The sequence below is a fragment of the Caretta caretta genome, chromosome 9 (assembly GCF_965140235.1).
Source record: "Caretta caretta isolate rCarCar2 chromosome 9, rCarCar1.hap1, whole genome shotgun sequence".
NCBI lineage: Eukaryota > Metazoa > Chordata > Testudines > Cheloniidae > Caretta > Caretta caretta.
In genome coordinates, this window is record NC_134214.1 from 9,046,184 (window position 1) to 9,118,272 (window position 72,089).

General features: G+C 43.0%; 1 protein-coding gene across 1 annotated transcript; it reads right to left on the reverse strand.

Moving 5' to 3' along the window:
• Positions 1-19,411: 19,411 nt before the first annotated feature.
• On the reverse strand, positions 19,412-45,666 carry SENP5 (SUMO specific peptidase 5). Its single transcript, XM_048863077.2, has 10 exons — positions 45,523-45,666; positions 34,519-36,107; positions 29,524-29,629; positions 29,218-29,365; positions 28,553-28,600; positions 26,873-26,950; positions 23,711-23,848; positions 22,035-22,118; positions 20,371-20,421; positions 19,412-20,271 (listed from the first exon to the last, which is right to left on the reverse strand). Exons 2-10 carry the CDS (start codon positions 36,074-36,076, stop codon positions 20,161-20,163), a joined length of 2,322 nt encoding a protein of 773 aa, XP_048719034.1. The 5' UTR covers positions 36,077-36,107; positions 45,523-45,666; the 3' UTR covers positions 19,412-20,160.
• Positions 45,667-72,089: the final 26,423 nt, after the last annotated feature.

A 72,089-nucleotide genomic window follows, 5' to 3' on the forward strand; every position in this document is an offset into this window, starting at 1 on the left:
GAAAATAAATGAGTCCCCTAAGCAAACCCAAGGCTGTGCAGTAATGGCATCTGGGGAAGGAGAAAGAGATTCCAGCTCTCTGCTCAAATTTAAAACAAAACAAAAAAAGGGAAAAGTGAAGGCCCTTTGCAAAGGCCTTCCCCTCCCTCCCAGAAGAGCGATAAAGGCCTTTTGGCAGCGCGCGAGAGGGAGTTTATTTTGGGTTGTGTTGTGTTGCTGCTGTGACCCCCTCAGCTGTTAGAAGGCAAGCGTGACAGTGTGATTGTTTTTACTGGACTACATAGGAGTTTTTAGTCTTGCAAAACTGATTTGGGAGCCGTTTTGCACTGATTGCTGCTGAGGGCTCTGACCGGAGCCCATAGATGCTTCCTTTATTGTGTCCAATGCTGGGGCCATGTAGGCCTGGAATGGGAATGCAGCCACTTGCAGCTGGTTTAAATCATCACTTTCTTCTCCTTTCATGGCACAAGGAAGCACTTGAAGATTTTCTTTCCATTGCTCTGAAATGTGAGTCTAATTAGATGATAACGAGGCTCTGGCATTTTCTAATGGTAATCCTAGCTGTGCTAGGGATCGTTATGAAAATGATTAAAACTGTTGATAAGGGAGGAGAAAGGATGGTCTACCAAAGAACCAGCTATTTGGCTCACAGCACAGAAGCAGGTGGGACGGCTGGTCTGTCCCTTGTGTGAATCCACAATTGGACCCAAGAGTAGGTTGTCCTCCAAGTACGTGTGCAAAGCCTTGATCCCACAGTGAGTTCCACACCTGTAGTGAAGGCAATGGCCCTCCATGAGGTTGCAAGGATCCAAATCTCCCTGCAGTCAGAGCGTCCGTGCTTTATAATGAAAGCTGTATTAGTGGCCGCTGTTGCTGGAGCGGGTGTCACGTGCCACGTACAGCAGCTGTGTTTTTCTATATAAGGAAACTCAGCCCAAGGTCCGTAGCCAAATTCTCTCAGAAGCTCTGGAGGACAGATCTCCGATAAACCAGGGATCCCTGGAATTCTCCCACGCTCTGCGGGGCCTGCGGGATACCACCAAAGGAAGCTGTAGCATGTTTAATACAATGCCTCCCACTAAGTTGGATTCTTCCATTTGGACACGGACAAAACAAAAGCTGGTTCAGGTGAAAAAAAAAAAAATGACTCTGGGCCTGAGGTGGAATAACCGATGTGGAGCCTCACCAGACACGAAGCTAAGGAGACGACTGGATTCATGTATTTCCACACCTGTCTCTGCTCATGTCCGAGTCCCAGAGCAAACATTAGCGCTTCACATTCTATGGATTTGAGACACTCTTTCTGGAAGGTTTCCATTCCCCAAAAGAAAAGAATTAGCACCAAGGGACTAGTAAGCCTGCTCATCTGCTTCAGCATTTTTGAAAGGGAGCTGTGCCCATTTCCATGAGATCAGCGGACATTTCTAAAGCCAAGCACCTCTCCTTGTGCTTAGCCCAGAAACAGAGACGGGCTGAGCACACTGTTCTCCAGGGCTCTGAAGTTTCACAAGAGAACGGCAAACTGAGAAAGGTTTTATTTTAACTAGCTTTGAACCCCATGGACATAATGCATTAGAAATAGTTTCTCCGGCACACGAAAAGGGGATGTTGTACCCTGTGGCTTTGACAGTTAACTGAAAGGCCTGGCGTGCATGCTAGCCGAGTGCCACAAGCAAGACTGATTATAGCCTTCGCAATCATGCTGCCTCCGTCACAGGCTGTTTGGCAGTGCCCTTCCTTGGCACCAGGATGAGAACTCTCCAGATTAGTCAGTCTTCTGGTTGGTTCCACGTCTTTACAGAACTTCTATGGCCTCTTATTATCTGTTAGTGGGCTATTTAAACTGACGAGGTTCAGTCCTCAGCTGCTCTGCATTTGCACTGAGAATTGTACAGAGAGGCGGGGAAGGTGGCTGTAAGCCAGCTTTCCACTCCCACCTTCTCAGGCTGCAAAACATCCCTGGTGTTATTTAGAGCAGCCTCAGGGTCTGCTCAGAGTTACTGTGGCTGCAGCCAGCCACTGGGCCAGTGGAGGATCTGGCAAAGTACTGCAGGCTCCACCCCTAGCATGCCCCTTCCCCGGAGGCAGTGGTCAAGTAATGTAGAACTAGATACACCAGCTTTGCACCACGGGAGCATTCCCTGGCCTGGGTGGAATACTCAGCAGCTACAACAGGGCCAAGGACTAAGCTGGTTACACCTAAACAAAGCAAAATCATTTTAAATGATGGATTAAAGAAATACATGCAGCTAAGTGTCCCAATAGCTAATGAGCCCAGGTGTAGCTTACCGTCAGGGATTCAAGTCTTCCTACAGCCGTTTCTTAACCAAATTCCCTCTCCGAGGGTATGAAGATTAATAGTTTTACCAAATTCACTGTTATAGTGGATCTGCACAGATCCTTATGGCACAGTTCTTGTAATTACAGAAGAACAGGAGCTGCCACCTGCAGTGTCCACAGTCCAGCTATGCAAACCTAGCCATATAAATCAGAGGGGACAGATTTCAAGGCAAGGGCCTCTGTAGGCTAGTAAAAGCTGAGTATGAACTCCCAAAGTATATGCGGTTTAAGAGGTCTCTAGCCAGCACCAGCAGGTGTGGCCCGACCGCTGATACACTCAGGGCTGAAGATGCCAGCAAGCTGTGGTACTTGCCCGAGAAGAGAACCAGTGAACTATTTTCAGAGAACAATTTATTCATCCAAGTCAGGCCTTTATTTCGGTTCACAAGTAGATTGTTGTTTCCATGAAATTGCTCACTGCTGAAATTCACGCACTGCAATATTTGCTGCATACTTTCCAGCAAACTGCTTGCTGCCAGCATTGTTTCCATCATCTCAATTTGAAATTTGCGCTGTTCAGGGAGGACACAGAGCTTCCATAGTATGTTCCGTTCTTTGTCGAGGTCCACTCTTAGAATCTTGGACCAACATATGGAGGAGATGTGAAACAAAAATAAATCTGGGCAATCAAAGTTACAGTGCAAAGATTCATGGATTATGAATGGGGGAAAAAAATCTCTTCCTGTTACTCTTCTGTACTATTTGCATTAAATTTGCTGTTTCAGCATCATTCCTGCCAGTACACATTTGCTACAACAGCCACAGAAAGCAAATGCAAAAGGTCAGAAAGGGAAAGTGAACAAATTTATTGGAAAGAACTCAAACATATGTTCGAAGCTGGGAAAATACTGCAGAAAATATTCGTAATCTCCGCAATACACAGCCAATGCACTGTGTAGCTTGCATCTGGGAACAGCTTTAAGTCTAACAGAGACCAACTCTACATTTATACATTTACCAACTTTTGATGTTTGAACAGTTTCAACTTAAACAAAAAAATCCTCCAATTTTTTAAGCCACATATTGGAAAGACACACAGGAATTTTTAAGACTTCCCCGCCCCGTGCTTTAACAAACAGTTTAAGTTGTAATGTTTTTGCTTCGTTAACAGAAGAGGAACTAACGGGCATGTTAATATAATTCACAGATGATACTAAATTAGGAGATATTGTAAACAGCAGTAAGGACTGAGAACTAGTACAGAAGGCCCCAGAGAGACGGAAACATGGGCGGAAAATAAATGAGATTCAATTTGGAAAAATACTGTCTCGGTGCCTTTGGGGAAAGTAATTTGAAACACACAGACTCAATGCGAGAGGGGAACTTGGGAAGCAGGAGCAACTGACACTTTAGAACAACGAAGACAAAACTAGACATGAGTTTGCAATACATCATGGGCCCAATCCACAGCATACTGAAGTCAATGAAGAGACTCCCACTAGTTTCAACGCTCATTGGAACAGGGGCTATGGCCAACGTCTTTTTCGGCTGTAGAGGCATCACAAAGCAGGGAGGTAACTGATCCTTTCTGTGTGACACACAGGATATTGGGTTCAGTTCTGGGCGCCATTTGCCGTGAAGACATTTGCGAGGGAGTTCAGAACAGAGAAACAAAAGCAATCAGGGTGGAACAAATGCATTATCAGGAAGGATGAAGGTGGTAGAGCTGTGTGGCTTGACCGAGCAGCGATTACAGCAGCAGGGAACACAAGTCTACCAGTAAGTGAAAGATGGAAACATTAAGGAAGGAGTAGAAGTGTTTAGGGGGCTGCCCAGGAACATGACGAGGACAAATGGGATGGAACTAGGAAAGGGCAATATTAAAGCTTTCACATCAGACTGTGACTGTTTCCCAAGGGACATCCCATCCACTGGGATATTTAAAGATAGACTAGCACAAAACTCTGGCAAATGTACAATAAGATACCACCCTGTCCTGGCAGGGAGGTGAACTGGGTGGGGCTTCATTGGCCTCTTCCTTATTCTCTCTGGCTGTTTTCCATTTTCCTCTCTTTGCCTAGTGTGTTGGATGTCCCTTTGCTCCAACCCCCTTAGCACCTCACCAGGTTCTTCTGGAAGTTGTCTCGGACACTGGCAAAGGTATATGGCATGTTGCTCATCCTCCTGGTTTCTCTCCTAACCCAGATCTGATCAATCAAGGGACCCACAAGGGTGGGTGCAGGAGGAGGAAGCACTTTTTAATGCCATTGGCTCCTGCTGGAGATTTCCTGAGTGATGGGCTGGGGAATGGCCATTATTTTGCTCAGAAATAAGGTCCATCTCTCACTAGGAACAGTTTGCATGTCTGGTCCCTCCCCTTTCACTAATCACTAGCCTTCTCCACTCCTGTGCCCTGGGATTCTCTGCTGTCTCCCTTCTCCCAGGCTGCAGTCCAGATGACTGGTTCACACGCCTGTTTTCTGATGGACCCTTTGGTGCTGCTAAAGCGGCTTAGCGGATAATCACAGGGCAGACGGAAAGCTTGGTTAAGATCCTACAGGCGCTCAGCACTGGCCTAGCTCTGTTCCTACGGAAGTTGGTGGTAAAACTCCCATTGAACTCCGTGAGAGCCACCACTGAGGGCTTTAGAAAAAGGTGTCTAGACTCATCCCAGCGTCAATCTTCCCCTCAGAGAATGCTGATGAATTGTAAAAGTGGAGAGACAGAGGTGTCCTTCTAAGTCCCACCCAGTTCATTCCCTGCCGTCCAGAAGCCCCAAGCAATGGAGTTTCCCTTGGGGGAAAAGGCTTCCCAGGTGAGACATCACCCGTAGGGAGACAGCTGGGTTCTCTCTTCATTGGGGCCTGTCAGCCAGTTTAGTCCACAGGACAATGGCAAACCCCAATCAATGGCTAACAATTGTGAGCAGGATTTCATTCAACACCTGTACATGATAGAAGAGAGAAATTGCTCTGAACTAACAGAGGGCCCAGTTTACCACGCACTAAACGTGTGCATATGCCAATAGAACTTAAGTGCATGATTAAATGCTTTGCTGAACCGGGCCCATAATACACACTGACAGCCCCGGGCTTTATTTATGCCCCTCGTTCCCCTTTCTCTGGTCTTTATTTCCCACATGTTCTGTGTCATACTCCCCTTCGGCTCCCATCCTGCAGTCAGATCTGCGTGGCGGGACCCTTGGCCCGCGTGGACACATGGAAGCCAGTGGTAATCTGTACTTACAGCTGACAAGCTTTGACCAGCTCCCTGCCGGACACTTCATGCAACTGGTTAATGAGCTGATTTGCATATTTGCAAAATCACCATGAACTTCAGTCTGTGGTCAATACACCTTGGTGCAATCAGTGGTGGGGTAGGCTGAGGAAACTCAGCAGCTGTGGAGTGGGTAGTTGCTGAGGAGAGCCCAGTACCGATGATGAACTGGGGAGTAGCTTGGGGGGAGAAGTCAGGGGAGCTGGGGCACCTGTGAGTGCAGGGTAGCTGTGTTGGCTGAAGCTGCTAGGCAAGGAGGGGAGAGGGTTGCTGGTTGCCTGTGGGGTACATGGGGTTGTTTGCAGAGGCTGGGTAGGTTATAGCTGGCAGCCTGCGGTCTGGTGCAGCTCTCTGTTGGCTGTGGGAGCCTAGGACTGGTCTTGGGCCCCGCAGCTCGTACTGCTGCCATCTCCTGCTGCTGCTGCCTCCTCCCGGCTACTTCCTTCCTGGCTGGGATCCCACCGTGGTTGCCGAAAGGGGAGGCAGAGCGGCTGCTCAGTAGTCTCCTGTGACCCGAAGGTGCAGCTGCAGCCAAGTGATTGCTGCTTTCTGGCAGCTCCGCTGGAATGCATGAGGGCTGTCCCGGGAGACGCGCGACACTTGGGCTGCCCTGTGTGTGGGCGCACGGTCTCCTCATGTGGCTCCAATTATAGGATCGGGGGCCTAGATCCAAAGCGTGATAAGGAAGAGACTGGGACTCGATTCACTAGGCGAAGCATCACAAAGGCACCAGTATAGAAATACAAAATAACCATCCGCTGCTTTACTACAACTCAGCTAGATGTTGTCTATTCACCACGGCTATTGCACGGTAGTAACTTTTTGTACTTCAAACACCAAATCTAACCCTATACCCTTTAGATCAGCGATACTCAGACCTCAGTGATCCAGGAGCCAAATTAGCCAACAACATTACCCAAAAAGCCACAGTCGTGTGAATTCATTGTTTCATTTACTATAGTGCTATTCATATTTTCAAAGTCTGATGGGAAATATATATATATATTATTCTCTCAGCAAATAAGTTAATAACCTAGTGCAAGTTGATAACTTAATTGGCTAATAATGTAGTAAAAGCATCCTAATTAACAATTCAATCACACCATGTTTTAATATCACGCGCTGGGAAGAGCCGCAGGAGACACATTAAAGAGCCACTTGCGAATCGCAAGCCACAGTTTAAGTATCACAACTTTAGGTGATGCATTCTTGCTACCCATTTTCTTCATTTTTCATTAAGATTATTTACATCCCATAAACTAAAAACAAAATCAACATCAGAAGGAAGAGGGGAAGGTACCAGCAGGACTAATTACCTTTATATTGATCTTTTAGGCTCTCCATTAAGCATGCTTTGGGTCGATGAACTTTTGAGATATCTATAGGGATAGCACAGACATGATAAATTGTATCCATCACTCATTCTTAACCTTACCTTCTTTAACTTATCCCTATGCTTGGAAGGATTTTGTTTCTACTGGCAAATGTTGATTTCACTGTACACACACCAACGAAAAAATATTTCCACCTATAATAGAAACGAACAGATAGGCAAAGTATGAAAAATCTTGCTTGAAAACTTAAGAGTTTAAGGGTATTTACTTCATATATTTTGACATAGGATATTGAAAAAGTGTGTTAATGGTAATAAAGCTTTAATTTTTTTAATTAAGGTCTTTTGTCATTAAATAATTATACCCCATAATTTCCCACAACTGTAAACATTTCAATTGATAAAAGATGCTTTAAAATCATTTTGTTGAAATGTTTTTTTTTTAAAAAAATCAAGTTTTGCTAAGCCTACTTATCTCTTATCACTATAAGTGATCGGGAAATGGCATTTGCTGTCCATAAGAAATTCCAACGTTATCATGGACTAGGACCGAAAAGTCAAATTCTTGAAATATTTCATGGAACAAGATATTCTAAAATATTGTGTTTTGGAAACATCGAAATGAGCTTTTCAAAACATATCATTTTTGACAAGGCTGAAATCTTATAATAAAAATGTAAATATAATCAACTAAACAAAAAAGTCAGAACGAAACACTCCATTTCAATTCCAAATTGTTTCAAAAACCATTTCATCAGCAATTGTCGAAACTGACACATTCCTGCAAAACATTTAAATTCAAACAGCATTTGCCATGGGAAACTGTTCCATCAAATTTTGCAACTGGCTCTACTTACCACCAGCATCTGCCTCTAAATGGCATTCATTTCAGATCAGCTGGAGACTGTTTATTCCAGGACCATGATGTTTAGCATATACTCTTCAGAAGTAGCTCATATGTGGTTCTTGTGAAAGATGACTTTGGAAATTAATCTTGTGGACAAGGTGATGTATATGGAAGGTGGTCTCTCTGAAATATATTGGATAGGGCCTAGATTTCCCGACATTTTGTTATATTGCACAACTCCTGCGAATACGGAAGATTATACTATGTGCAAAAGACAATTTTCCAAAATAGGTTTAGAAGACACAGTCATTAAGGAGCCCTTGCAGGAGGTAGGCAAGAGGGGAAAGAAAGAGAAACTGTTGCAGCTGGCCTGGGTTGTGAGGCTTTCAGCTTTTATCACTCTGAATCAGGCAGAGTAAGGATATGAACCTGGCCTTCTCTGTCAGCTCCCCAATCCAAAAAGCTCAACTTTCAATTAAAGATGGACATTTTCACACAATTCCATGTTTGCAAATATGCTCAAAGGGTTTTGTTTTTATTCCAATGGAAATCGAAGCCAAATTTCAAGAGCTCTAAAGTTGCTACCCCACCCAGAACTGTCACCCTCTGGACAACTCTAATCTGATGTTCACACACAGAATCATGGAATACCAGGGTTGGAAGGGACCTCAGGAGGTATCTAGTCCAACCCCCTGCTCAAAGCAGGACCAATCCCCAATTTTTGCCCCAGATCCCTAAATGGCCCCCTCAAGGATTGAGCTCACAACCCTGGGTTTAGCAGGCCAATGCTCAAACCACTGAGCTATCCCTCCCACTCAGAGCTATCCCTCCCACATCATCCCTTGAACTTGGTCCCATCAACGAGGAATAGCCGTCATGGCAGCAGAAGCCATGAAGAAGCAGGCAGAACTATAAAGAGAGTTATTCTAAAAAGAGAGGCTTTGAAAGGAGCAGGTTCATCGTTACGGTATTTAGAGATCAGCTCCTAAACCTGGAAAACATGAGTTGAAATTACTGTCACACTGATAAATGCGATGCGCCAAGCCAATGGAATTATTCCCTCAAAACTTGCAGGGCAAATTACTGAATTTTGTCATTTTATTTGACAAAGCAGTTGTGTCAGGCACCTGTTTTTATTACTCCATTTTACTCACATTGCCATCCACTTAAGCAAGACAGCTGCTGGGGACGCTAGCCAGGCAGCCTGGATAGAGAGTTAAGACCTCCACCATAAGGATAAGGAGGAGTGCTTGCTTCTTTTCCATGGGCCTTTCAATTACAGGGTCCCAAATGACCTGTTGAGGTCATGCCTCAGCTGCCATACTAATTCCATACCTCTGCTTCTGCAGAAGAATAGGTGTTAACTTTCTGATTTCCCTGAGGGTGCTCAATCCCCACCCTGCCCCCCATTCCACCCCTTCCCCCACAGCCCCACCCCTGCCCCGCTCCACCCCCTTCACTGAGCCTCCCACTCTCACTCCGCCTCTTCTGCCCCCACTCCTCCCTCTCCCGCCAGTGCCTCCTGCCCGCTGATGAACAGCTGATCAGCAGTGGGCACGAGGAGCTGGGGGGCAGGGGGGATGAGCTGATCATCTGGGCCCGCCGGTGGATGCTGAGCACCCACTTTTTTTTCCCCCCTGTGGGTGCTCCAGCCCCGGAGCACCCACGGAGTTGGTGCCTCTGTGCAAAAGGGAGTTTGAGAAGCCATTTATCGCATGTTCCATTCCCACCACACCACCCTGTAATTCTCTTAATAAACACTGGAAGGATGGATTAGCCTACTAAAAGAGCCATTTTAAACAGGATGCCTCCATGCCCAACCAATTCCTGGAAGTTGCTGCTAATCAGCCTCCCACCTGGCTGAGATGCCATCACTAAGCAGTCTCCCCCCCCCCCCCCCATACAGTGGATAAAAAAAGGATTTTTTTTCAAAAGAAACTTGATAAAAAAATTAATATAGTCTTAATAAACCTGTTTAAATTTGAAATGATAATTTATGTTAAGGCCCAAATTTATTAAAATAAAATAAAAATTTTGCATTAGTGAGCACTCAAATTTTAATGCATTAAAAAGCCTTTTTAACTATAGATTCAAGAGGAAAAACATCTAACTTTTGAGGTCAACTCAAGCTTTATAATACATATGCTACAGTGTGACTACTGCATTAAGCATCTATAATAGTCAGCCTTGTTTGTGGAGCAAATGCTGTTATTTGTTTCTCCCCAAATGTAAATACTTGCAGCTTCAGTTGTGCAGGACAACCTTTGCCTTAATCACTTTTGCTTTGTTTAGTTAACAAATGCACGGAATAGTTTAGCCATTTGGACTATTTCAAATTAAGAAACCAACTGAATTGAAAAAGCCAGAAAGTTTATTTTTATCCAAGCTATGAATTAAAACCAGCTGGGAAAGGATGAGATCTACTAATTCTAATTTTAATAACTTAAACTCCCACTGAAATCAAGGGGAATTAGGGCCTAACCTACTTAGGTGCTTTTAAAACTTCCACTAGGTGCCTATCTGCATCTTAAGATACTTAAATATCTTGAAATTCTGGCCCATGATGACCAGAGACCAAATTCATTAACTACAGTTAAATATTTCCTTTAAGAAATCAGTTTTAAATGCAAAACATGTTTTGTTTCCATGCATATTTAAGTGAGTTTTATTTAATGAACAAAACTAGCATTTTAAATTTTTTATACATTAATTGAATTTCAATTTCCATCCAAATGCAAATTGACAAATCTTAATTTAAAAAAAAAAAAATCTAAGAAGAAATGCATCATTCACCATTTTCTATCATGAACAAATTAAGAATCTGAAAAAATATATATGTTAAGATATATAACTGCTTAAAGAAATGTGTATGGATATAGTGTATCCCCCCTGGTTGGCCAAAAAAGTTTCAAATGTAGCATAAAGGCTATATTTGGTTGCCAATCAACATGTTTTAATGGCCACACCGACCAATGAGAATGAAGATCTCTTTAGGAAAAGAACTAGAGTACAAAGCAGTCATGGATTTTTCAGTTTTCAAAGGAAAGAGGGGATCATTATGACAGCTTAGAAAGAACTTTGAGATTTAGGGTTGAACCATACTATGCAAGAGCTAAAATATTTTATCATTTTGCTCCCCAAGGAGAAAGGGTCCTGCTCGCCATCATATTTTGTATTTATTGTTTCCTTAGGTCATGCCAGTCCCAGTGTATTAGGTCTCTTGAGATTTCACAGGCAAGGCGGCCTGCATCCACCTTACGGAAGTGTGTACTTCTCATAAACACTGTTGCATGCAGTGTTGTTATAGCCATGTTGGCGTCAGCCTATTAGAGAGACAAGGTGGGTGACATCATATCTTTTATTGGCCCAACTTCTGTTGTGTTTTTCACCAACAAAAGTTGGCCCAATAAAAAGACATTACCTCACCCATCTTGTCTCTTTAATAACCCATTAACCCCCCATAGCAAGAGGGATAAAGAGTAAGAATTTCTAGTACTGAACTTGATCCACAAAGACCATGTGTTTTTTCTACTTTAAAGCTCAATGCAAAGCCTATTGAAGACTCCATTGATTTCAATTGGCACCGACTGGACCAGGCACTTTAAATTCCACCTCATTTATTTTTCTCTCTTATCGTCTGCGTGACCTGCTCACTCATACCAAGGCAAGAAGTCCAGTGCCAGAAGGGAAGGGCATAAGGACACTAGAACTCGAGCTGGAGACTGCAAGGGGGTTACCTAAGAAAACAAACAGAACTGCATCAAAACATGTAACTGATAACCCATGGCCCATTGTCATCCTGATCCATCTGCGTGTTTGTTCAGATGCGTGAAAGCATTTCATGCCAATAGGCCTGTAACATCTTACTAATTGTTCTGACTACACATACAATGAACCCACTACCCCAATTAAAAAAAAGAAAAAAGGGGGGAAAAATTCAGCTGACCTCTCAAGATTACCCATTATCTTAACTAAAGGGAAACTTTTCGGGGAAAAATCTTGAGATTAGAGTTGGTCAAAAAACAGAGGGAGAAAGTTGACTGTTTAAAAAAAATTAAATTGGGAACATTTGGAGCCGCTTCAGTTCAGATTCCCAAAGAGCAAGTTCAGCACCTGTTTGATTTTTTTCCAACGCATTGCACTTTAAAATATCCCAAGCCAAACTGTTATCTAAACCTAGAATTGCCTGACACCTGGGATCAGTTTGGGGCAGTTTTCTGTGAAGCTGAGGAATCCAATTACCTAACTGGTAACAGGATAAAAAGCACAAAGGGACAAACCTACCCTATGCAATTCACTTACTGTCCGCTAAGTGGATTTAGTCTAATTAATTAATGGAACACTGTACACACAAAGCATGAAGTTTTTAGACTAGATAACAGTGCCACCTAGTGTACAATAGTGGGCTCCGCACATGAACGCTTATAGAGGGTCCTTTGACTGAAGCCCTGTTGAAGCCATGGATGGTTCTTGAGCTGCCTGAACCTCTCAGAGCTGCCTACAGGAGCTCAGCAAAAAGGCTAAAGGAAACAATGTGTGTATATAAAATCTCCTCACTGTATTTTCCACTGAATGCATCCAATGAAGTGAGCTGTAGCTCACGAAAGCTTATGCTCCAATAAATTTGTTAGTCTCTAAGGTGCCACAAGTCCTCCTTTTCTTTTTGTGGATACAGACTAACACGGCTGCTACTCTGAAACGTGTGTAAGTCTTAAGCTAGTTTTTCCATGCTGAGATCCTCCTCTCTCTCAGGCTTGTCAGTTATGCAAACAAAATAATTCAAAGACATTTTAACAACATGTATTTTCTGTAGGTCTTGAATTTAAATTTCCCTTTGAGCTATACGTCCTGATTTTAAAAAAGTGACAAGTGGCTTTAAAATTAGAGATTGGATTATAACGATTTGACAGGTAAAAAACACATTTCTGTTTATAAATTTAGGCTGGAGCAGACCAGCAATTTAATACAAATTCCTAAAAATCAAACCTGGGTGCCATGGGGCATTGCAGGATTCAGTAACACAAGGCAACCATATTCCAGCCCCCAGCATATGGTAGAGGGTAACTAATTCCAATTCCCGGACTAATCAGTTTTCCATTTTAAGGTCCAACTATGAGTTAAGACTATAAAACACACCAACTCTTGGATACAAATTTTTTAAAAGGAAACCAGGCTGTTTAGTTATTTGCAAAACCATGTTGAGTTCTAAGCATGTGACCACAAATTAGACAGAAGTTGCCACTGATGTGGTTTCGCCTTAAGAATTTATAGAGGCGGTAGGTAACATAGCGTTGTAAAAAGAACGCTCATGATCTATACAGAGCAGTGGTTTGGGATTGAACTGAAGCCTTTGGCATGCTAGCCCAATTCCTACCAATCATTTATTTTTTCCCTCTTTGGACACTTGTAAAATAAATTAATAGCACATCTCTGGAATAATTCTCAAGATCAAATGCTTGTGTATTTGATGCATAGGGATTTTTTAGTGGGTTTGATGGGGCTGAAAGGATTTTTAAAATAGAGTTTCAAAATTGTTGCATATTTTCTTCAGAAACACGTGAAAACAGGATTACCAACATGGCAAGCTACAAACATCACAAGATCTTTCTTTTACATGCCAATACACTAACAACATGGCCCTAAATCCTCATCTTATGCTACCTTGATAGTGCTTGTGTGACATCTGGTGGTCAAACCATAGATTGCAAAACAAATTGATCCCTCCAAGAACTCAGTTGAGAGGACCCCCCCCCAATGAACTCACTGCAGAGTTGGAGCCGTATCGATAACATGTTTATGTAGGCCCAAGATTTTCAAGTGACTAGTGATTTTGGGTACCCAAAATATTTAAGGGCCGGATTTTCAGAAGTCGCTGAGCACCTACCCTCTGGAAATCAGACCCCTTTAAGAGGGTCTCAGACTGGACCACCAAGAATGAAAGCAAGCAAAAATCACTAGTTATTTCTGAAAATCTTGGCCATGATGTTTAGATAAGCCACTCCTATTTTTTGGAATTTTAAACAGAGAATATTAAAAAGATGGAAGTTAACTGCTGAGGACGTGTATTTTTAGAAGGCACGAGAAAACGTCGTCTTTGAAAAGGTCTAAAGACAACCACAAATTCAGGCATGATCTTTTTATTAGGCTGAAGATTTTAGTATTTTTGAAATGCATAAATCAGACTCAAAGTTTAACAGAAAAAAAACGCTTAACTGAAGTATGGACCACTGGCATAACCCCCCCTACAGTATCTCATTCCAAAACTCTGCACGAAAACATGCCTCTAGGATGGTCTACCCTCTGCCCTGTAAAATGGTGGTTTTGAGACTGGTGCACCAATTGGCTGAGAAACAAAGCAACACAAGAATGTTACATTCCTTTTCCATTAAAAAAAAAAAGTCTCCAACTATACACATCCCAAGAAGAACATGAGAAGAAGTTGGTATTTCTTTAAAAGGAGCAAAGTCTCTGCAAGTGGGACAGTTTTAAAACAAGATTTTAGAAGTCATTTGAGTACTTGGAGACTGAAGTGGGAATCTGCTTAGTTCTCCGGCAGGCTCCAGCCCACATGGTGCTCTCAGTAGAGGAGGGGGCTGCTGAAGCCATCCATCCCCGCTGGGCTGGCTCTGCAGCAGAGGTCAGATGCCCTCACACCACCATGATAGACGGAGACAAGATTTCTAATGAGCCATGTACAGGGAGTGTTCCCTCTTCAACTGTAATCAGTGCTCCTGGAGTCCGTTTATTTTAACTGCAAACATGAGGTAAACAGCAAATATTTCACTAGTGAACAGAACTCCTCTACAATCCAGATGTGCAGGACTGAACGGCAGTGTCTTTGGGGAGTGCACATCTGCCCTCTTTAAAGGGCTCTGGAACCGGAGCAGCTGCTCCAGTAAGATTCTCAAGTGACCTTAGTGACACGACAGGGGAGCCCTGGTTCAATGCGCTGTTGAACTCCACAATACGCAGCTCTTTGTTATAACACTTTACTTCCCAAAAAGGTTTGCATAGTCAGGAAGGATGGGCTTTATATGCACCTACAACAGAAACAAAACTGGACTTACCTTGTACTCTAAATTCTGTCCTTCATGTGGCTAAACAATTCATACATCCTTACATGTCAATCCTCCAGCCCTCCAATTTACCTCATTACAACTTTTGTTTAAAGGCTCTGTAATGACTTCAAAACCTCTCCCCCACTTCAAGAGCTTGGTAACTTAACAGAGCTGTGGAAACAAACTTGAGAGCGCAGAGTCTCTTTGGAAACAATTGGGACCTTAAAGAGTGAACTAATGCCATGTTTGAGGAGACAAAATAAGCACTAGTCAGCTGAATCAAATCTGAAAATCACAGGAATGAGCATTGCCCGGAATTTCAGGGGGGAAAATTCCTTGCTTGTGTTCAGAGGAAACAAGTTAGTTTATTTTTCAAGATATTTTACTCAGTTTCCAACAATATAGGTTGCGTGTTACATGTCCAGAAGACTAAATTCTATCCCCAAATCCTTCTAGTCTGTTGCTTGCAAAATCCATTAAGTTCAGGCACAAGCAAGCCAGACTCATCTCTTTTGCTCCTGATGCCTATTACATATAAATAGTAATTATTGTTTCTGGCAAGACTCGTGTCTTTTATGATTTTGTATTTTAATGATCTGATTTCTTAGTACTCTCTACTGAAAGAATATATTTAACAAGCATCCACACTTCCTCCATGAGAGGGTTTTTAAATTATGAATGTAATAAAGACAAGGATGTTGCCAGATGATTAATAGCTTAAAGAGACATTTCTTACCAAGCCGTCATTTCTCCCATTTGCCACACATTCAATCCCTGTACATTTTTATAACGTTCAGCAAGAAATGCAGTTTAACTCTAGAGCTACATAACCAAGTTAATCAGCAGTGCTATTTTTGTTTCATATAAAAGGAGTAAAAGCAAGTCAAGTTCTACCTGTTCTACTGACAGATCTACATTTTTAGAGTATCTCCTTAGTAGAAGATAGATGTCTACTATACGCAGCTTCCTTCTATTTAATGCATATAAGATGCCTCATTTTGTAAACTGGTCACAGCTCAAACTACAGAAAGTTGTAACATTGCACCACTATAGAACACCCCCCCCCCAAAGTCATTGTCTGCAGTTCAGAGTTATTAGAGCTAATCAAATTGAGATACTTCTCCAGTGAGTGAGATCCCAAACTGAGCTGTCAACATTCCCTTAAAAATCATTTTAATTTTGTTTTAAAAATTAGAAAGGTGAAAACACACTGCTCAATGACAACAGGGTTAGGGTCAGTGCTCAACTTTAGTACTTTCATACAATGCAAACACACACCCAAACATAGTTGTGATTTGGGAAATTTATGAATCTAAGTCACTTTCTAAGGTTTTGGGTTTTTTTAAGTTTCCTTCTTAACTTGAACAAAAACTACAGTGGCTAGAACAACAAATACTGAAAGCTCCCAGGAAATAAAGGTGGCATAGGTATTATACTAGAGATAAAATGCAAACCAGCAAAAGAGAGGAAATTTTTCCAGGTGTGCCTAATCATCACCAGGGTAATACACAAAATACGCACGATGTCTCACTTGCAACCCACAAAAAGGTGTGGCAGCACGTTGCAGTCAGTGTTAAGGTTCAGCTTTCATTCAGCAAGATGCTTGTCGACAAGACAACCGCACCCAGGCTTAGACCCATTCTTGAGTACCTTGTGGAATCAATTTCCTTTATGCATATTTACGTCGGCAACAGAGTCTGTCATTTTAAACTAGAGATTCAGGCAAACTGAAAATAGGGAATAAAACCACAATTGCCAGTCAGTTTACAAGTGTTACAATTCGGGTAGTTTGAGTTATACCAAGAATCCCAAAATCGGTAAAGCCCCCGTTTCGTGCTTGTAGTACAATCTGACTGTCGACTGGACAAATCTCTTCAGAACAAGATACTATATTTGCTATGTATTCGACAAAGCAGTTTAGAGTGATTTATGAAAGTCTACAATACCACATTAATGGAATTGCCGACAGCCTTAACTACAGCCATATAAATATGCCTGTTATAATAAAGGCACTCTCCACAGATCTGAAGCACTATACGAAATAGCAAACTGACTGCAGGTTATGAACTCCATCTCCTTTAAGGGATGAGAAGCATTCTTGAACAAGACTTAAACTGCCCAAGTTTCACAATGTAAACACTCCAGTGTGTCATGTTCTGAATGCCCATGATGAATTGCAGCCCTACACTAACCATTAGGTAAGTAAAGTGTACATTTAATATCTTAGTTCAACTTTCCCTTGCATTCCTTTTTCAGATTCCCCTCATTGGAATGTTAAGCTGCATATTTGAGTGTCTCTTCTCTGCAGTGCCCCATAATCAACTGAAATTAGAATACTTCTCAACAAACCACTGGCTGACAAGCTGGCAAATAGATGAGTTTAGAGAAACGCATCCAATTCTCCACTTCACTCCTAACGTCACAAGGCTGCAGATTAAAGATGCAAGATCCATTTCTTTTATTAAATCAAGAAACGTGCATATATGAAATCATTTCAATGCATCCGTTTTCCAGTTAAATATGAGGGTTATAAATGCGCTGTGCCATGGCTGATGCCACCAGCTAGCTGGCCTAGAGACTCTTCCCCCTCTCCCATTTTGTGTAATTGAATTTGGGTTCTTAGCAAGTAGGTATCAAGCCACAAGATGGCAGGAAAAGGATCAACTGTAGGCCGATGTCTAAATCATGAATGAGAAACCCTAAATTCAGAGATCTAGGCCAGTGGTTCTCAAGCCACTTGCGGCCCAATCAGCACAGAGCTGGGGTCCATCCGTCAGAGCCATACAGTTAGTATATATATTATGTGGATGCAGCCCATATAACAAAGAGCTGCGTATGTGGCCCACAATGGTAAACAGATTGAGAACTACTGATCTAGGCATAGTCTAGATCAGGGGTTCTCAACCTGGGGGTCATAACCACCCTGCCTTTCCCCTACTGCTAAATGGGAGGGCATTCCGAGATGGTCCTGGTTTGGAAAAGGTTGAGAAGAGACGTTGGGATAGGTTAATCATAAGAAAAGGTTCCAAAACATTGGTCTCTCAGTCCATCAAGTGACCAAAGATTCCAGTGAATTAGGAAATCCAATACTCAAAGACAAGGACTCCTCTATGGAAAGTGCTCGGTCATTTCTGATCGGAGAACAGACTTGCTTGGGAATCTCACATTCTGAGAAGTGTCCCATTTGGCATACCACCAACATAATTCATTTTTTTAAAAGTTGCCTCGCCTCTCACCAATATCCTAAATTACAAAAGCAGACATCTAAAATCAAAACGACTTGCCATCATTCATGCGATTTATTCTTTGCATTTCACTCACCTTGGATAGCGAAACTAGACTAAGTTTCATTTTTATTTAAAGGCCAACGTATGCAATTTTTGGTCCCAGACACTATGACAAGTGTGCTGGGGTTGTATTCACAATAGTATAGGGGAATGCTTAAATAAATCCATGGACTTTTCTAAACAAAGATGCACAAAGTTTAAATCTTGAGCTTACAACTACTTAGGCCTTGAACCAAGTGCCCAATTCAACGAAGTATTTGAGCAAGCGTCTAACTTTAAGCATATGCTTAAGAACCTTGCTGAATTGGGAGGCAAGGCTTGATGCTGCAAGCCCTTGTGTGGTGTACGGTTGGGAGCACAAGGCTGTTACACTATGCATGAGCACAAAATACGACTAAGTGCTCAGCATAATCCTCTGCACAGAGCAGCCCCTCTGGGCCTACTCCCTTACTTGAAAAAATGACTGTGTAAAGAAAGGGGAACAGCAGAGCATGGCCAGAAAGTGGGCGAGGAGATGCCATGCATAGGCGTTTAGTTACATGTTCTCTCCTATTCAGTCTCAAACCTCTACTAGGAGTTGGTGTGGTGATGTCACCAATCCAGCATCAGATTCCCCTGCATTCTGTCTTCCACTTAGCCAGGCAACATTCCTACACCACATGAGGCAGGATCAAATCTGTAGTATATCTTACTTAGATCAGTGGGGGGCAACCTGCGGCCCGCCGCTTCCAGTGGCCGGGAACAGCAAACCGCAGCCACTGGGAGCTGCGGGCGGCCGTGCAAACGTAAAACGGTCTGGCGGCCTGCCGCAGGTTGCCCACCACTGTCTTAGATTGTATGCTTTTTGGGTCAGGGACTGTGTCTTTTTGTTCTGTAAGTACAGCGCCTAGCACAACGGAACCCTGAGCCATGATGAGAGCTCCTAGGTGTTACCACACTATAATTCATAAACAAAAAGGGGATGACGAGAGTTTAAGATAGTCAAGTACCATGGAGAGGAGCGGAAAGATATTTTTTGACTGAATTAAAGTTATAGAATGGTGGGGGGGAGGGAAGGAGAAGAGAAATGGGAGGGACAGAACAGCTAGAAGGGAATCCAGTTTCAGAAGAGAGACCCAGAAGGAAGATGCCTGAAACGTACCACTTCACCTTAGGTAAATTCTATAAATAGGCTAAGACTTGAATGGTTGCTAGTTACCAAACCTGAGGTTAAAATGAAGCTTTGCATCTTCAGGGTCGGCTTCATCATTCTCTCTCTAACGTTCCAAGACACATGCACAATCATCAGGGCTCCCAAAGCACATATGAACATACTGTCAATCTGAAAAGCTGAATATCTCCATGTTTTATTATACAGTCAAGTGCCGAAGTCTCATTTGTGCAAAGGTTGCTTTCCAACCACAGGGAACAGGGGGGATAACGACAGCTAGCTAAACGTTAACAGAGAACAATTTTTTTTTTTTTATTAGTGACTTCAACTCTATTCAAAGGGGGTCTCCACAAATAAAATCTATAGGCGGATTTATCCACCCCTGTTCCCACCCCCCCAAAAAGTGGGGATTCAGTACTACACAGCCAATGAGAAAAATGGAATAATTTGAGTTTTCAAATAAAAGGTTTAGCTGCTCTTTTTATGGCATTGAAAAGGTTTTGATACATTCAAAGCATTATTGCGTCAGAAAACGGATCATGCATCTTTATGTTTTCAGACAAATTTTTTACCTGTATTCTGTCATTTCTAGCTACATTTCAAAGGTGCACCAAATCTACAATTCGATACTTTTTTTTTTTTTAGTCGCATGCTTTGCCTATGTGCATGCGTAGATAATAAATATTAAATACAGGAAAGAAAATAAAAGAGGAAACCAAACTGACATTAGGAATATTTTGGGGCAGCTCTGTTAAGTCCTGCCAGGGAAAGAGCAGAAAAAGTTGAGGTAACAGTGGCCACACCACTCAGCTGCGAGTCAGTTGAAATTCACGGAAGTTTTCAGAAATTCAAGTACACAAACACCAGCTGGAACTCTTCACAAATGCCAGAGAAACAGTTCAACTTTTCTTCTTTTCGTTTTTTTATTGTTAATCTATTAGCTGGCGCTCACACAGCTCCTTGTAAATCCTTTTTCTTACGCGTGGCATATCTTCCTGGGAGAACTGAAAAGGGTGGTCTAAGGCGAGGCACTTGCAGTACTGAGGAAAATAAAAAAAAAAGCTGAATTGAAACAGGAAAACTGTTGAGAAATACAAAGGGAAAAAAAGCCACATAGCGCTTTAAAATTACACTCTTACCTGGAGCACAAAAACCCCACAGTCACTGTCATTTTTCTGTTGTGGAATGCACTGAGGGAGGAGAAAAAGACAACACATGAAAGGACAGATCCTTAGCCCTCCTTCCATTTTCACTCAAAGTTCTATTTAAAACCCAAAATAAGATTTTGCAAGATTAGTGAGCTCTTTTTATTGAAAACTGGTGACTCTGCAACACTTACAGCTTGAGCTGCAATTACTTATTTTGGGTCCAGTCATGCCAGGGGAGGCAAACTCTGCACCTTGTTAGGATCATGCCTAGTATCTGAGAGTAGATATTTTATGACTGAAATTACAGCTCTCCCTCCTATATCCGGTTTTTAATGACCAATTCAGGATAGCTTCCTCTCAATTTCTTTAAATAAATATTTTAACGTTACTGTCTACTTTACTCAGGTCAGACTTAAAGACATCAGCAAACTCACGCAAGCCTAAAGAAATGTTTCCCTAGGTATTTGTGCTATAGAAGGTGGATCCCCATCTTCCCCACTGATCTTGAAGGAAGCAACAGGCAATTTGTGGGCAGGCCAAGTGGGCCTGCACATTGCATGTTTGCTGGCCAGAAACGATGTTTGTAAAGAGACAGTGAATTCACCCCAAATGACACCCCAATTAATTTCCTGGCTTTGCCAGATCATCCCGCTCACGCTCTCTCTCAATTTTTTTATTTTAAATACTTGCAACTCACTAGCTCTCTAACAGTCATATTTCCTGTAAATCCACAGCATTGCCAGAGGAAAAATGATACATTCCTAGAGGCAAAAATCATCCATCTCACATACGGCTACACAGAAATAAAGAAAAGGAGGACTTGTGGCACCTTAGAGACTAACAAATTTATTTGAGCATAAGCTTTCACTTATGTACTCCTTTTCTTTTTGCGAATACAGACTAAAACGACTGCTACTCTGAAACAGAAATAAAGGGAAGACATGTATCTGGGATCCTCTCAGCATTGCACTGGAACCTAGAAGTATCTCTTGTGAGTGGGAAGTCATTGGGAAACTGTCTAATGTTCAATGACCTGTTTTATATCCTCAGCCATTACAGGACAGTTATACAAGTCACAAATTCCCTCGTTAGAACTTCACACAAGTTGTTCCCTTTTGTCACTGCCAGAGACAGTTTATTTGTTAGCGAATACAGTGCTGGTGAAATGTGCCAGACTGACAGCCCTGGAGACCAAGGCGCTCTGTCTATGCGCAGCATATAGACAAAGCCATCTGTCTATCCCCAGCTGTACTTGTTTTTCACCTCATACTGTCCCCTGCTGATGTGCCTCAACCTTTGGGAGCGGTCACCTCTAAAGGGAAGAAGAGCTGGCCTCTACTGAGCACTCAGTTCTTTACCCCTCTACCAACATGGGCACTGACTGTAGTGGCTTTGCAATGTGAATAACTTCTCCACCAGGGTCTGGGCGGAAGCCACCAGCTCACTTAGCAGGAGAGAGAGGCCTGGTGGGATCTGAACCAGCAACAAAGAGTCCATTGGCAAGCCCAAGTCATCCAGCTTCTTCCTTTTCGTTCATTTAAAAATAAATATTTACTGCTTCTTTAAATAACATGGATTTAAAAGTGAAGGTGGCACACCCAAGAGATTCAGCTTGCAGAAGATTCACAGCGGGGTTTAGAGGGGCTGGCGCTTACCTTTGTAACAGCAGTTTGCCATCCCTGAAGAAACTCAGGATGATTCTTCTCTCTTGCTTCAGTCAGTAAATACTTTCGTATGTTCTTAAAAAGAAAAATCACAGCCTTACAGTTACACACAAATTAAAGCCAAGGAGAAAGGCGTGCGGGTACATTTAACCAGGGTGAGTTTGGCCCTTGTGCTTAACCCAGTTCTAGTGGTTAAGGAGAGAACTAACTGGCTTCATTGAGCACCAGGGCTGAAATTGGCCCCCCAGTTAAAGCAGGGATACACACTGGAAACCCCACCACACTTGGGGCAATTAAAAGTAGATTGTGCAAAGCGCAAGAAAACGAACTGTAGAGAAGAATTTTGTACTGGCGGAGAGATGCACTAGATGGCCTAGCGTTGTCCAGTTCTAATTTACTTGATTGGCCGAGCTTGCGGGGCCCTTACGCACAATTCGATGGCACTTCTCTCTTTGAAAGTCATGGATAACTTTTGTCTGCTGCATCTGATCAATTCCAAAGTTTCAGGGCAGGTTCTCGGCATCAATGCATAGAAGCCTATTGATTTGGGGGAAATCGGAAAATCCAAAAAGGGGGGGGAAGGGACGGGGGACAGCATCTTGGTTAGCAGAGCCACAGCTTCAACCACCTCTGGTTGAACTCCCTAGCTCTGTAAACACCAGGGTGTGTTGACACTACAGTCCCTGCTGCAGCTTCCTAGACTGACAGAAGGGGTTTCCCCATTGACAGAGTTAATCTACCTCTCCAAGAGGTGGTAGCTTGGTCAATGGGGCTTCCCTGTGTCTAGAGTGGGGGTTAGGTCAACCTAACTGCATCGCACAAGGAGCTGCAGTTTTCATAGCCTTGACTGAGGCAGCGAGGTCGATATAATTTTTAGGAGTAGGTGAGGCCTCAGCTTTATCTTTGGCAGTTGCTGATGGGACATTTATTTTAATTCCGATGTCCTTTCTATGAGCTCTCAGTACAATAATTGCTACTCTGCCTTAAGACAAAAGAGGACAACTACACACACTTAAAAGCTGCAGCCTGCTATATGAGCGAGCAATTAGGTCAGCTTTGCAAAACAGCCACTAAAACGGGTCAGTCCAGGCCAAACTACTTGCCTACGCTTTACCATCATGACCGAAATATTATCAATCAACCAGACATTTAAGAAAAAAAAAAGTTTGCTGGTACCTGCACTCCTCAAAAAAATAAAACAAAATCTTTGGCTCACAAGACGTGCAAAGGGCTATCTTAGCCCTCTTTGAACAATGGGTTTCTTACACTGGACTAGGCTTTAAGCATTTGTTTTTGTGAGAGAGTGACACAGAAGAGAATACACAATAGAAAAGTTTGCTAGACACAGACTGGTTGTATGAATATGGCAATGGAAGACCTGGGCTTTGCTGCTAGGTCTGGTACAAGGTCGCTGTGACCTTTAACAAGGTCTGTGTCTCAGGTTCCCCATCTGTCAAAGAAGTTAGTAACTCTCTTGCCCCCTTGTAATCACTTTAAGAACCGGATGAAGGCAACAGAAATGCCAAGTATTTATTTTTAGTACATGCACAGAGATTCCATAAAGCATGATGCACCCAAAACCTAGACTTATTTTGGTGAGGATGAAAATTTAATTCTTAAAGCAAGGATCCAAGCACTTTAAGCGTAACTATAATAATTCCTCTTACCTCTACACAAAATTTAAAATGAATGCCTTGGGAATCGTAAAATGAAATAATTCGGTTAGGGATGTTCACAGTAATGAGGGACCAGTGGACTTCCAGGTGAATTGGAATTAACAAGAGAGTCTTTTTGAACAAGTCCACCTGACAAACAAAATGATAAGTATTACCAAACAGAGTAACAGACCATGTACAAGTTAAATATGCTTCCCACAACTTTGTATTTATTTTAAACAGAACTTCTTTTAACTCCCTCCAAGAGCTCTTCACATGTGCATTTCAGTCACATGTGTGTGTCTTGTACTAGATGCAAGACATTGTTGCAGTACAAAAAGCGACTATGAACACTGTGGAGATTCCACATTTAGTCTTCATCTGCAATTGCAACAAAGCATGCTCAATTTATGTGTTAGAAGGGAGGGTAGTGTGGACACACACTAACTAACATTGCTAACACAACCTACAATCAAGCTAGGCCATTCATACATCTTTAATGACATTTCTGCAGTGAGAACTCAGCTGATTCGTACTGACTCTGCAATGCCGATGGCGGTAAAAATGGGTCAGCAGATTAAGCAATCAGGACTCAAAGAAACCACAAAAACAGCAGGTCGAGGCACTTTTCTGACCCTTATTCACTGTAACATGGCACTTTGTTCTTGCCCAGTGAACTGCAGCCCGGACAATAAAGAGGCAGAGATACCTTCCAGGGCAAAGATGGTCTTCCTGTGTCTGTACAGCACCTAGAACATTCAGTGTTCTTCTATCGAGTCCAATAAGCAATATAAAACAGGGCGTGACTCTTCATGGCAAAGGCAAAGAAAGATGAGGCCAATATACTATGCAGTGCCTAGTACACCGGGGTCCTGTGCCATAACTAGGGCTCTGCCGTGCTACAGTAATACCAAAACTAGTCCACAGGCGAGGAATCAGAGGGCATATGGAGTGACAACAACAAAGTTTTGGGTAAGGGATGACGGCATCTTAATGTTGAGGACAAACAGTTCCTTAAGGAAGGTTTTACGTGCTTAGGTTGTTTAATTCCTAGTGCTGTGAACTGCAATGGAAAGCAAAAGTGGATTTCCAGATCCCCAGGCACTAGATTTTGGTTTATATGAAGAGCTGTTACACACAAAGGAACATTCGGAAAGCACAGTGAACAACTCATCCTGCATCATTAATGTAGCACAGGCAATCACTGAATGATGATACTTTGCCTGTCTGACTGCAGTACCTCGCTGCTGGGTAGACAAGGGAGAAGGACTAATACCACCTTAAAAATCACGTGGAATGGCAGGATCTAAACAACATGGCAAACTTTAGAACGCTCCCATTATTTTAAGAGTAGATCAGGTTTTATTCTTTTGGAAGCTAGGCACTGGAACTGCTTTGGTCTTCAACTGCACTGTGCCCCTCAGTCTTCTCTTTTGCCCCACAAAAGCCCGTGATATTGCTAGAATCTCGTTGTGTACACCAGAAATGCAGAAGAAACAGGACACTGGACTAAATGGACTAGTCTGATCCTGTAAGGCAATCCCTATGTATTTTTAAAAGCACTACGCTATTTGTACAAAGCATAGTGTCCATGCTATAAAACGATGAGTGGGAGAGGGGCAGATTACATTTGTCATAAGGAAATAAAGTGTCCGTACGAACATTAGTGGGTAACACATGATGCAAACAAGAGGTCAGACAGATCTTTGGCAGTGCTCAGCACCCAGCAGCTAATAGTGATAATGTATTTCGATTTGGAAACGCTATAGCAGTGCCTCACGTTCCTCTGTAGGCCAGGCTGCATATTCCATGTTGCACCACAGTCTCCCCTCTTGTAATCCAGACAGGGAGCCCAGCCTACAAAGAAGAACTGGGACATTAAGCAACCAAACTACAACTCCCATGAGGCCTTGCACCAATGTATGCAAACTGAAATATTTGAGTTTTCAGACGACCATTTGAAAGTTTTTGCAGAAAGCAGACACTTTTCCTAAAAAATGTTTAGTCAGAAACCCAATTTTCAATGCTATATGCCTAACAGTGCTTGAAAGTCTGGCCCTCTGCCTTTATATCTGTACTTTAATTGTAAGAGCAATTAGTATCAGCATTTATAGAACCATCTTGTATGACAGGCTATTGCTTTTATTCCAGAGGAAATGAAGTTTCCCCTCAGTGCAATGGTGCGGTAGGAAACAGGGATCTACTTTGGAAGGGACACAGAACTGTTTAGGGCCTGACTTTAGGGATTTTTTTAACAAATATTTTCACAATGTTACTTTCATGTAATACAGTCCTGTCCCCATCTGAACACTCCCCTACAATGTTGTGAGCATAATCAATAGTGCTGTAGAGCATGGGAACCAGAAAGCGACCAGTCTAGTTTCACTTACCAAGCTTTTGCAAAACGTATAAAGTACACCACTGACAGTAGTGAAAAAGCAAATTAAAATTTAGTACGTCCAGTTTTAATAAGCTCTAGTAAAAGATTTGGACCTAAACAGTATCCCTTTAAAGACCACTGGTATGTTAAAAAAAAAAAGTCACATTTCACCAGAGGGGAGGTAAACAGAAACTTGATAACTTTTCAATTCATTTATCAAAAGTACACTACAATTCCTATTTGAAATAGGCTTGCCTGCTTTTTTTTTTTGTTTAAAATCTGTGTTAAAATGTGGCTCTACTGTACACAGTCTCTAAAAATGCTTTGTGGGTTTCTTGTTTGTTATCCTTAAATTTCTGTACCCAACGTGCAAGCTACAAATAGAGATTTATTTTTCTTTCAGCCGACAGCCCCGTACAAACCAACTTGATGTCGAGAATCCAGGCTGAATTCTTTCCTTCTCAAACATCACCACCAGCAAGAAGGGGTTTTGCCATCCAAACTGAGTTGTTAGCTACAACCCCTTTTTGCTAAGCTCCAAATGATAATGAATCTTTAAAAAACCCAATTCTGTTGAGGATGCAGAAGGAGGAATAGAATGCGGCTTTCCCACAGCCTTGTTGGCTGAGCAATACTGAGAGGAGTAACAAGCAGTAAAAACTCTCTTTTGTCACTTGGTACTAACATAATTTCAAGTTAGCATTTCTCCCCTGCTCACAAGAAAATTTTTAAGTCTCAGCATCCAGTGATCTATTCTACATAAATGATAAGCGACAGACAGAATTAAATAGTACCTTTTTAGTCCATCGTTTTACACCATTATATCCTTTGGTTACCAGCTGTCTATGAAAAAAGCTGTTAAAAAAATGAACCTAGAAAGACAAATTAAAAAAAAGAAATGAGGGTTAAAAGCGTGTGTAAATTCTTCCAGTAATGCCAAACAAACCTTCTACAAAATTAAACATCTAATTGGCTAATAAACAAGAACTGAAAAAGCAAAACAGTAAAAGGGACAAGTAAGTCTATAGATGTTTTAGCAAAACTTAAATACTGCCATTTTTCAGAATGAAGATAAACTCTCTATTTCCCTAGACCATGTGCTACAAAGCAGTTTATTTTTTGAACTTAGCATTCCTAAGCCTACGACATGCAGCCGCAATATTTTGTTTAGGGAGAAGAGGCTAAAGAAGAGTTACAGATATTATTCTCCCGCATTGCGGGGATTAAAACCACTGGAGGATAGGGGAAATTATATTTTCCCATCCTCCCGACATAACTTGCTGGAAACTCCTTCCATTTTCTGCTCTGTGACTCAGAACCAAATAATTCGATTGTCACAAGTTATAAAGTTTAAGACACAAAAACATGGACATCAGTGTTCAACCCTCTGGCCAGTTACAGACTTCACAAAAATGCTTCTGAATTTGTCTTTGTCTGCGGTGTCACATCTTTTGCAAGTAACTGCAACCTATTGTTGTGGCAAAAGGTTGTCGATTTTTACAATTAAAACAATTTCTTTAGCATTAGATTAACACTTGTGTTAGCCTCTACAATTAAAGGAAGAGATTAATACAAAATGAAAAGCTGTAAGTCACATCTTATGTAGCTTTACAACATCTGCATTTAATAATCTTGCTAGTATTGAGGTGGTAGAAGTTATTGCTTGAAAAAAGCTGGATAGTTCAGCATTTGAAAATGCTGGATAAAACCTATTAGTTATGCCAACAGAAACTTCTAACTGCATACTACAAAGTACTAGGACAAGATCTCCCATGAGGATTTAAATTATGCACTATAAAAAGTGGGCACAGGCAGACAGATACAATCTCCAATACCACAGTTCTGGTTCATGCACTGAAAAGCAGAGAGAATACTGATGAGGAATCACTACCACCACCACCAATCAAAGAAGCAGTGCTCTACATTCTGAGCGAGAACATTAAAGGGTTGCTATCCTCTGTGCAGCCAGCCAATCTAAAAATGGCATTGTGTGGTTTCTTTGTGGTCGCAATGATTCCATATTCAATTTGTTCAGCTTACAAGTAAACAGATGGTTCTTCTAACTGTCAGTGCTACAACCAAACTCAATCCAGAATCTGAAAGTCAAGATGGGTTTCTTCTGCCCTGAACGTCAACACCAACAATAAGACACTCTACAGCTGGAAAGTAGTTAAGAACACAGTTGATGATGCACGAGCCAGAAGAGAATCCAGCTCACTTTCATAATTTTTGTGGCTCTGTGAGCCTAAGAGGTGTAAACATGTGTGCCAGTAAAGTGAACAAAAGACTGATTAAAGGCAGCAGAACTAGTGAGTACAGAGGAGCTATTTTTAGACTGTCACTTTGAATCATCATAATGGCATTTTAATCTGCATCAGACCTCCCTCCCATTTGTCACATGTATCTATGGTCTTATGCCATCTTTCCCTTTCCACCCCGTAAGGGACACCTTTTCACAAAACAAAAATGCTCACCTTGTCAGGGACTGCATCCATTATGAGTTCACCATACATATTAATAATCTGCAAGAGTTAGTAAAAATTATAATTTGCACAAAAATAACATTGTATTCCTGAGAGTAAATCCAAGATCTGAGAGGGCATCTAAAGGGCACACACCTTTTTTCTAAAAAGAAGTTGACTAATTAAAGTAACATTCTATTATACTCTGATGCAGGTCGAGAGCTCTGGAATCAACCATGGGCTGCTAGAGCAGACATAATATAAGCAGATGCTTAAAGATGGCCTCAGTATGAAATGCTGGTGTAATTCAATTCAAGTCTACTGAGGCACATCTGGAGGACTGCTACTCTCTCCATTTTTTTGGCTATGGGCCTTGCATTGCTGTTACTTTCCCCTCTTCTAGCTAAGTGGGAGGAAATACTATCCTTTCACACCTGCAACCACTGTCTTCTTGGAGAGGAAGTACAGTGTACTTACATGAGGACAGGTCTGGGAGCCAGAAACTCAAGTTCTATATTACTTGGTCTGCCACTGAAAAGCCACTCGACCTCTCTGCCTTAGTTTCCCACCTATGAAGCGAGGATAACAGTGACCTACCTCACACAGGGGGTTATGAGGATTAGCTAATATTTTTTAACACTTTGAAGAGGTAAACATAAACATCATGCATCTCTAACCTGGTCATTAAGCCAGTTCTGACCATCCAGTGTAGCCAGATCATCCATATCTAGCATGTGCTTGTTATAGAAGACCCGGAAATTGCAAGTGGAAGATTTTGGATGCCTTGTCCGATACTTCAGGATTTCCCTGCTGATAAAAGGCTTTCTGAAACAGAATTGAAAAGGTAGAGACATGGATAAAGATATTCCAGTTCATACCAAATGGAGCTGTTTCAGCAGGTGTCAGTTTCAATCTGGAATGCAAATTAGCGATTCAAGTAACTTTTCCTTTTACAAGTACTAGAATATATTAGCGCCACAAACCTATGGGAGAAATCTTCATTAAACACTTCCTTTAATCTTGCCATGACATCTTTTTCACAGAGTGGAACTAAACTGCCATATTTCTTCATCACTTCATCTAGGAATCCTTTGAATACATCAGATAAATGAAAAAGCAAACGTAAAAAGTGAGTTCTCTAGTCCAACAAAACGAGATATTATAAATATTTAATAGCACAGTGTCCCACCCACCCGGTGGCAAGTTGCTGCATGCAGTTAATAGAATACAAGAGTTAAAAAGCTCAGAGAGGCACCGTTAAAGAGGGGGGGAAGTAACCCCAGAACTATAAGATCACTTAAAAGTCATCATCTACAGAAAAATGTTAAACACTGAGCCCAATTTTCTTCATTTATGCAGAATTTATACCCAGGTATCCCACTGGAGTTACTCACAATTTATACTTGTGCAAGCAAGAGAAGAATCAGGCCCTTTTGCCTATTTCTATTAACATTTTACATATATTTTATTCAAACATTGTAAATTCAGGGTGCCATCAGTTCCTGCAAGAATTAAAGCCTTCATTAAAACTAAATTTCTAGCCCTTTGGTTACGAAGTCTGCTGACAGCTACCATGCCTATGTTGCTGCTCACTGTTTTCTTGAACTGTAGTACAGTAAAAACATAACAGTCTGATCAATTTTTACTAACTATTCAGCAGTGAAACTCAAGAATCAAGTCAATTTCACCCTGCTGTTGCTTGGGAAAGCTCTAAGCAGCAGTGACAACAGCAAGTGGAGATATCCACTGGAAAGGACCAACAGATTGAGTCTAGCGGGAAAGTCTAGCAAACAGATGTTTTCTGGCTGCTAATAGAAACAGGAATAGAATGGTGGAGACATCACCCCATTCCAGCATCAAGAAGCAGGGTAAGTAGGAGGGAAGAATCATAAGAGAGAAGATTGGAGTAACAGACCATCGACCAATGTTGCCGGTTCAGGAGGAAGAGACACCAAATTCTGAAGCTCCCTTCTAGCTGCCAGAGGGCTTTTTGGAATCGAGGGAAACACTTCCAAACATATTGGAAGCCTGATAATCAAATGCTTATAAGAAAGATGGAGCCCCAGAAAAGGGACCAGGGACATCACCCCAATAGGTATTCCAGCATCGTTCCCTTTCCCAGGGGACAGGGGAAGGGGCAGATAGCTCGCTTCTCACCTGGACACAGCCCCAGTACAATGGGTTCCTCTCTATTTTGCATTGGCCTTTTGGCTCGTCCTCTAATTATTTGGGGTCTGATCAAGTTTCCAAGTAGCAAGTTTCCAAGCAGATGGATGGGGCAGGGCACGGCAAGGCAGGAAAAGGAGAGACTGATCAGATAAGTTGTTAGAAAATAAAATCATGGTATTTTGAGAGATTCTGGGGGAGAAATAGGAGAAGAGATTAAAAACACAATGAAAAGGAAGATACATAAAAAGAGAGGGAGGGAGAAAGGCAGAGAGGAAAACAGACTGAAAATAATGTAGGAAGACATACACCATAACGTATTACTGGGGAAAGGTGAAGTGAAGCCAAGAAAGGAAAGAAATTATATTAAACGAAAGTAAGAAGAAACCATGAACCACACTAAAAAAAAGTATTGAAGTTCACTGCGGACTGTCCTTAATTGTAACTTTGTCAAACACTAACAGCACAGCTTGTATTCCTTTAAGTTGTAAAGGGCTGTGATAACAAAAGTGTTTTTCACCCTGGTTAGGAAATACTGTCTTTAGGTTAGACGATGTTGGAGGCATTATTAAGCTATACACATGTTCTTGTGCTTCAGGGACAGGACTGAGGAGTCCTTAGTTCTGTTCCTGGCTCTGGCCGACTTCTGATCTCACTTATGCTGGTGTAAAGCAATGGTAACTCAAAGAGGAAAACAATCCCAAGTTCAAAACTGGCACGAGGTTGCAACCTCTCTGTGCCAGCTTCCTCATTTGTAAACAAAGATGCTACCACACTGGGGAGGGGTGTGTGTGTGTGTGTGTGTGTGTGTGTGTGAGTGAGAGAGAGAAAGAGAGAGGAGGCTGAAGTTCTTTACTGCTTGAAAAGAACTTTGAGATCCTCAGATAGACAGCACTACAGATGCGCCAAACGTTACTTTTTGCAACACCTTTGAACAATAGGGCAAGATTTAGATTAATCTGGGATAGAGATTAGAAGGACAAACAAAACCACAAAAATCAAAGGGGTTGAAAATTAAGACACTGCCCCCATCTCTATCTTCCCTCAGTCTGACCTATCATCACATTGATCTTAGGCCCTCATGTGATATTCCAAGGCTCAAAGAAAACAAATGTGCACTTATTACACCTTCCATCTGAGCTCCTAAGATTTCTACAAACATTGTTAGTCTAGCTAGGAATGACTATCTGGAGCCACACTGATTGGCTGACTGGCCCTTTGCTGATGTCACACATGTACCAACACAGCTAGGACCTCTTTATTGGAAAACAAAAACTCCTTCACCATTCTCTTAAATGGATATGGGGAGAATGCTATGGAGGGGGAGACAACATAAGGGACCTGGAGACCTAAGAAGCAGCCTGATGGACCCTCCTAATCAAAATTCCATCTCTGCAGCAGCTAGTGGTCCCTGCAGGCACTTGTAACCCATTGAATATCCAAACTCAACTGGGAATTCCATATGCCAAAATTTGTGTTTTGCCACTGACTACCAGTAGAGCAGGACTTGGTCCCCAGTTAATAACAAAGTACATTCAAAGTGGATACTGGGTCATAAACTGTTTATGAAAGCACAGCTGGGTTTCTTGGAAATGGAAAGAGGAGTCCAAAGAGCCCAAAAACTCTCAAGAAAAAAAAAAGTGGAAAGTGAAAGTCTGTTTATATTTTCCTCTTTTAAGAGATTTCATATAATGCCATACCCACCCCCCAAATTTTTTTTTAAACTTTTAAGAAAATTAAATATGAATGAACCTGAGTATTAGCAATCAATATTGCCAAGGTGTAAATCAGTAAGTTAATGGTGTACTTCTTACTTGGAAGAAGGCACTCACCTTCTATCTTTCTGCCTCACAACATACCTGAATACCACCCCCAATAGCGTGCTAATTCACATCCAGCTGGTATTAACTGCTGTAATGAATTAAGCTTCAAAATATCCCTGAGAGGTATAATTATATCAATTTTTTCTAAAGCAGAAACTGAGGCCCACTGTTTAAGGGACATGCCCAGGACCATTTAAGCAGTGCTAAAACAAGTGAACAAAAGCCAGGTCACCTGATTTTGCCTCCGCTTTAGCCGCAAAGCCTCTTCCCCCATCTAGAACATCAAGGATGGAATTTAGTTGAGCCCTATTTAGATACTTTGGCCATGTATCACCACAGGAATTACAGTGGGATAGCTACGGTGATGTAGCTATGTCAATTCAGCCCTATAGTGTAGACACAGCCTACATCAATGGATGGAGTTTTTCCTGTTGCTGTAGAACACCACTTCTCCAAGCAGCAGCAGGTGGATCAACAAAAGCATTCTTCCATCAACCTGTGTCTACACTGGGGGTTAGGTCAGGATAGCTACAACGCTCAAGGGTATGGATTTCACACACCTCTGAGTTCTGCAGCTATGTTGGCCTAAATTTTAAGGATAGACCAGGCGCTAATTTTGCTTCAGAGTGAACTGAAATGCTATTAGCCAGCTGACACACCCAAGTTCATGGTTCTGAATTTCTCTGCATGATCTGAAGGAGAGAGAAGCTGGACGCCAGCCTGTTCCTCATTTCCCTCTGGCTTGCTTTTCACAGAGAAATGAAAGTAGAGGAACAGTGCATATAAGTATGAGCAAATCACTCTGTCTCAATAGGGTTTAAAGAAATTTTTGTTCAATGCTAGACCATATTTTGCATCCAGCTTCTCTCCCCTTCACATCATGTTTCGGAGGATCAACCATAAAAGGCTTCCCAATAGCTTCTCCAGACAGGGAAAGTGGAGAACTGGGGCAAAATCTGTCAAATTTAGTAGCAATCCTTTAACACTCCTTGTCAAAGGGAACATATCACAGGCTGTATAATCCACTGAAAACAGGCTGTTCTAATAAAAACCAACCGACCCAGTTATCGCAGTGTTGCTGGAGTCCGTACCAGTATCTTAATGGTACAGTACAAAAGGGAGTGCTAATTCTTACCACAGTGTTATATATATCTCCTGACATCAGATAAGCTTGTATATACAAACACACTTCAAAACACAAGTATTTGTACCATGCTCCACATTAAAAGGAGGCATCAGGCAGCGTTGGTTCACCATGTATTATGAATATGAGTGTTCTTTTTTTGGTCTTTTTTTTTGGAAGTTTCAACTACAACCAATTTTGTTTGGATTTAGACTTTTCCCTATAATTGTTTATTACCTCCCTATTCAAACATTTAGGGTATGAAAACCCAAAAGTGAAATCGACTGGTTTAGTCTCCTGTTTAAAGTTAAATGAAGTGCAGAAATTACACAGGCAGTAAGCCTAAGGAAAAGCAAATCAGATCACGATCTAAGTGGCCAGTAATACGTGAGATTACCTGATTTTTATTTTTTAAAAGCATTTTAACCCTATATTGTCCCTTTATAACCTCAAGGTAAAAACATTTTCTAAATTTAAAATGCTGATCCATATTTTTCACAAGCAGCCCAATTTGATTGTATTCTCTAAAACAAAGTAGAAAGATGTACCATTCAACAATTGTTGAAAAATAAAAACCTTGGGTCCATTAAGCATTATACCCATACTTCAGAAGGTACCATTCTAAAGCTAGCATAAGCAAGCCTGCCAAGTGAGGAAAGTATTGCCCCATTTCCCTTACAATCCTCCTCCTCACAGCCTCTCATCTCAGTCAGAGTATTAAGCTACACGCTTTTTGTAATTCATGGTGTGTAATCACTTTAATAAAGGAATTAAAGTGGTAAGGAAACTTCAAATGTTCCCAACTTCATATGCTATGCCCAGCTATTCTCAAGAATGACTAGCTTTATAACGTGTGAAGAGTATACCACAAATCCATGTTGATAACTGCTCATCAGCCACACGAGAAACTTTCTGACTGTTCCTTCTGCCTCCCTTTCGAGTTCCTGATTTTAGTCCTGTGCTTTCTGGCAAAGGCTCCTCTAGGGGGCTTTTACAGTAAGGGTGATCTAGTAACTTTGCACTAAAAATGTCCAGATTAATGGAGCCTTCAACTTCCATCTGGGAAGAGCTGTCTTCATTTTGTGCCAGCTCCGCCGAAAAAGGTCCATTTGCAAGGTTATTGTTCATATGTGAATCCTCCTGGCAGGATTCTAACAATATCATTTCATCAACACACATAACCTGATTAGATTCTGCATCTTCTTGACCTGAAATTGCAATTTCTCTCTCTGTTACTGAGAGGAAAAGATCCTCATGGCAACTGTCCACTGCAGGAGCCTCATTTGTTTCCGTCCCATGCAAGGTCTCTGTACCCAAAGGAGCTGTTTTGTGCAGCTCTGGTTGGCAGATTTTAACACTGCCATCTCTGGATGCAGGTTCCTCGGTATGTAGCTCATCACATTGTAATGCATCCTGTGTAAGGCAGATGTCAGATGCAGGTGTTTTATTCTCCTCAGCTACAGGTCCTGGTGTATTATTGTTCATATCTGATGAGCTGTACAGGTTCCAAAAGGAGTTATTTTTAGATTTCCAGCAGGAAAACCAGTTACAAAATCCACCTTCAAAATCTCCTTGAAGATTCTCTTGACAGTCCCTGGAAACTTTCTCCACCCAGCTTGGCTTGATTTTACTTGATTTGCAGGTTTTGCCTCTTGCTCTAAGTTTTGGGAATTTTATGATTCTATCCCGAAACCTAATCATAGAAAGTTTCTTATGCATCATAAATACAGGTATCTTTTTTACAGTATATTGGTTAAATTTGGACCTCTTTTTAGTAGTCAAGGGGGCACAAGTTCCATTCTGCTCTAGCCCTCTGCAACACCTTCTTTTACAATTGTTTAAGACTACTAAGACGGAATTGCCTTCATCATTATTGCGTTCCTCTCCACTAGGTATGAAACCTTCCTTCTTTACAGGTAAGATAGCATCGCACAGCCCACCACAAAAGGCACTGTTGTCATTGCCGTGCATGCAGCTAAGACTAACGTCTTCTTGTAATCCAGTGACTCTGTTCAAGAGATCTTCACCCTGAAAGGATTCATTGTCCAACTTCTCTATTGCCTGTGCACATGGGTTTCCAGTTTTGCCATCGGGAAAGGGCTTTTTTGCCCTTCTGGACGTTTTTGTAGAAAAGGTGCTGTGTTCAGCAGTTGGTTTTTGACGGTTTTTTGCATTTAGAAGCACTTCAGGAACCCACTCACTCTGGAGTCTGAGTGCCTTCCTTCTGCACTGGAGAGATCGGTACACTTTGTTCCGGTTTAGGCTCACAACTGATTGAGCACTTTGTCTTTTTCTCTTAGCTAGGAAAAAATGCTTCTTTTGGAAGCAGTATTTCCTGAGCCCCCAAAATCCAGTGGTCCATCTTCTAGAAAGGAACAGCAATCGACTTCTTTTCCAATTTAAATTTCTTCTATGTTCTTTCATTTTTCTGCTGCATTATGATCTCGAAGGGCAGCTGTAAGAAAAAGGAACACAATGTTACATTTCAGATAACTATGAATTCAAAGCCATGAAAACACAATTCACATTCCTCCAGGAGCCATGCCTGTCTAAAATTCCAATAGCTTCCCAAATCCCCACATTGCATTTGAAGGTCAAGCATAACGGTTGCAACGGCTTTCTCACCAGTGTGTTACATGTCTCCCCTCCCAGTTCTATTATTCAGCTGCTCCTCTTAGTTAGAGCAAAGAGCAGGTAACCTCTTATTCTGATCACTCTCTCCTAATCTTGATTTTGACCCAATTTGGGTTAGTGAATCTCTCAACTGCCCCATCTGTAAAGCATAGATAATATTTAACTTCCATCTTAGGAGTTTTAAACCACAGGCTTAAGTCTGAAAGTTAGCCACCAAGATGCATTACTAACAGATTCCACCAGGGACACAATGAAGCCAGATTATTGCATAATAAACCTTAAGTATTGGGGAGCCATCCTCTGGTGAGTCAATTCAACAGAAACTCTTCCATGAAAAAGGAACTAAAGTGTTCATATTCCAGGCAAGGAGCTCTCTTTCTTCACTATAAATGATGTTTCACTATAGCCAAGTCCACTGTAAAATGGTTCCTCTGTATTTAAAGGGCAATGCTATAAGCTGCCACAACCAAAATTAACCCTTATACTAACAAAATAGTACCAGCTCAAGACACTGACTGATCCTTCTAAACAAATCCCTTTCCCCATTGAAGTGACCTGCATCTTAGATGGGCAAATATAAATAGTTAAAACATGGAGGATGCGCGTTTAGGACCACATAAGACTGTTAAATAATTCAAAAGTTAAGGGCCACATAATACTATCAAATCACCCACATTACGTTCTCTCTGCTTAGGCATAGTTGGGAGGGGAGGGGGACTGATAGCTCAGTGGTTTGAGCATTGGCCTGCTAAACCCAGGGTTGTGAGTTCAATCCTTGAGGGGGCCATTTAGGGATCTGGGGCAAAAACTGGGGATTGGTCCTGCTTTGAGCAGGGGGTTGGACTAGATGACCACCTGAGGTCCCTTCGAACCCTGATATTCTCTGAGTGGTCTAACTAGTCACGTCAAATATATGTACAGCCTGGAGAAATAAATGTTATTTCAAGAACCACCTGGGGAGTACAGTCCACCTCTGACAGACGTGAATGGAATATGCAGAAGAAGGTTCACATCACTGTTGCTATGTTTGGCAACAGTCATTTTTCTGCCAGGCTGGATTAAAAGAATAGCAGAATATTTGAACAAGCAACAGAGCAGGGCAGCACCAATGGAAAAAAATGGATGATTGCTAAGGTGTCACTGCAACTCTCAGTTTGCTTTATGCAACTTGTCCCAGGGCCTGCCAGGAACACTGTACGTTACAAGTGGGGCTGGGCTTCCTTTGCTAAAATTTTTAGGAGATGACACCAAGCATGCCCAGAAGTGATTTGTCACCCACTTATTATGACTTGTTTTCCCCCTCTTCACCAACTGAAAGATCTGCTTCTCAATAAGGACGATTACTACAAAATTTGGATTTTATCCACAGCAGTACGAGGAGCAACTGTGACACCAAGGGATCTTCCACAAGTTTAAAAACAAGGGAGCGTGGTGTCTAAACTGAGATCAAGCATGGAAATGTCGGCCTTAAAGGAGAATTTCAGTTATGAATATGTGGAAACAGACGTTGACAATGGAGTTCTGACAGAACCCTGACTATAGCGTTCACTGTTGAAAAATCTATTAGAGTGAACAATCAGAAAAACAGACAGGTTTTATTTTGTTGGGATAGAAATGCAAACAGAGGGTAAAGAATTTAAAGGTTAGTACTACTACTCCCACTGTACCATGAAAGGTCAGCAGTTGACTTGCAGAGAGTTGTGAATCATGCAGTAATAGACTGGGACACACACTGGTAAAAACCAGCACAGATCATCAGCACAACTGTGAGGAAGTAGTCTATTTTTTGTCAGCCTTATTAATAAGGCAGTCATTACTGTTCTCCTAAACAGGATATAACAGCAGCAACTCCAATAAGGGTGATTTCCTCACATTTGCTCTCCTGACTTTCACCCATCTCTCTTTAGGCTAGGTCCTCCACAAGAGTACATCTTACCTGCAGGGTTAGCCTGGGTGTTCAGCACTCAGGTTAGCACAGCCCATGTTACTGTGTCCACACTGGTGCTATCGTCACCAGTGTGAGGCACTAGGGCTTCTGGAGGGATACCCCATGGCTCTTTGCACTGCACCACTGTGACGTATTTTGCAATGCACTGTGGACAACGTGTGTGTGTGTGCGCGTGCTGGATGGCATCTCTGTTCAAGTATGCAGAAGTGCAGTAGAAATGTGGCAGACCACATGACATGTGGGGTTCAAATGCTGAATCCGTGTATACGAACTGGAAGGTGACTTCCGGTACAGAAGAAAGGAGCAGGCAGAGGGCAAGAAAATACAGCCCATGGGGAACTGCAAGAAGGCACTGGAGGACTGTTAGAACCTCTGTTGATTAGCCTATATCCCATGTGGGTAGGTTACCAACCCCAATTAAAGTGGAAACCAGGCTCAAGCCTATATACTTCCAGGCTGGGCCAGAGCAGCCAGCCCATGTTCAAGCAGATAAAACCCAATTTAAAAATATACATTTTATTTAAATATTTTCTTCTTTTTTAAAATAAATGTATTTACAATTAAACTTGAAATTATGACTGCCTATATTAAGGCCTAAACTTATTATAATTAAAATAATTTAAATTAAATTTTAAAAGTATTCAAGCACTACAAGTTTGCTGCTGACGTTTTAAAGAAAGACCAATACTCTGGCAGAAGTCACTGGCTAAGCACCTGGAACTAGAGTTTGCTGGAGTGCTAAACCTACTTTACACAGCAGTAGCCTCTTCTGCCAGTAGAGAGAGAATATTTTCTTCAGTTATTCAATACATTCAATTCAGTGATTAGTTCATTCAAAGTTAAGAAACTAAGTGGGAGTTGAAAGGGCAGAAGGGCTTGTTTTCCCTCTTCCAGACTATGAATAAAAATGAGGTACGGGGGATGAGAAATACCAGTTTTGAAATCTTGAAGGACACAGTGATCAGAAACAAACAGTTTAATTCACTAATTACAGTTAATATTCCTATGTTTAATAAATCAGTTTTAAATGCAAAACATGTTTTTGATAAACTTTATCTGAATAAAAACAAATTAAAATGCTGTATTTGTGCATTTCATTGAATTCCAATTTCATTCCAAATGTAGCTTGACTTAAATCAAATAAAAAATTAATCTAGTAAATCAATGTGTAATTTGCCATTTTCTAACACTGTATCGAGAAAATAGGAATATGAATACACGTTTACATTAATGTAAGTAATTATAGAGCTTGAACGTATCCTCCTGGTTAACAAAAAAATACAAAGTTTAGTGTAAAAGGCCATAGTTAGTTGCAAATGAACATGTTTTAATGGTTACCAACTAATGATAATCAACCTTGCTTTAGGAAAGTAACTAAAAAGTACAAATGCAAGACAAGATTAAAATTGCTGATTTAAAATCAGTCCATCTGCCCGAGTTTGAAGCACCACCAAACCCAGATTACAGTATTGTGTGTGTGGATGGCAGCAACAATAGGGGATTGGCTAGCTGCAACGAAGACATACCCTAACTGGAGTCTGAGGCTATATACGCTACCCCGGTAAGTCGACCTAAGTTACGCAACTCCAGCTACGTGAATAATGTAGCTGGAGTCGACATAGTTTAGGTTGACTTACCGCGGTGTTTATACTGTGCTGGATCAACAGGAGACACTCTCCCGTCGACTTATCTTACTCTTCTCGTTCAGGGTGACCAGAGAGCGATCTGTGGTCGATTTAGCAGTTCTTCACTAGACCAGCTAAATCGATCCCCAGTACATCGATCGCCAGCACATCAATCCAGCCATAGCCTGAGGCTTCAGAGATCCTTTTTGGAAAACCGCAAGAGGAGCTGACTGGGCCTTTCACGTAGCAGCAGCAGCACTCTGGAACCTTCCCAGGCAACAAAAGCAGAACTAGCCAGCTGCACAGTAGTGATTCAATGCAAAGCCAGCCCACAACGTCCTTCACTTCACTCTGGTTCAATGGCTCCTAACTCACTGCCCTTTTTTGTCTTCGTAGTTTCCCTTTAACTGCCATGGAACTTTCCAAAACCTTCCTTCAGATCCCTGTAACATCACTTACTGGCAATCTCAGATACTCAGATACCACGATGAGCACAGAAGAGCCTGTGTCTTGCAGCCTGAGCCACAGAAGTGTCAGTCTAAACAACTTCATGAACTTACCTTCCAATGTTTTTTCAAGAACAGCTCTCATGCCCAATCCCATTTGGAGTTACTGGTTCACCTCTAAACCTTGCTATGTTCTAATATTGTGTCGGACACTAGCCTTTCTCCACACAGATGCACCTTCACCAGCAGAAACACTAGCATTGTCAGGACTCTGGACTGCTGCTGGCTTTTTAACCTCCAGCATGCAGAGAGAACTGTGGCTAAAAATGCCTGCAGCTACCATTGTTCTTCTCCACACTAAACTGAATTAGTGATAGCAACAGAGGGAAATTTCTAGGAAAAAAGACCTAGTGAAAATAAGACCTAACCGTAAAAAAAACCCCACAAGGCTAACTTGAATTGTACTCAGAGCAGATGTCTCACAAAACTGAAATGAAATTTGCAATATTGTTGCACAACTGTGTCACTAACTGTTGGACACTAGTCCCAATGTTAAAAACGGGACAAAAGGGACAAAGTAATACACTTCTGTACAAAAAAAGTTGACTTACTATTGTTATAATACTTCATATTACTACAAAGATTAATGATAATTTCCATATATTTCAGTTCAGGCATTTGGCACACACAACGCATAGTCGATTTCACTATTTCCCATGCTTTGCTAGTCAGTTTCTTCTGTTTTCCTGAGTCACTGACACAATGGGGAGAGGAAAACATTTTTTTAAAATACGAAAAAGTCTATTTCCCCCCCCCAAAGTGTGGATTTCAAGATGGTGCCCCTTTAAGAAAAAGCTTTCCAGGGATTGGTTAAGTATTATTTTAACAGGCTGAAAACTTTCCTCTTTTCATCGTTACTAGTAGACCTGAAAGCTGCAAAACAATGTTCTATATGAAAAGTTTTAATTGAAAAATACTAGAGTAGAGGTTTGCCACATTTAATTTTTTCAGTGTTGCAAGAACCATCACTGGTTTTGTGTGCTCTCTCTTAACTTAAAAAAATATTTGGGGTAAGGCAAATATTTGGGGGTAATAGCTAAAAAATGCACTAATGATAGCAGAGAAACTGCACTGTGCAATGTATTTCTCAGTAGAGTTGTACATGTGCCTTAAAATAAAAGTGCTCACCACTCTGCCACTACAAATAATAATGTTACATTAAAACAGTTACATGGAATCAACCTTAAGAATTTGGGCTTAAAAATCAAAGAAACTTCTAAGATACATCTGACACTACGTCCTTAAATCCAATGCAATACACGGCATACGCCGTCTAGGATCACTCACTACCAGGTCGTGTTTTCTTAGCTGCAGTAAGCAGGCACAGTAGGATGACGACAGCATACAGTTTGCCTCATCTCTGAGAATACTCCCACTCTTCTGGGATATTAAACTCTACTATATTTTATTTACATTGCACGGAAACAGTATTACTTAGGTCCAATTTTGCCTCAGACGTGCACAGCTAGTACTTCCACCAGTAAAATTAATAGTTCTATTCAAATACAGAAACTCATTTTAACACCAAGGGCCAAATTCTGCACAGGTGCAACAATTTTTAACCCCAACAGGTCCTTTTACTTTGTTAGTGAACACAGTTAGTGCAGACATATGCCATCCCACCTACATTTTAGTCAACACATGACATTCATTGCTGGAGCAAAATTAACTAGTTATGTCACCATCCTCCGTGCTGGAAAACATACAGCACATTTGAATCCTTAACTGTGAACATTCTTCCTTTTTCTGTTCAGTTACAAGCTTGCGACACTGTAAAGATTATGACAAGTTTCAGAGTAGCAGCCGTGTTAGCCTGTATTCGCAAAAAGAAAAGGAGGACTTGTGGCACCTTAGAGACTAACAAATTTAGTGGAGCATAAGCTTTCGTGAGCTACAGAGCTCACGAAAGCTTATGCTCAAATAAAATTGTTAGTCTCTAAGGTGCCACAAGTCCTCCTTTTCTTTTTGTAAAGATTATGTGCATTTCTGGAAGTTATTAGAAAACTTTTTCACAGGTAGCTTAATCTGAACAGAAGACCACACAATGAAAAGTTTAAAAAAAAATCTAAATGATTGTATAAATTAAACTTTTCTGTTTCCATATTTCACACAGTGAAAATGGGGGATAATTACATATCATTGCATTAGCAGCTACGGATGTTTAGCTCAAATTTGATGTAATTCCGTTTGTACAGATTAAAATTTACAGTACTGGATACAGTAGCTCTTCACTTCCTGTTCTAAACCTTTGTGCAGTGTTTATGTGCACGACTGAACAACTGCTGAGTTTCATCGCATAGTGAAGTAACCCTCCAGTGATGAAGTAACACTTGGAGAGCATGCTTTGGGATGAAAGACACTATACACATATAAGATATTACAAACAGTGACTTGCAAAGTCCAATAGTACCACGTATGTATATCAACATAAAAAATAAGTTATGAAAATTATTGCCAATAAAGCGATGGGGTCAGGCATGTTTAGCCCAAAAATTAGGTTTTGTACAAATAAGTTCTTTAGTAGAAATGTTTTAATGCCATTTTAAAATGTTTAGACTTGCAACTTTTGGTTGGTTTTATAATCACATGAAACAAACTCTGCCAACACCATCCCAGTCACTATATCAAAGCAGGAATGTGCAACTGACAAAGCTATAGTGAAATTTGTCTATTTTCATTGTCCTAGGAGTAAAAAGCAGAGGAACTAGAAATCTACATGCACAGTCTCTGCATTTATCATGGATTGAGGGGCCTCCCTGATGTTTTCTCAGAATTTAAGCTTTCATTAAAAAATTAAGAGCCTACTTTCAGAGCTGTTAAGCACCTACAGCATCCACTGATTTCAAGTGAAGTTGTTGGTCCTTAGCATCTTTTTAGAAAGTTTTCCTGTCTTCTGAAGCATGCAGAGAATGAAAAAGTAGCTCCAAAAGGTGCAAGCTTCCCTACTCATGTTCATGGTGTTAACTCTCAAGACAGCTGAGAAATTAAATGCCATCAAACCGATTGAAATGTCCAGCTCACACAGCAACAACGACGCGATTGTAAGATCCATCCATTCGGTTGGAACAGGTGTCCATGTATCCAATTTGTGTTTTTATCCCTCCGCCACACAGGGCTCTCTGTTCAGCTTCCCTCTGCCTTGCAACTCAGGTCCCCAGTGACCGTGCTGAGCACCAGTGCCTTGCACCAGCTGCCAGCCTCTGAACTGTATCATGTGCTGGCATGACCCCATAGGGCAGAAGGGCTCTTCCACTGCTGTAGGAACTCCACCTCCGCAGGAAACAGTTGCTAGGTCAAAGGAAGCATACTTCCATTGACGTAGCTACGTCTAACCTGGGGGTTAGATCGGCATAGCTATGATGCGAAGGGGTCTGGATTTTTCTGACTCCTGAACACTAGATCTGTGTTGATCTGAAAGTAGAGCCCAGGCCTTACGAACTGGTGGTCCAAGGTAGCTGAATCTTTAGTTTATTGAGGGAGAAGCAATGCTGGAAATCTCCTCAAGAGAAGACTGAAAGGCCAGGAAGGGGGTTTGACAGCATAGTATGGTTTAGCACTTCCGACAAGGGAAAATTATTCCAAAGCCTTCCTCTGCTTCTGAAGTTACCAAATCATCCCAAGCACTATAACAATTTCCAGTCACCAAATTTCTTCTTTACTTCTGCACATCTAAAAATCCTCGCACTCCAAGAAAAAGCTCATTTGACCCTACACTGGCCAAGACTTTACTTGGCCTAGCGTCTCAGATGGGTATGTACTCATGGTGACCAGCCCCTCTCGCTGCCGCAGCTACAATCAATTTTTAGCGCACCAGCTTGAAATGGGCACGTTTCCTTAGTGAGTGAGAGACTAGAACAGGGAGTAGGACCCAGCTGACAGTTGCAAACAACTAGACTCCTGTAGTAAAGTTCGCAAGGTTGCTCTGATTGGTCCAGGAGCACCTGTTCACTTTGACATCTTACATTTGAGTGACTCCTTGCATTTTACACTGACATCTGACAGCAAAGAAAGGAATAAGCCAAAATAGAGAAGCAAACTAAACAAAGTATCTCGATCCAGGCAAGGCTTCAGTGTTTTTGGCAAAATTTCCCAATGAAATCATATTGCTTTTTTGGGAAATCTATACCAATGTCTCCGAAATCCCCCTGTATGTTTTCCATGACCCTGACAAATACAGCAAAAAGCAAACACTGTAAATAGTTAGAAATCTTTAAAGTTCTTTCAGTTATAATTTAAATCACTAGTAACATAAGCATCATAAAGACAATGTAGATTTTAAATGTGAATTTTAACCAATAAAAATCCTTTTAATCTGTGTGCTCAGACTAGTCAGATTTTCCTTGGAACTCAGAGAGGGAATTTTGGGCACATATCCTCCCAACCTCCTAAATGGATGTCGCAGAAAGTGTTTCAAGAAAACATAGAACCCAAGACACAGGGAATAATTGTACCTCCTCCAACAACTCAAACCACTCTCTGGGGAGATGGCAAGAAGCTCTGTTCCTGTACTGTGGGGTCCTTCCCTCCACCACAGCAAAACCAGGGCCTCAGCTTCCCACTAGTACCCACCTCCCTCCCAGCAACCGTTTACCAACCTCACACCCAAAATGGGGGCAGAGGTCACTCTGCCCAGCCCCAACCGGCCGCCCCCCAAACACACCGCCCCCCTTGCACACCTCAGCCCCAACCGGCTGCCCCCCAAACACGCCACCCCCCTTGCACACCCCAGCCCCAACCGGGGCCCCCCAAACACGCCGCCCCCCTTGCACACCCCAGCCCCAACCGGCCCCTCCCCCCAAACACGCCGCCCCCCTTGCACACCCCAGCCCCAACCGGCCCCTCCCCCCAAACACGCCGCCCCCCTTCCGCCCCTCAGCCCCAACCGGCCCCTCCCCCCAAACACGCCGCCCCCCTTGCACACCCCAGCCCCAACCGGCCCCTCCCCCCAAACACGCCGCCCCCCCTGCACACCCCAGCCCCAACCGGCCCCTCCCCCCAAACACGCCGCCCCCCCTGCACACCCCAGCCCCAACCGGCCCCCCCTACACGCTGGGCCCCCCCTTCCGCCCCTCAAACTCTACCCGCCCCCGGCCCCAAACCGGCCCCTTCTGTCCCAAGCGGCCGCCAGGCGGGCGGGAGCCGAGCCCCGGCTCGTACCTCTGTCCCTCGTTGTCGTCCAGCGCATCCCGGCCGCAGCAAAGCGCCCCCAGCTCCGCCCCCCGCCGCCGCCGGCTCCCCTGGCTGGCGCAGCGCCTCCCGCCAGCCCCTGAGCAGCGCCTCACGTGGGCAAGTCCCTGCGCACTGCGCCGGCGCACACTGAGCTCCTCACTCTCCCGCGACAGGCCGCGAAGGGCGGGAGAGAGGAGCGCGGAGAGAGCACGACCGGCAGCTCAGCTAGTGCGCATGTGCTCGAAGGGGCCTGGTCCTCAGCGCGCCTGCGTCACGTACGCTAACGCGCTCTCTCTCCCCTTCCTGCCCCGGGCGCGCGCAGGAAAGGCGGGGCACCGCACCACGCTTTTCCCACCACAGAGGCCGGGGCTAGAGATTTAAAGGGACAGGCACAATTAAATCCATCTCTGTTTAGAAGGACCTGGGTGTGTCCTTCCCACCCTCCATGCCCCTGAGGTCATTGCCATTATTAAAGCGCCAGGATCTCTACACATTTCCCCGCCTTTCCTTCTCCACATGCCCGGCAACACCACTCATCTCCCAGGGACCACCCTGATTCCTAACCTCTGCATTGCCAGCCCCCCATCTGCACCCTTCTCCGCCCCCACCATCCATCCTGCTCGGGGTGCTTTTATTGCCCCTCCAGTAGGTTTGGTTACGGGGTGGCTATTTTAGAGGCGAGAGTCTGCGAGTGTTTCTAATAAGCTCGGAGCCGATCCCCAGCCACCTAGGCAGATGCTCGTGGTGGTCACTGTGCTGCAAAACAAGGCCGCTCCAAACTTCACAGGGACAGAGCCAGCACCTCTCCCTAAATCATGGGCCTCAGCTGAAGGAGAACCCCGCCAACGCCAAGCGGTCAGGAACCAGCACTTAGAACCCAAAGCATCACTGGCTTAAAAATCATGCAATTAAAACAGAAACTTTTGGTCTGTCTTCTGACTGTTGAGCCTTTCGGGGTGTGTGTGTGATCATTTCATGGGCAAAATTTACTCTTACCTGCACATACAAAACTGCAGGGCTTCTCACTTAGCTGTTCAGAGGGAACTTAGATGCACCTCACTTTTAGATTGGTGGTTGGGGGAACTATCATTCCATCCTTCTCCACCTCCCTCCCCACTAACCTGCTCAACTCCCTTCCCCATCTCTCTCCCTGCCCCTCTCAGTATCCTGCTCCACCCCCATTCTCCTTCCATGCCCACCCCCACCATTTTCTGTCTTACACCTGGCCTTTGCATTTAATTCCCCCATAGTTCCTTCTGTTTCACTTTACTGTATCCTACCCCTTACTGTCTTCCCCCTCCAAGTCCCCTGCACCCATCTCCCTCCTATTCCTCACATTCCCCTCTACTCCCTCACTCTCCCTCCTGCACCTCTTCAGTCTCTTCTGCTCCACATATTCCCCAGGCTCCTCCTGCATCCCCCATTCTCCTGAACCCCCATTGCTCCTTCCTGCCAACTTTACTCCATCTTCTCTTCTGCCCTGCATCCCCCTGCCCCTTCTCATCCTCTTTCCTGCCCCTCTCCTTTCCCCAGCCCCCCCCCCTCCCCCCCCCGCTGTCTTGGCTTCACTTTCCTGACCCTGGGAGGTACCCATCGTTCCTGAAGGCAGCCAGGGTTCTGTCTCACTGGAAACATTTCTACTGAGGCACAAACAGGGTGAGCATATTTCATGTTCCCAAAAAAAGGACACTGCAGCAGGGGAGAAGTTGGGCGGGGAGGTGGAAGGGTGTTACCGTTGCAGGTGCGGGGGAGAGGGGGGCAGGAGTACTCACTGGAGGTGGGGGGGGGCGGTGTCGCTCCCTGTCACAGTGGCAGCGAGAGCCCAGGATGCAGCAACAGCTGTCAGTCAGCACCTCCCTGCAGGACTCCCTCCCCAGGGCCTGGGCGGGCAGGATCCTACAACTGTGGCTGCAGGGGAATGGACCAACCCGCTGCGGATGCAAGGGCGGGAGCAATCGGGAAGCAGACCAGTCGTGGCTCTTTCTGAGCTACAGCCTCTGCTCTGCAAAGATCCAGGACATTTCCTGTTATTTGAAAAATCCACCGGGACAGAGCACGGAAGCTCAAAAAAGAGGCAATGTCCTTGAAAGCCCAGACATATGCGTAACCCACACACCATCTGGGTGTGGTGCGCTGTCCCCTCTAGTGGCACTGAGACGACTTAGAGAGAGAGTTAAAATGAGTCTGCTAACAGCCAGTTGGCTTTTGGCTCATGCATTTAGTTCCAGAGGTCCAGGGTTCAATCCTGCCCACCAACGACCAGGGTCTGTCGGTGTTACATATGCACAACCCCCTGAAAAAAGGTGGATGGGAAATGCCAGCCATCTTGACAGAGGGTACCCTATGGCTTCAGTTCCATGCTAAGTAATAGCTCACTGCAAACATTTTAAATGGGAAAAAGTGAGCGTGTTTGATGCTGGGAATTGGGAGATCAAGAGCAACTAAAAGCGAAACATATTATGAGAGTCATGATAGCTGACAACTCTGCAATTAGTTGTTAACAGTATGGGGCCTATGACACATAGATGAGCAGTGCTAATCCCGTCAAGTAGCAGACAGTGGTACATACGTGTTAGTTTATTACAACACTTCCCCTTCTACAGACCCTATATCAAATCATTTAACAACCATTCATTCACTTTGAGAAATTATTGTCATTGTTTATTTTGGGGAGCACCCAAAGGATACAATTGTGAACCTTTATAGCCTCGTCTTTTGACCTACTGTGCCCTAAGGCGTGTTCCAAATCCTCTCCTCCTGTGGTGCAGCTACTGACAGGGATTTCCTTGGCTGTAGCAGAGAGAGCATGGTTTATCCCTCCCTATGTGATCCTGAACTTAACCTCGTTGTGTCTCAGTTTCCCTACCCGTGAAATGCAGATAATACTGACCGGCTTCACAGCTGTGCTGTGAGAATAGTTGCACAGCATTTTGGAAATAGGAAGTTCTATATACTTAGTGAGATTTGGCTGCAGGGGAAAGGGTGCATTTTCTCTGGCTTGGTAACCTTTGTGAGAAGAAGCTACAATAGCTCCTCCAAGCAGAAGAAAGTCAATGAAGCAGGGAATGTTGGAAGGCAGCCAGCCCACATGGACTTTGCTTCAGCTTTGTGTGGTTGGGGCGTGAGCTGAATATTTTGAGATTATGCAGCATCTACCAGTGTACATGTTCCTCTGGGTATTGAAACTGGATCGTGAAATATTGTAACAAAGGAGTGTTGTATCTTGATGGGGTGACGCTGCAAATGAAACAGTGGGTTCAGTGCCAGACTGAGGGCTTGTTGCTTTTTTCCTGTTCTATTAGGCAAACTGGAAATTATCCAGCCCAGCTCTCTCTCACTAAACACTGTGCTGCCCTAGGCAACCATTTGCTCTTCTGTATGGTAAGTCCAGCCCTGGAATGGTTAAGTGATCAGCAGTCCGATTTACACAATCCTCTGGCTTTCATAAATCCATTAAACAGCAACCTAAGAAAGGAAGATGGGCTGGGCAGAGTTCAGGGAGCACAACAGGACTGTAACTTACAGTGAATGGAAAGAGGACTCTTTATCTAGCTGCTTGACACAGATTGTAAGTTCTCCCTGGCTCTATACCTCACTGTAACATGAGCTTGGCCTCTAAATCCTGGCCTGATCTAAGCACTCATTAGTATGATCAATCCCAAGCATTTAACTGTCATAAGTCAGACCCAAAAATCATGAGATTTTAAAAAAAAAAATTTATCCATTTGGGGTTAGTTGTATTTGCCTTCTGAGCCTTTAGGGAGCGCTCAGGTCACGTTTTCAAGCTTTTTCTGCATCCACAATCCACAATTAAAGTGGCTAGTAATACACTTTAAAAAAAAAAAAAAGCCAGATTCTTGCATAATCATATGCCGCCAGGCAATGGGGCTTCAAGAAACTCACCAAATATCACAAGGAGACACCGAGTCATGGAAAGGAACACTGACTATGCTCCTGACAGCCTTTGTGTGTTCAGACTTGAAGCCTTAATGTGACCATGAGCATAGGCTTCACTGCATTGAACATAGTCTGGATTCAGTTCCTTCAGGACTTTGAACTCCAGGTAGATGAAATCCCCTTCGGTGAGGTTACAGATTAAAAAGGAACACTCTGATAAGGAGCTCGAGGCTGTGTAAACCTGGGACCTGTCATTTTTGTAGATGGGGTACTAAGTGATTATCCGCCATAATATTCATGTATTTTTCAAGAGATACGGCAGGAGATCAGTTTTCATTGTCAACCGCAGCTTGGATGTGCCAGGTCATTTGACACCCAGGGGCTTTTTAAATGCAGGTCAGATTAGCACTTTGTCCAGGATGGAGGGAAGCAGCAAGTGAAGTGTACGGGAGCTTTCTTTCCAGCCCTGCGGTTCCCCATGGCCAACAGCAGCAGAAGCAGCAACAGCATCCCATTGTCAGAGCACAGAACCCTCCCAAAATAAGAACAGTTGTAGGATTAGTGCCCTTCGAATGAATGCATACCTATGAGCCCTCATCTTGCAAACACTGAACTCATGCTGGTAACTCCACTGATGTGAGTAATCCCATGGGATTACTCATGTGCATCGGAGTTTGCAGAGTTAGGCCCCACATGAATAACTAACCTTATTAGCAAAAAGAAAAGGAGGACTTGTGGCACCTTAGGGACTAACAAATTTATTCTCTAAGGTGCAACAAGTCCTCCTTTTCTTTTTTGCGGATCCAGACTAACACGGCTGCTATGCTGTAACCTTATTAGCTTGCAGCTTCAGCCTCTGGTATTTGAAAGGTTTCCCATGTGGCTGCCCATGACCGGTGGCTGAGAGCACTTGAATGTCAGTTTGGTAAGTGGTTGAGGGTTTAAGCTCTTTGAGTATCACAAATGATTGCTCCTAGAAAGGAAAAAACAGATGAGTTACAGAATACACTCAGATGATTGTTCTTATATGTAAAAAAAAAATCTCACTGAAGTGAAACCTCTACCATATTATTTGCATTGCCATAGTACTTCGAAGCATTGGCTGCGGCCAGGCCCACATTGTGTTAGATGGTGCACACAGGCAGTGACAGACACTATATCCTGCCCTGAATAAGTTAAAATCTAACTGGACGAAGGATGGGAGAAGAAACAGAAGTGACATGGCTTGCCCAGAGTCACACAACAGCTCTGTGGCAGGGCAAGGGATTGAACTCTCATCTCCTAGCTGAGTCCCCTGTCTGCTAGGCCACACTGCCTCTCTATAAGAGCACCTAGACTCACCTCTGTTCAAGAAGTATTTTACTGCGCTTTAAAACAGTATCTGCCTAGTGTCTCTCACCAACCCCTCTATGTTTTTATTATTTGGTTTAGTTAGATTTATATTCTGGCACTTGTGAATTGTAACAAACTGGCAGCGTATGTCCGAATCGTCCCACCCTATTTACAGGGTCTGATCCTTCCTAGGGAATGCTAAGTGGGCAGATCAGTAGAGAGTGGACCAAATTCAGCTCTCATTAGCCTTGTCTAGACTACGGGAAAAGGTCTTCTTTTAAAACACGTTTTACAAACACTTTTTAAACATCACTTATGACCTAGCGGAAACAGGATTCAACACCTTTAAAACCATGTTAGCTGGTCATGGCTGACTCTAAGCAGAGCCTAGTCTCGCTCATGACCAGTTAACATGGTTTTAAAGGTATTAAACCCTGTCTACACGAGTGTTAGTTAAAATCTGGTAGCTAACATGTTTAAAAAAAAACCTTCTTTTCTACTAGTCCACAAGTCCATTTAGAGTCTGATGCAAAGCCCACTGAAGTCAGTGTGAAACTTTCGATCCACTTCAATGCATTTACACTGGTGTAAATCTGGATTAGCTACTGTGAAGACAAGATTTACACCAGTCTAGCCAAGTGCAAAATTTTTGCCCAATAAACATTTTAAAGGTGATTGCAGTAACAGCCATTTAGAAAATATCCCTTCCCTATTCTGTAGGAAGTTCTGCAAGTTCCCCTAGCCAAAGACAAATGTCCACAGGTAAAGGAAGGAAATTAAAGATCTGAGCTGAATGTCTGAGCAGACTGTATTGACGACGATCCGTCTGCAGAGACGGTGCACCAATGAGACTGGTCTTACAGCTCCCAGCAATAAATACCATATTACAGAAAATTCCTAATGCACCCTAATAGAATGTGCTGTATGACATCCTTTAGTGGACTGAAACTGATTACCCTTACAGGAGGAAATATTAGTCTCTGGGAGGCACAACCATCAGGGACAGCGGCTTTTTGACTGATGCTAGAGATTTCTGTCCAGCTAAACTGATAGCCAGTCACTGGCTGCCGTGCTCGGTGTCTCTGCAAAGCCTGATCATAAAATTCTCCTTCAGTGGAACCATTCACACTCCTGAAAGCAGCACTTAGCTTCTCGGCTTTCAACATCAGCTTCCTAGGCAGCTGGTGGTGCCCTGGTTTAAAAGAACAGGACAAATGGGGGAGCAGGTATTGTCGTAAAGCTGTCCATGTTACACAGGACAGTCAGAGAGAAAAACAATGTTATATAAACATACTTCTTGTAGCTAGAAATTACAAATCCAGACATCTGTACTTCAGGATGAATTTAAGTACTGATTGCTATAGAACACACGTGATATGAATTAATAGAAGCTTTTTTATTTTAATTTTTTTTGCTAAAATACTGATTATATTCTATTTTTAGGAAAAGGAAGCCTCTTCTGGACAGGGCACGGGACTAGGACTCAGGCAGCCCAGTTCAGTTCCTGGTTTAGCCACAGACTTCCTGTGTGATCTTGTGCAAGTCACTTAAACTATTCTGTGCTCAGTGACATGGAGATATTCCTTCCCTACCTTACAGGGGTGTGGCGAGGATAAAAACCATTAATGATTCCAGGATGCTCAGACAGTACAATGATAAGGGCCAGATAAATACATGGATATATAAATCTACAGATGAGCTTTAGGTAATGTATAAATAAGAAAAGTGAACCCGATTGTTCCCTAAATAAAACTTGGCTCGACTCACTGAAATCCTTTCAAGTGCTGAGTGCCCTCAACTTCCATTGAGCTCAAAAGGCATTGAGGGCGCTCAGCACCTTGCAGGACCAGGCGTCTAACTTTGCAGCTTGCAATGGGATTTCTTGAACCATTTGCAACACATTCACCCTCATCCCAATGTGAAAAAACTCCTAAAATGTCAAAGCATGGATAGAATGTATATTAAAAACTAGGGCTGTCAAGCAATTAAAACAATGTATCACAGTCATGCAATTAAAAAAATTAATCACGATTAATCACGCTGTTAAACAATAGAATACCATTTATTTAAATATTTTTGGATGTTTTCTACATTTTCAAATATATTGATTTCAATTACAACTCAGAATACAAAGTGTACAGTGCTCACTTCATATTTATTTTTGATCACAAATATTTGCACCATAGAAAACAAAAGAAATTTTAATTCACCTCATACAACTACTATAGTGCAATCTCTTTATCATGAAAGTTGAACTTTCAAATGTAGAATTATGTACAAAAACCCCCTGCATTCAAAAATAAAACAATGTAAAACTTTAGAGCCTACAAGTCCAATCAGTCCTATTTCTTGTTCAGCCAATCGCTCAGACAAACAAGTTCGTTCACATTTGCAGAAGATAATGCTGCCTGCTTCTTGTTTACAATGTCACCTGAAAGTGAGAACAGGCGTTTGCATGGCACTGTTGTAGCTGGCTTCGCAAGATATTTACATGCCAGATGCTCTAAAGATTCATATGTCCCTTGAAGCTTCAGCCACCATTCCAGAGGACATGCTTCCATGCTGATGACAGGTTCTGCTTGATAAAGTTCCAAAGCAGTGTGGATTGATGTATGTTCATTTTCATCATCTGAATCAGATGCGACCAGCAAAGGTTGCTTTTCCTTTTTGGTGGTTTGGGTTCTGTAGTCTCCACATCTGTGTGTTGCTCTTTTCAGACTTCTGAAAGCATGCGCCACACCTCGTCCCTCTCAGATTTTGGAAGGCACTTCAGATTCTTAAATCTTGGGTCGAGTGCTGTAGCCATCTTTAGAAATTTCATTTTGGTATTGTGATGTTTCACTCCATATTCTTTATGAAAATATGTTTATGATATGAATATGACATAACTGAAATGTACTTTATGCAAGATGCGTCTTGTAAGGTATCATTGGAAAAGTTATAATTTACTGATTGTGATTATCCAATTTGTACGCCTGCATCATTTCTGTATCGGAAGTTAGGAATATTGACTATGTATCTGTATTTCAACTATGCTACTTTGGGGGATGCCCACTGCTAACACTTCAGGTACAACAATGGAAAAGCCAGACAGGGCTGACGGCCCATCAGCGAGGACAATGGACTGTGAAAAGGCTTGGCCTTCCATTGGACGCTCCATACTGTCACTGACTCATGGATGCTGTGACTAGGTCAGGTGGTCTTGTCACCATAGGCGTGCGCAGCACATTTCATTAGGGTGTGCACCCCGGGAATTCTATTTATTTATTTATTTATTTATTTATTTTAAGGCGAACATTTATCGAATACTCAATCAAAAAGGGCATTATTTTTATTCATCAAACAAACTAATGAAACTAAAACTTAACTAAACTTAATTTTTTTTAAATTAACAACTAAACTTTACTTAAAAAAGGAGACACAAAATACTAAATTTTTGCTGGAGTGATAACCAGGCGTATACAAAAATACAGTCAATTTTCAAGATCTTTATCTTTAACCAGATAATGAGCTAACCCAAATTGACCAAAACAGATTGAGGTTTCTTCATCTTCCTGTCCTAGAGAATGAGACGTCGCTCACCAGGTGTTATGGACTTAAATTCCTCAATCACATCATTGTAATTAACTGACGAAGCCAATTCTTGTTCAATATACAAAATCATGAGTGAGTCGAGGTGCTGTTGAGACATTGTACTTCTTAGTTTGTTTTTTACGTGTGCTAGCTTTGAAAAGACTCTTTCACATGAACAGCTTGTCTGCTCTTTTTCTTATCTTAACAACGAACTGATCCATATTTTAAAATTAAAAGGGGGTATCATACGATTGAATTAAAACGTAAAGCCACGGGCTTGTTATGCTATTTCAGTAGAGTACATGGGACAAAGATTACAAACCTGTAGACACTGCGCTGGGCACACCTCACGCAGCTGCTTATGTAGGTCAAAGAATTTTCTAGAATAGTATTCGGAGGGGGCGGGGGGACCAATGGCAACGCGGCGCCCCTTACGCGTGGCTCCGAGCGGCAGGAGCTCAGGGCCCACCGGAGCCATGCTGCCACAGCGCTGTTCAGGACCGCTCCTGGACACGGCACGCTGAGGAGCCGGGGGCAGGCAGGGGTGGGGCCGGGGAAAGCCTCCCTGGCCGGGAGCTCAGGCGGGCTGGGCAGGACAAGCTTGCCCACCCCTGCATTAGGGTGTGCCTAGGCACACCCAACACACCCCGTATGCTCACCTATGCTTGTCACCTATTACTAAACATTACCTGGGACTTCTTGTAACTTTCCACAGGAAAGGAAGTGGGGTCAAGTTTGGGAACCAAAGGATTCCTGCCTTATGTAAATCCTATTTAACGGTGGGGGGAAGGCAAACGGGACTCCTCCTCTCCATGGCCTGTCTGCCCAAGAAGAAAGACTGCTAAAGCCACCTGAAGGGAAGGCGGGGTGGGGGGAGTCCAGACTGAAAAAGGGGTCCAGTCTGAAAAGAAATATAACTGGAACTCTGAACTACGGAAACTTTGCAACCTGCCTACAATAATATTTAGGGTAAGAAATTACATTTTGTAACCTGTTTCTTAAGTATATTGAGCTTAGCTTGCGCATTTTGCTTTATTTGGTCAGGAATCTGCTTTGTTCTATCTCTTATATTCACTTAAAATTCACCTTTTGTAGTTAATAAACTTATTCCTTGTTTATAATATAAGCCAGTTTATGTCATTTCTAACGGGGAGAGGGGGAAAAGTTGTGCATATCTCCCTCCACATTGAGGGAGGGGGAAAATTTCATAAAACCTTTGGGTTTGTATCCCTTAAAAGGAGTGGGCACCAGAGTGCTGGGGCAAGCCCCTAAGGCTGAATCTTTCCAGAGTGGATGTCTGTCTCTCTGTGCAGCTGGGTGTGGCCCTGCCTCTGTGCTTGGCTAGAAGAGGCTTGTGAGCCTGACCCAGCAAGCCAAGGTAAAGGGGACCCAGGCGGGCAGAATAGGCTGACTCAGTGGCACCCCAGCACATCAGGTGACACCCCAAAGGGCCCAAACCCGTCACAGGTATCTTCTTTGTATTTTGTCAAACTTGCAGTGAAAGTGTTCTTAAAACAAACAACATGTGCTGGGTCATCATCCGAGACTGCTATAACATGAAATATATGGCAGAATGTGGGTAAAACAGAGCAGGAGATGTACAATTCTCCCACAAGGAGTTCAGTCACAAATTTAATTAACACATTATTTTTTAACAAGTGTCATCAGCATGGAATCATGTCCTCTGGAACGATGGCCAAAGCAAGAAGAGGCATATGAATCTTTAGTGCATCTGGCACGTAAATATCTTGCGATGCTGGCTATAACAGTGCCATGAGAACACCTGTTCTCACTTTCAGGTGACATTGTAAAGAAGAAGCGGGCAGCATTATCTCTTGCAAATGTAGAAAAACTTGTTTGTCTGAGCAATTGGCTGAACAAGAAATAGGACTGGGTGGACTTGTAAGCTCTAAAGTTTTACATTGTTTGTTTTTGAGTGCAGTTATGTAACAAAAAAAAAACTACATTTGTAAGTTGCACTTTCATGATAAAGAGATTGCACTACAGTACTTGTATGAGGTGAATTGAAAAATACTATTTCTTTTCAGAGGAACAGCCGTGTTAGTCTGTATTCGCAAAAAGAAAAGGAGTACTTGTGGCACCTTAGAGACTAACCAATTTATTTGAGCATGAGCTTTCGTGAGCTATAGCTCACGAAAGCTCATGCTCAAATAAATTGGTTAGTCTCTAAGGTGCCACAAGTACTCCTTTTCTTTTTACTATTTCTTTTGTTTATCATTTTTACAGTGCAAATATTGTAATAAAAAATAATATAAAGTGAGCACTGTGCACTTTGTATTCTGTGTTGTAATTGAAATTGATATATTTGCAAATGTAGAAAAAGATCCAAAAATATATATGATACATTTCAATTGGCTTTCCATTGTTTAACAGGGTGACTAATCGCGATTAATTTTTTTAATGACGATTCATTTTTTGAGTTCATCAGGCGAATTAACTGCAATTAATCGACAGCCCTATTAAAAACAAAAGATAACCGCATCCAGCCCTCAGCACTGGGACAGAATTCTGGACTTCCAGCCACGGCTGGTCCCTTGCCTGCCCATTTTGATGCTATAACATTTTATAGAGATATTTTTAAATTGCTCTTATACTTTCCAGTGTTCTCTGGTGTAACTGAGCCTGACTGCAAACCGGCACAGCTGCTGCCATGAACTGTAGGGTCAAGTCCCACCTGCTTCTAGCTTCTTCTTTCAATAGCTGCTCAAGAGGAAATTTACACACAGGAGTTCTGCCCACATGTAACAAATGCAGGTTACTTTCCTTTGTGTGTGTCTGGAAATAGCTGGACACTGCTTACAGCAGGTAGGATAGAAACCTATGGGAGACAATCCATAGGTCTCCTCATTCTAATTCGTAGACAATTGAAGAAAATATGCATGAACCATCACTCAACACAGCTTTTTTCAATGGGGCGACAGACTTTGTCAAACTAAAAGCTGTTTCAAAACCAGCCACATCTCCATTGCCCAGGGAAGCCGTAAGCCCTGTGCATTAAATTCAGACATTAATGTCCTGATGGTCTAAGAAATATTCCAGCAATTCTTTTTGCTCCATCCAAAGGGAATAACTGATCACAGTCTCTGCCTTGCTGCCAACTAGGAGGAAAAGGTTGCATGCATTAATTTGTAGAAGGCTGGAGTGCAGTGGGGAGCAGCCAGCACCGTGTTGAAGAATGTGGCAAGAAAGCTTGTTAGAATTACTTTTCAGCTTCTATAATGTATTATTGAACCTTTTTAACAAGCTTGCTATCAATTGCTTTTATTATCTCTCCCAGCAGACTGTCAGGGTGGCTGGAAAGCAGCCAAGCCCCATGTAGACTAGCTTCACGGCTGTGTTTAAAAATCACATTAAAAACAGGATTCTTGAGCAGCCAGTTTAGAACTGTCTGGCCAGCTAGCATATGGATGGAGCAGATCATGTTAAAACCCTTTCTCTAAAGCAGTGTTTTAGCCTGGCCCAGCACAGAGTTTTTCAAAGTATTGCTTGGCTCTCCCCATTCTATATTACAACACAGAGTCATTGAGAAAGATGCTCAAACACAACTCTGAAGTCAGCACAGATAGTACCTAGGAGGATGCAGTCCAAGGAACCTGCATTGGCAGCATTCTGTGGAGAGGAGAATAGTTTTGCCCTTTGGAGAGGATTCCTGTAGCAACGACACATTAAGGTTTGCAATGTCCAGATTATGGGGCAGATCCTTTGTGTAAACTTGAGTGGCTTCATTAATTTAAGCTATGCCTATTTATACCATCTGAGGATTTTCAAATATATTATCAAATATATTCATTTCAGTTACAACACAGAATACAAAGTGCACAGTGCTCACTTTATATTATTATTTTTATTGTAAATATTTGCACTGTAAAAATGATAAACAAAAGAAATAGTATTTTTCAATTCACCTCATACAAGTACTGAAGTGCAAGCTCTTTTATCATGAAAGTGTAACTTACAAATGCAGATTTTTTTTTTTTTTGGTTACATAACTGCACTCAAAAACAAAACAGTGTAAAACTTTAGAGCCTACAAGTCCACTCAGCCCTACTTCTTGTTCAGCCAATCGCTCAGACAAACAAGTTTGTTTACATTTACAGTCGATAATGCTGCCCGGTTCTTATTTACAATGTCACCTGAAAGTGAGAGGAGGCTTTTGTATGGCACTGTTGTAGCCGGTGTTGCAAGGTATTTACGTGCCAGATATGCTAAACATTCGTATACCTCTTCATGCTTTGGCCACCATTCCCAAGGACACGCTTCCATGCTGATGATGCTCATTAAAAAAGAAAAAGGGGTTAATTCAATGTGTGACTGAACTCCTTGGGGAAGAATTGTATGTCTCCTGCTCTGTTTTACCAGCATTCTGCCATATATTTCATGTTATAGCAGTCTCGGAAGATGACCCAGCACATGTTGTTCGTTTTAAGAACACTTTCACAGCAGCTTTTACAAAACGTAAAGAAGGTACCAATGTGAGATTTCTAAAAATAGCTACAGCACTCAACCCAAGGTTTAAGAATCTGAAGTGCCTTCCAAAATCTGAGAGGGATGAGGTGTGGAGCATGCTTTCAGAAGTCTTAAAAGAGCAAAACTCCAGTGCATAAACTACAGAACTGAACCTCCAAAAAAGAAAATCAACCTTCTGCTGGTGGCATCTGACTCAGATGATGAAAATCAACATGCATCAGTCCGCATTGCTTTGGATTGTTATTGAGCAAAACCTGTCATCAGCATGGAAGCATGTCCTCTGGAATGGTGGTTGAAGCATGAAGGGACATATGAATCTTTAGCACATCTGGCATGTAAATATCTTGCAACGCTGGCTACATCAGTGCCATGCAAACACTTGTTGTCACTTTCAGGTGACATTGTAAAGAAGAAGCGGGCAGCATTATCTCCTGCAAATGTAAAGAAACTTGTTTCTCTTAGTAATTGGCTGAACAAGAGGTAGGACTGAGTGGACTTGTAGGCGCTAAAGTTTTACATTTTTTTACTTTTGAGTGCAGTTATTTTTTGTACAGAATTCTACATTTGTAATTTCAACTTTCATGATAAAGAGATTGCACTACATTATTTGTAATAGGTGAATTGAAAAATACAATTTCTTTTGTTTTTTACTGTGCAAATATTTGTAATAAAAATAATAATATAAAGTGAGAACTGTACACTTTGTATTCTATGTGGTAATTGAAATAAATATATTTGAAAATGTAGAAAACATCCAAAAATATTTAAATAAATCGCATTCTATTATTGTTTAACAGTGTGATTAATTGCAATTAATTTTTTTAATCTCTTGACAGCCCTAGTTTAGATCCAGGATTCTGGTCCAGACCCATCTGTATTTTTATTTAATTTTGTTAATAAAAGAATTCTGAAAAAACTTAGCAACACGTATTCCGAAGCTCTGTAGATCAAGATGTCTTAGGGGAAAAAAGCTTTCACCGAAAAGAAATGTTATTTCCCTCTACCCCTACTCTTGTTATTTCTCTTCTCTCTCTGGCTATTCTTCTCTCTCATATCACTTTGTCCCGGGTAAAATTGCTAGCTCAGGGTCAGTCCCTGACCTAGCAACACAAGGAATTGCTCCCTGCTCATAGGAGATTGTTAATAATCTGCCCGCAGCATGGGATTGAATGTCTGTTCCCAAATTGGACTCTCTGGCGGTTAATAAAATCTGCTGCTTCTGTACTGACAGGAAGCCTCTCCAGCAGGTGAATCATGCTGTGCACTGAGGCCAAATGAACAGAGATGCTATGATATACAGCACAGCTCCTAAAATAGAAGTAAGGACTGCACCTGGCACCTACAGCATTCAGCACTGATTCCCCTTCACATAAACAGTTCACAGTGATGCTTTTAAACACAGCACAGTGGAGTCCAGGACTTACCTGAACGGCTGCCTTTTCTTCTTCTGCTGTACGGTTGGCAACACATACTATTGGTTTCCACTTTAACAAGTATGTGCTCGACTCTTTGTGGCTCTCTGGAATAAAAACCAAAAACATGTTACTCTTGGTGGAACCGCACCTCTGGTGAAGTGATGGGATACATAACTGCCCCTTTTTTAAATGGGCCATTGGCTTTAAGGATGCACTGGTACCTCCAGATATAGGCCCACCTAATTCCCTCTTGCTGCAAAAGAAAGGACTCCATGGATGAAATCCTGGTCCGACTAAAATCAGTGGCCCACCTTGATTATCATACACATTGTAAGGAGAGTGATCACTTTAGATAAGCTATTACCAGGAGGAGAGTAGAGTGGGGGGAGAGAAAACCTTTTATAGTGATAAACACCCATTTTTTCATGGTTTGTGTGTATAAAAACATCTTCTGTATTTTCCACAGTATGCATCTGATGAAGTGAGCTGTAGCTCATGAAAGCTTATGCTCAAATAAATTGGTTAGTCTCTAAGGAGCCACAAGTACTCCTTTTCTTTTTGCGAATACAGACTAACACGGCTGTTACTCTGAAAACAGTCCCCTTGACTTCAATGCAGCCGGATTTTACCTTTAGGGGAAAACCTCATTCTCTAAAGCTGGTTGGGAATTTTCTGTCAAACTGGTTTTTTAGACGGAAAATGTCGTTTTGATAACTGAAATTTTCCAGTGAAAAATTTTAGCATTGCCAACGTTTTTTGGTTTTTCCATTGGGAAAATTGCAACAAAATATTTAATTCTGGATCAGGAAAAGCCAAACTGAAAGATTTTGGTTTGTCAAATTGAAACATTTCATTTCTGGCCAGTTCAACATTAATCTGCATCTGCCTGAGCCACTGTGGGGCCTCATGGGAGTTGTAATTCAGTTGTCTCATGCCTTCCTTCTCCTCTCCCATGATGCACCAGTCTCCTCTCTAGCTGAACTACCACAGTGCATTATGGGAATTCCATCACCAAGGAGCACTATTAAAGATATAGTACAGCCTGAGAGCCCAGTTCATGGAGAATTGTGGCTTGAAACACCAGTATTACAACTCCCACGAGGCACTGTGGCAGCTCAGGCAGTCACAGTTCAATGCTACGCTGAGCTGAAATGTAGCCTTTCGACATTTCCAAATCAAATTCTTTTGGAATTTTCTGTCCTTCAAAAAAATCCAATATGCCAAATTTTTGTCCCAATTCGGGATGACAACCAATTTTGAAATAGCAGAATTTCCTATGGGATGGAAATTCCAATATTCTTCCCACTTTACTGTTCTTATTTACAATGGGTTAAATCCTACACAGCTCTACTGAAGTTAATGGAGCTACTCTGGATTTATTTGGTGTAACAAGGAGCAGAATTTGGCCCTCTGAATTTGATTTCGCAAAGAACTCAAGATAAACACATCCTACTCCCCAGCCCCCACGCCAGTCCCTCTGGTGGAGAGGCCAGCTGGAGGGCGGGAAGTAGAATAATCAGATAGCAAGTGTGAAAAATCACGACGGGGGTGGGGGGCAATAGGTGCCTATCTAAGACAAAACCCCAAATATTGGGAGTGTCCCTATAAAATTGGGACATCTGGTCATCCTAACGGGAAGGCAGAGTGTGTGGGCTGCCAATAATGCAGAGCCTGAGGACCTATAAGGAGTCATGAACCAGATTCTGTGGATCTTGGGTCCACAATGGAGGACTCAGCTGAAAGTGCTCTTCTGCTGGGCCCACCAGCTCCCCCTCTGCACTAGCAGAGCAAGGAGCCCTTAACCATTAGCTGGTCAAACAAAAATATTATTCCATAGCACAACACAGGAAACTTTCATTACAGACCCAAACGATTTCAAAAGCAACAAATACATTTTAAGCTGATGTCTACGGCCTTGACTTAACAATGCACTTAAGCAAGAACTGAAGTTAAAGGGACTTCAGCATGGGCTTAAAGTTAAGTCCATGCTGAAGTACTTTGCTGAGTAGTGATGGACTTAAGCATGTGTTTAAGTGCTTTGATTAATCAGGGCCCACTTACTGATCAGACTTATTTCACGGGATAAGATCGCAATGGTACAACCTATTACTCCCTTAGCCAAGAATGCAGTTCTTACATCAAACATTACAGGCTCTGTCCCTGCTGCCAGAAGCCGAATGACCTTCTCTTTTAAACATCAAGGTATCCTCATTTTCAAACTTCAGATGAGTCCACTTACTACTCACGGCGTTACAATTTCATAATACATGGATTGTACGCTATTTCATTCCTGTGTTACATTACCTTTTCCTTTCTTCCACTGCACTTCCACTTGCAACTGACAATCATAATAATAAGGGGCTGCTGCTTCTAGTCTTAAGCGGCGTACTTTATGGGATGCTGGCAATTCATTAGATACCTCCGCAGTGCCACTGAGTGGGTCAGACCTCAAATCTGAACGCAAAAATATGGAGATATCACATATTTATAGTAACAGCCGGCTGTAAAATTGTAACAGGAGATGTAAGGGTCTGATCCTGGAAGGTGCTGAGCACCTCCTAGAAATACTGATTTATGTTAATGCCCATCAACTTCAGTGAGAGATGAAGGTGCTCAGCACCTCCCAGCAGGCAAATCAGCATTTTGTAGGACTGACCCCATAGTTCTGGAAAGTGGTGGTGGAAATTTTTATTCACATGACTAGACTTCACTCGTGCCAGTAGCCCCACCGAATTCAGTGGAACTATGCACATGTGTTTGGGTTTACAGGGTCAGGCATTATAGCTATATTAATAGTCAAAGCAGTATGAATAAAACACAATAATATCAGACTTCCAACCTTACATAAATATTAGTAAATATAAAAAATAATCTCCAGGAACATCATCATGGAAAGGTTTCTTCTAAAATGTATTGATATATATACACTCAAATCAATGTGTAGAGTCTAAAGAAACCTATGATTTGGTCATCATAAACTACAGGATGTAGAATAAGGTAAAAAAAATTAAACTTGCGCTCAAAGATACCACAGAGTCTGAACAGTCGCAGCACAATGGCTGGCTAAAGACCTTAACATTAGAACAAACTGAAAAACATCCTAGTGTAGATTGTATGATTGGGGACTGGCTGGTAATGAGACATAGAGTCTTTTAATCCAGGTCACTGGTTTCAGTTTGGCCCAGGTGTGATGGGTTCGGTCACAGAGACCCCCTTGGGACTGTCACCTGATGTCCCGAAACTACCTCTGAGCCTGTTTTCTTTGCCAACTTGGAACTCCAGAACCCTTCTTGTTGAGCCAGACACGCTAACTGGCTGCAACACAGACCCAGGGTGTGAACCATGCCCCCAAAGCTGCAGACTTAACTGAAAACAGCTCAGCAAGTACTCCTGTCTCCAGCACCCAATGGGATCAAAACCCCAAATAAATCTATTTTACTCTGTATAAAGCTTATACTGGGTAAACTCATAAATTGTCCGCCCTCTATAACACTGATAGAGAGATATACACAGCTGTTTGCTCCCCCAAGTATTAGTCACTTACTCTGGGTTAATTAATAAACAAAAGTGATTTTATTAAGTATAAAAAGTAGGATTTAAGTGGTTTTAAGTAGTAACAGACAGAACAAAGTAAGTTACCAAGCAAAAATAAAACAAAACACGCAAGTCTAAGCCTGATACATTAAGAAACTGAATACAGGTAAGTCTCACCCTTAGAGATGTTCCAATAAGCTTCTTTCACAGACTAAACTCCTTCCTAGTCTGGGCCCAATCCTTTCCCCTGGTTCAGTTCTTGTTAGTTCCAGCTAAGGTGGTAACTAGGGGATTTCTCATGACTGGCTGCCTTTGTTCTTTTCCACCCCCTTTAATAGCTTTGGCACAAGGCGGGAATCCTTTGTCTCTCTCTGGGTTCCCACCCCTCCTTCTAAATGGAAAAGCACCAGGTTAAAGATGGATTCCAGTATCATGTGACACATTCACATGTTCTGTGAGTCCCGCTCCATTCTTCCAGGACTGGCCCACACACATGCAGTGCAGGCTTGCAGGTAAACAGAGCCATCTACCGTCAATTGTTCTGGTCAATGGGAGCCATCGAGATTCTAAACCACCATTAATGGCCCACACTTTGCATCATTACAATAGGACTTCAGAGTTATACTTCATATTTCTAGTTTTAGATACAAGACTGATACATTTATACAAATAGAAGGAACACACTCAGTAGCTTATAAACTTTGTAATGATACCTTACAAGAGACTTTTTGCATGAAGCATATTCCAGTTACATTATTTTCACCGTCATTAGCATATTTCCATAAAACATATGGAGTGCAACTTCACACCAGATTGGCAGTGACTGAGGCTGTTGCTGTCTGATGGCTACGTGAAATGAGTTGGGGGAGGGGGTGTCAGCCTAATTTCTACTGGACAGGTGGACACATCCCATGCATTTGCTGGCATTGTAGCAAAGCTAAAGTCTAAGGGCCCAGCCCTGTTCCCACCAAAGCCAATAATAGCTTTTTGCTGTTGCCTTCAATAGGAACAGGACTGGGCTATTGATGGACAGGCACATGGAGACTGAGCTACCTTGACATCCCTACAGGTCGTCACCCTCTGTCCCAGTGGCAGCCTGGAAAAACAGGGTGAGGAAAGGTGCACTACTACGACCCATGCCTCTATCTATCCTGTGAAATAACAGAGGATGCCAGTTTATTGGTGTTGGGCTTTCCTCCGAGATCTTTTCGACTTGGCTCATCCAGAACACCCCATTCTGCAAGGCCTACAATGGGCAAGATGCTCAGGGTACATAAAGTCGAGTGTGTGTCTGCGGTATTAAATATCAGCGTGAACGTCGTCACCAGGTTGCTGTTCATCAGCATTCCATTCATTTAAACCCTTAAAAGGAGGTGGAAAATATACAGAGAACAAGGAGATTGCTGAGCTGCACTTTTTCCTTTTATAATGCAGAGTACAAGAGTGATATTGTTGCTAACCCAGCAGTGATAACGTTCAAAGGGCATGATTAACGGAGTTGCAGGAATAGCTGTATAAAATCTGCTTTCCCAGTAATCTCTCATGAAGAAAGATGGTGCAGCAAAGGGCACATCTACAATACACATCCAGCATCCACACGGCATACAAGATCTGCACTCTGACAGATGGTCAGCCAAAGGATTTCTTCTTTTGCGGTGTGTACAGGAATAGGCCAATCCCTCCTGCCAACTCTGTAATGAATGCACAGCATCCAGCAGCAAAGGTGGGGACCTTGATCAGCGTGTGGTGAATAGAAACCAGTCATTTTGCAGGGCATAATGAGGTAGAAATTCTTTGTCATGGTCCACTGATGCTCCTCATACTGCCTTGTGCGATCTCCTAACAGCTGCTCCTTTCACATACTCTGCTCTGGGTATCACCTACCCCCAGGGTGAATGTACCAACACTGTACTTCCTGCAGCTTCAAGCTCTGAATGCCACATAAAAAAGTCTATGGACTTCTTCTAACATATAAAGGTCAGGGCTGTCATCCTTTACACTTAGTAACCCAGCCCTACCACTTACCACTCTAGTTTGCACCTAGATGAGATGAAGTGTAAATGTTTTGCTTAGATTTTTATGTTATATTACTTTAATCATAACAATATTTTTAGCGTAACTATAATTTGTTCTGGACTGTTGATATTTAGGGGGAACAAGTGGTGACTGACCATCCTGGGAAACGAGAAAGGATGAAATCAATGGCAAAACTCCCAACCAAGATTTTCATCCAAAGACTCTGTTCCTTTGGAGAGGAAGAGAAAACAAGGAGACTTAACTGGTCTGCAGGCACTTCAGATCACTAGGTTGTGGCTTGAAAAGGGCTGTAATCAATCCACAAAGGGGCTACTGAGGATGGACAGCGGTCTGTGTTGGCACTGAAAGAGCCCTCAAATCTGACGGGCACTGGAGCATGGCAATCCATTGTTACTGGTTTCAGCCAGGGATAATTATGGTGGTGGCTGTGTGACATGCACCTTCATCTAATTGGAACTGGACAGAGAAGCACCAAATTCATTCCACATAGGCATGGAACATTAGAATGGGGAAGCAGAGGAGTTGGGGCAGATAAGAGGGCAGCAGTAAAAGAAGCAGAGAGAGCAAAACACTGAATTTCCCTACTAATTCAGGGTAGTCTGCAAGTCAGAGTCTTCAAGGGAATCTTCACACCAAGAGGGAGAAAATTCACAGACAGTAAAATGACCAACAAAGCTGGAACCAAAATTCACCAAGGGCTGATGATGTACCCAGTGGGGGTGAATTTAACAGTAGCTGAGACTTTGCACTCTCCAGACATTTCTGTGCCCAGAAAGCTACAGCCTGTACCTCCACCAGATACTCTGTGTTGGCCTGGAGTCCCCTCGGTTCTATTTCAGACTTCACCTGGAACAAAGGATACCAAGTATTTAGGATCTTAAAATATCTGTCTATATATATGTAACCCTTCTGCCCGTCAGAGTTGGCAGCAACAAGGGCCGGGTTCAGTATATAGGGGTTCCATTCCAATAACACAATGCAAAACCGGCTCGAGCCCCCACCCAGTGACCCGGGACAAATATATACCACGCCCGCTGGGTGCCTCCAAGAGGCAAAACTTCCCCTCTCGCAAGCACAGAGTCTGAGTGTAGCAAAAAGCCTTTTAATAACAGAGAGAAAAAATGTGGCATTATGTTGGGGAAACACCGCCAACAGGATTCATAACACAACCCATGAGCAAAAAACCCACCCCAAGCAAATTGGGGCATATCCTTTCCCTTTGGTTCTTGAGTCCAGCAACCCAAAAGTCACCCAAAGTCCAACGACCCAAAAGTCTCTGTCCCTGGTCAGGGCAGCCCCAGAGTTCAAATGTTTATCTGTAGAGTTTTACCTCCCAACCTGGGTGGAGATGGGGGAGGGGGAGTTAAGGGGCACCTTATGTGGTCCAAAGCTGATTGCCCCACCTCTCCATGGGGCTCCACTCTGCCAGCTGCCCCCATGAGCTGCTCCAGGCATCCAACAAACTGCTCTGCTCCACCAGCCGCTCTGCTCGCCATCCCGCAAACTGCTCCGCCATATATCTTCAGGCTCCCGCACTACTTAACACAACACTCAGTGATTTCAAAGCTCTTAGTAAGTTTAGCTCTTTTGTGATTTCAGCTTGTAGTAGGGGAGCCTAAGTGCTAGTACACCATTAGCCCAAAGTGAATTCAGCTCAACAGCCTGTAACTAGATTCCCAATGGAATCAAAATTAGCTCTGATATACCACAGTAGAGAGAGGAGGAAGTACAATTAGCATATAAGGCCCTCACCAGGGAAACCCATGCCACCAAGTATTAATACCTGTCCCCAGCCTCTCTCCATTCACTTGGTTTTGGAACCCATGACCCTTGCCTAGCAAGTGCTGCTTAGTTGATGGTGAGTCCCTCCAGCATAACAAAAGGCCGAGTACAGTTCCACAGTCCTTGATTCACATAATCAGGATAATAACAGTTTATTCCTGCCCCAATAACAGAGAAACTGGGGCTCCTACAGCAGCCAAAGTGACCATCTAGGCAGGGTGGGTGTGCCTTTGCAAATGAGATCAGCCCTGAAGTTCTTTTCCACAACCCACCATGACTCGCCACCAGATGTCAGGGTAGAGCTCATCCTGACTCTGCTTACATCTAGTTATCATTAAAAACGCGAAACATCTTCTAGGCTGCATGATTGGTTAGCACCTACCCTCCTGGTTATGCTCATGTGTGTAATTTTCGTATAGATCTCTCCGCCTCTGAATAACTGTGCTTTTTATTTCTATGGTGCCATAAGACACATAGCACTTTGTAGACCTGTAGAAAGACAAGGAGTTTGCGCTCTTACTACAGTTTAGTGACACCAGACCACGAATAGGGATCGGGTAAGGAAGGGGAAAGCAAAGGGGCTTGATGGTGCTGTTTTGATGGCACAGGTAGGTTTATTTTTAAGCGTCTATTTCCCAGTACCGTATCTGTGATAGTGCAGGGACCAAACAAACAAAAAATGTATATTAAAACTAGCCAGATACAACCGAACTGGGGAAAGAGAACAAACAGTCAGAAGGAAATGGCACAAACAGGCATAGATGTACCCAAAGGCAGAGCTAGAATGACTGCCACCAAGGGACTCTGGGAGACATCCCCAGGGAAGGAATTCTTGGTTCGAGTAACCCAATCTACAGGAGGACTGACTGGGTCACCGGCCAGGAAATGATGCAAACACGAGCCACAGCAGATGTGATTCTTCACCAGTGCAGGCATGCACCAAACTTTACTGCTGCTGGGGGCCGGGGGCGGGGCAGGGGTGATGGTGCTGCTGGGAGTCAACAGAGTCAAGGCAGGAAATCAAGCAGATGTGAATTTAAGTTCTGATAGGCTGTGAATCATCAGGGCAGGATGCTACAGAAAACCTGGGCTTCCCATCCATGGTAGCTCTGTAGCTGATTCCTTAGACCAGCTAAAAATATAATCCGTCTACCTGACAGAGCAGGATGCTTTCAGCATCCAGAGAACCTGGATCAGTCCTTTTACTCCCTGAAATGAGAAGTCCCTGCCCCTCTCCCATTCAAATACAATCTCAGCATAAAGACAATCCAAGGATCTCAACTGAGCATAAGGGATGTAAGGAACCAATTCTACATTAATATTAAATGCATGTGCTCTCTCTTCTCCCACTGGAGATAGTTTCCTTTCTTGAACCTTAACTCTACTACGGTAACGCTACCCCTACTTATGCCTGTTTAGCATTCCTGAGACAAAACAAAGAAGGCAATACATGCAACAATATCACATGCACTCCTGTCATTTTCCACTTATCCTTCCTGGCTGCCATCATGGGTTTCCTTGGTACCCGTAGGCTCCAGTAAATTTTGTAATGGTGGATTTCCAAGTTCCTTTGGGAGGGGCATCCCAGTTAATGACGACACTGAGAGAGCCATCGGGACCAACAGTAAAGTTGCCCTGTCTGAGGTTCTTAGGGGCATCTGGAGGCAAAGGATCTGCAGGAATATAGAACATGGGACGTTCTGGGTTATTTTGAACACATCATCCAAATAGGAGAATAACCACTGGAAAAGAAAGGAGGCCAACTGAGATATTTCACATGACAAAGAAAGAATACTGGCATAGAGGTTAAGCCTGTGTTTAAGTCTTTACCGAATCAGGGCCTAACTACCTGCATAAAACACATCAGTATTTGTTGCATCCAACGAAGTGGGTATTCACCCATGAAAGCTCATGCTCCAATACCTCTCTTAGCGTATAAGGTGCCACAGGACTCTTTGCCGCTTTTACAGATCCAGACTAACACGGCCACCCCTCTGAAGCTTCACATCAGTATTGTAAATCCTAACTATATTTTAGTAGTATTTGGATCTGCAACTTTGATCCACTGTCATAACTACAGATGGGCTTGGATCCAAATTGCAGCTCCAAATACAACTGACATTTGGGACCATTTAGACCCTCATGTGAACTGTGCAGATCGGGACCACCTGTACTTAGGATTCCTCTCACGCCTAGACTTTGTAGGAGAAGAACATCTGTTAGCTGTAACAAAAGCAACAAGGCAACAGATGCACAAGGCAGGGGCAAGGCATCTTCAGAAAAGATGGATGCAAACAGCTTGTGATGATCGCTGGGAATGAGCGAAACGGGACAAAGATGGAGGAGTGACCTTGCCTGAGGTGAAACATATTAAACAGTAGTAATGGGTTCCCCAGTGGAAACCCCTGTATAATTAAAAGCAGCAGACAAAGTATGGAAAGGTGGTTTTCCATTGGAACGCCAGCTTGACTCATGAAGCAGCTGCTTTACAATCCTTCTTTTTCCCCTCCTGTTCACCTCCTCACCTCTAATTCTCCACAACCTGTCCAGGCTGCACGAACAGCAGTGCATAGCTGAAAGGCATAGTACAGACTCCAGTCATCTGCTTACAATAACAGATCAAGGGGGCGAATGGTTTGAAATTTTTTATTGTAAAATGATGGATGATCTACAGTGGATGGACTGTCTCTGGCCTTCTTTGCTTAAAAGATTTGGAGGAATCTCAGAAGGAAAAGTAGCAGATGAGCTTCCACATAGGAAGGAAGGAATTGCCAAGGTATATCAGGCCAACAGTATCCGGCTTCTGAAAGCAGCCGGGAATGGGTGCTTCAGAGAAAGATACAAAACCCCAGTAATCAACAATTATGCAGTAACGTACCGGGGCATGCGGGGGAAGCTTTTGCCTAATTCCAGGCAATTAATGGTTAATCTATGGCCTGACACAGGAGAGTTTAAACTTTTGCTGACGACTTTAGGTCAGGGGTGGGCACACTTTTGGGCCCAAGGGCCAGATCTGGGTATGCAAATTGTATGGCGGGCCATGAATTTGGGGTTGGGGTGCAGGAGGGGGTGGGGGCTCTGGCTGGTGGTGTGGGCTCTCGGGTGGGGCCATTAATGAGGAGTTCAGGGTGCAGGAGGGGGCTCTAAGCTAGGGCATGGGGTTGGGGTGCGGAGGGGGGGGAGTGAGGGCTACAGCTGGAAGTGCAGGCTCTGGGGTGGGGCTGGGGATGAGGGGTTTGGGGTGTAGGAGGGTGCTCCAGGCTGGGACCAAGGGGTTTGAATTGGGAGAGGGGGCTCCAGGCTGGGGCAGGGGATTGGGACACTGTGGGCGGGGGAGGGCTCCGGCTGGGGGTGCAGGCTCTGGGGTGGGGCTGGGGATGAGGGGTTTGGGGTGTTGGAGGGTGCTCCATGCTGGGACCGAGGGGTTCGGAGGGTGGGAGCAAGATCAGGGCTGGGGTAGGGGGTTGGGGCATGGGGGGGGGCTCAGGGGTGCAGACTCCGGGTGGCACTTACCTCAAGCAGCTCCCTGAAACAGCGTCATGTGTCCCATCCGGCTCCTACGCGGAGCTGCGGCCAGGTGGCTCTGCACGCTGCCCCGTCTGCAGGCACAGCCCCTACAGCTCCCATTGGCCACAGTTTCCAGCCAATGGGAGCTGCAGGGGCGGCGCTATGGGTGGAGACAGTGTGTGGAGCCCCCTGGCTGCTCCTATGCATAGGAGCCAGATGGGGGACATGCCGTTGCTTCTGGGAGCTGCCAGATCCGTGGCACGTGCACACGGAGCAGCCCCCGACCCTGCTCCCTGGCTGGAGCGGGGAAAGCCCCAGACCCTGCTCCCCAGCAGGAGTTCGAGGGCCAGATTAAATCGGCTGGTGGGCCGGATGTGGCCCGCAGGCTGTAGTTTATCCACCCCTGCTTTAGGTTCTGCAAATTAAAACTACTTCCTCCTCATGAGAGATGATAAAACACATACACTGTAAAGCCAGCAGAATTGGCCCCAGGGAGGATTATGCCAGTGCATGGGGTTGCATAGGGACTCCTAAACTATTTCATTTCCAGATGCCAGAGTCGGAAGCATTGATGGAGCAAAGGGGGCGTGACTGGAGCTTCCCGCAAATCTTGATCCCCAGCTTGTTATTCTGACTCTTTGGGTCTGTTGGGAGCCAGCATAATTTAGAGCAGCCTTCAGGCTGCTGGGACTTATGACTGGGACTGCACACAGCCAGCCTGGGATTCAGGGATTTAAACAGGGATCTTTGCACCTCCCTCTGGACCTGCACAGTGTGCTGCTTGGCTGCAGCTGAGAACCTGGCCCTGTAGGTACCTAGTGGGACCTGGCCAATTAATCCTCCCTCAGATTATAATGTCTATGGGTTAGGGTAAGAATAATTTAAAAAAACCCAGCAGAGGGCAATTCTCATCTGTTCCCACCATGTCCCCTAGGAGGGTGGAGAAGAAAATAGACACCAGGAAGAGGACAGTTGTATATTTCATCTTAT

Coding starts and splice junctions, on each gene's coding strand:
- SENP5 (XM_048863077.2), bottom strand. CDS start 36,076: ATGAAAGAACATAGAAGAAATTTAAATTGGAAAAGAAGTCGATTGCTG. Junction 20,422..22,034: donor GGCAAACTGCTGTTACAAAG/GTAAGCGCCAGC, acceptor CTCCTCCCTCAG/TGCATTCCACAACAGAAAAA. Junction 20,272..20,370: donor GTGGGGTTTTTGTGCTCCAG/GTAAGAGTGTAA, acceptor TATTTTCCTCAG/TACTGCAAGTGCCTCGCCTT.